The sequence below is a fragment of the Balaenoptera acutorostrata genome, chromosome 4, assembly GCF_949987535.1.
Source record: "Balaenoptera acutorostrata chromosome 4, mBalAcu1.1, whole genome shotgun sequence".
NCBI classification, from domain to species: domain Eukaryota; kingdom Metazoa; phylum Chordata; class Mammalia; order Artiodactyla; family Balaenopteridae; genus Balaenoptera; species Balaenoptera acutorostrata.
In genome coordinates, this window is record NC_080067.1 from 92,195,121 (window position 1) to 92,257,353 (window position 62,233).

The 62,233-nt window shown below is 38.1% G+C and overlaps 1 protein-coding gene across 1 annotated transcript; it reads left to right on the forward strand.

Annotated features, from left to right (window-relative positions):
• The first annotated feature begins 4,673 nt into the window (after positions 1-4,673).
• On the forward strand, positions 4,674-60,747 carry BTLA (B and T lymphocyte associated). The gene is given in 6 exon segments (XM_057544935.1): positions 4,674-4,761; positions 20,539-20,560; positions 20,562-20,715; positions 20,718-20,856; positions 39,228-39,368; positions 60,500-60,747. Coding segments are annotated over 6 exon segments (792 nt in total).
• Positions 60,748-62,233: the final 1,486 nt, after the last annotated feature.

The window sequence follows — 62,233 nt, forward strand, 5'->3', positions numbered from 1 at the left end:
GTCATTAGAAGTATCCTGTGTCCCTCAGAAATGGACCTACCTTGGTATTTCTGTTGTGCTCAGTCATTGGCTGGGAAGCAGAGCCTCATGGCACAAATAAGGTGATAAATCTCAACGTGCAGAACCTGGGGCTTTTGGTCAATTACACCCTTATATTTGGAAATCTACAACGTATGCCACCTTTCTTTTCCATGTAAACCCCCTAGTCCCTCCTGGAAGAACAAGTTCATGGCTTCAGACCCTAACATTTTGCTGAGATCTGAAGCTATAGGCACATCAAAACATGTGGACATCCACAAAAGTAAAAGAGAAAACAATTTGCAAAGCAATGATGCATCCATAAATTGATTTCATGACACAAGCAGTGAGATAAACACACATATGGCACAAAAATATGAGCATATACAAATATAGTACACACAGGTTCCTGGGATATAAGAGAAGTCAACTCTCTCCCTGCCCATGCTTCAGAGATACAAATAAACAAGACATAGGCACTCTATACTTTTTGTCTGAGTGGGAGGAAAGAAAGGAAAATACATTTATCAGGATCCTGGTTTTGTGCCAGTCACTGTGGTAAGTGGTTTCACATTTGTTAAACTTAAAATGTATGTTACTATTTTTGTCTCTTATTGAATACCCATAACAAGGTTCTATGTAAGTGTGCTTATTCCTGCTTTACAGAGGAAATAATGGGTTTCAAAGAGGTAATAGATTCAAAGTTAAGTAACTTGTCTAAGGACACACATCTAGTAAATAACAGAACCACAATACATTTCAAGTCCACCAATACAGAAGTAAGGGGAGAAGGGTGTTTTCGGGTGTTGTCTATATATACATTTTTTATTGCAAGGAATTTTTTTCCCCAAAGCAACTTCAGTCTTCCAATTTTTGCAGCTGAGGGTATTTTATACTGTTTTTTTTGGATCAACCCTATCCACCTCACAGTATGGGATTGATTCTCTCACCAAACATACACTTTAAAGAGCCAAGGGGAAGAGCTCAGTATCAAGTCAGCATCCTTGCCCATCTCAGGTTCTCAGGTGTGGTGCCAATGACTATGATCCTTTTCTGTATCCCAGTTTCAGTAAGTGGCCCCTGCCTTGTTTACCTGTCCAGCCCTCTAGTCTTGTTGTGACTACTTTGACCCCTTCCAGTCTTTTGGAGGGTTACAGCTCTTTCCCTGAGGGACAGGCCCAATGGCTGGACCCTTTTTTAGATCTCCTGTTCTCAGGCCTCTAATTCTCTCTGCCCTTTACTTCTGTGGCCTGTTTGTGAAGCTGATCCATCCTTGTGAATTTTCCGGAATTCAGACCTTTAATCTATTACATTTCTCTGCTAATCAGAGCTTTGTTATGACATTTCTGAGTCTCGTTCTCTATGCAACAGTGACTACCATTAGCGAATACACATTTTCAAGTTGTTCCACCATCATTATTTTTTGGCTTATTAATACAGGGCTTCCTGGTATCCATCTTGTCCAAATGAAAACCCATCTTTGGTTCAGAAATAATTATAGATATAATTTACTGATCACTTTATATATGTTAGCTCTGTTAACCAACATAAAAGATAGATATTATTACCATCTGTGTTCTACAGAACGGGAAAAATTGAGATATGGAGCAGATTTGGTTCTCTGGAAGCAGACATCAAAATAGATTAGGGATCAACACCTGTGAAAGAAAGGGGGTGTAAGGGAGATTGGGGAGCGAAAGAAGTCAAACTGTGATATAAGCCTGACATAACCTTGGCTGACTGAACTGGAAGCTCTGGGTCAAGTATTGCCCATCGACATCCCATGTGGAGTCAAAATGGCCAGCACTTTATACACTTTCCTTGCTCCATCACTGGATGCAGGCTGTCATGGGAAAGCATGACCTTGGACAAGGGAATCTCAGCTGAGCAGACCTTGAAGGAGCATACATCTGGATGCAGTCTGCTGACTGCATTCCCCAATAGCTAAAAGCAAATCTGTCCTTGAAAAAGGATCTGAGTGGTACGTCTGTGTCTACCACAGACTCTTAAGAATGTAGGAAATATATGAAAGAGTCTACAGCTAGTAAGTGGCAAAGATTTGACACCAAGTCTTTTGTGGCTCAAAAGTCCTTGCTCCCCACTAATTTATAATTGGTTTCCAAATATTCACCCAAACTAGTTGTATCAGAATCACTTTTAAAATAGGAATTTCTTAAAAATATGAATATTTGGCCTCAATCCTGTGAGATTCTAATTCAGTAGATGTGGGTGAGATCCAAGAATTCCATCTAGTTAATAAAAAGTGCCCAGGCTGGTTCAAAAGTACAGTCATATATAGAAACTGTTGCTATCATTGATGAGGAGAGGATGCCAAGTAGAAGAATGGAAATGGTTTTAAACACTGTACTACATTTCTGATAGAAGCTACCCAATGAGTTTTGGAGTGTTAAAAATATTCAGAATCAAGATTCATCCCCTGGGCTGATGTTATCTAAAGTCAGTGGCAAGACCACGCCAGGACCCTGCGTCTTATTTTGTGATTGCTGTTTCTCTGATCACCCTTGGGTAAAAATATTGAAGAAAGTACAGCTGCTTCATGGTTCATGAAAGCAACTGCACCTGTAAGTGAACTGAAGAATTTGCCCTGTAAGTAGCTCCAAAGATGTTTGCAAAATGAATTTGAAAATTCCAAATTCTATTTTGCTTTTTGTCTTTCACTATAAAATCAGAGATAGGTTCATGTTTTTGAAATTGTTTCTAAAATACGATGCAATTACTTTTTAAGATGTAGTAAATTCTTCAAATTTGCACGTTTAAATAAAAGTATAATTTTCTGATCAAACAGTACATAATTATAATGGGACAAGGGTCAAGATAGAAGCTTAATTACTAGATTAGGTATAAATTTAAAACAACATTGATTTGTTGCTGAGCTAACAAACTTCTGAGCCAGGCTTCTTTCAATTCTTCTTTACCAGAATGAAGATAGGAGTCAGATTCTGACTGAGAATTCTGTCTACAGTGGGGCTCTAAGGACTCCAGCTCTGGAGGGACAAAGGACCAGTCATGCTGATAAAAGTCACAAAATAGATATCTTTTAAAAAATACATTAGATGTTACATAAGTTTTTTCCCCCAAATTTATCTAATTAGCACAGTCATTTTTATAAGAAAAAATCTTTAGAATAGTGAATCATGAAGGTTTTATGCTGAGATAAACAACATTTATATGACTTCTTTCTGGTTTGGGATAATATCCTGAGAACCTGGGCCTTGTGGTTTATGGATTTGACTTCTGAGACCATTTTAAAGGGACAACGAGCCTTAACTCGGCTGGTATAGGTCATTTGCATTCCATCTTGAGCATGGGAAAGAAAGTTGTGTAAATATTACATAAATACTGTAATATTTGCAGGATGTTTACTCCAGTAATGGAAGTTCTAAGAAGCTATGTGTACTCGCTCTGTATTACAATGTGGTGGTTGAAATGCCTGAATATTTATGTCCCAACAGTGAAGGCTGATATGAGGAAATTACAGTGCTGGTTGAGCCCTTTAAAATCAGGAAGAGTGACTTTTCATCTTTGTTCCTCCAACCATTGCACAGTGTTTATCTGAATCAGTGAATACATGATAACTTTTTTAACCTTATATACTTAAAACCATTGAAATTTGGCCTTGGAAGAAAATCACCAGCCTCTGAGAGAAAGACTTACAAAATCAACTTCTGTCAATGACCACATATGTCACAAATCTAGATTTTTCATTTGGAATCTCAAATGGGTGAATTTAATTAGCTTCTGTGATTAGAAGCTAAGCTAATTATTACAAGTGGCCTTGGAGAAAATAGTCCCACATTGATCCTGTCTGATCTTGAACTTTTCCATTTCTTCCTTTATTCTATTCTATTTAATCCAGATAATAACCACGTGAAGAATGTTGAAAATGGAAGTTTCCTTTAATTGATATTCAAGGTGTTATTCAGCTCAGAACTTTATTATTTAGAGAGAACATGTAGCCAGTACTAATGATGATCTCGTCCCATTGGTACCTATCTACAGACTAAAGATAGTTGCCTTTCCTTCATCTGTTGAGGAAAGGCTTCCTATCACTCATTTTCTCCATAACCTCAGAAGACTCTCCACTGGTTTAATAAGCATTCTCATCTTATAATGACATGATTTTTTGGAAGATAAATCTAAAATCTCTTACATGAAGTTTCATAATCACAAGCTGTGGAAAGGGGGGAAATGTATACTTACCATAAGTACTTTTTACCATGAATTTCCTGACCTTGATTTGATTAAAATCTCAACCTAAAGATTTCAACAATATAAATTTCTTTAGAGTTTAATTGTTCATTCACTCAAGTTTGAATGAGAAAAACCTAAATGTGGGGCAAAAAGGGTGGTATGGAAGGAGAAGTTAAGGACTGCGCTGCTTAATGTATCAGAGCATTTGAAAGTGGACAGCCAATTTGACAAGAAGCAAAACCCACAGAACAGAGTACTGCCTAGTCTTTCTGTTCATTTTGTTTCACAGACTATTTGGGCTCTTCTTACTGTTCTCTCCCACCTCCTCTCTCTTCTCTATTTATTTTATAGATGTCATTGGAGTAGGTAACCTGATCCAACTCTGAAGAATTCATGGGAGGAAGGGAAGCTTTCTACTTGAGCATCCGTGATATAAACAGGAAATGAAGACATCACCTACCATGCTTGGAATCGGGAAATTGCTTTGGGTCCTCTTCCTAATTCCACTTGTAGGCATCTGGAGTATCAGTGGTAAGCCACTGACTTCTTATATTTCTCAGGGGGGGTTGGAGGCAATGTTTTCCCTTGCTGATCGTAGTAGGATGTAGTGTTTATGTCAAGAGGATAATGGTAGATGAAACCAAGTAGTTAGACTTGCTCACTGAAGACATTATAGGACATAAACCAAATTAGAAAACAGTATTTAAGTCATACTTTGGCTGGTTTTCTTAAAAACATGTTCTGATGGTAAGAAAAGAGAATTGGGCAAACATTATAAATAGTTCAGTAGAAATTTATCCCTCCTACTGGCAAAAATGTTCTGGATGCCATACTGATGGTGAATAAATAGCTTGTTCTTTCCAAACTGAAGCTAGAGGAGTGTTGAGGTACTCAGGTGGGTAGGTTAGGTGTTGGATAACTGGGGTTATATCTGATTCCATGGTTACTCTGGAATAATGTGGCTAAATAAAATCTCGCTACTTGCTTCAGTGGGGAACGTGCCTTGAGAATACTGAATGAGACAATGCTGAGAAATATGGGATCGGAGCATTCTGTCTCTGCTTCTAGTATGTTGAAAAAGAATGTTCCTACTTGGGTGTCATATGATATAGAAAACAGCTTGGATTCTGCATAGATGATGTTTGGCCACTTTTGCAAAGACTTTATGCAGGCAAAAAAGTGATGAGTTCACTTACTCCCTTACATGGTCACAGATGCCCGCATATTGTAAAGGGGGAAGGACTATAAAAAGCTAGCAGAAGTTTCTGATTTCCTGGTTTCAAATACCTTGCCTTATTATCCCCACAAGCACACATACTCTTTTTTTTTTATCATTTTTTTTAAACATCTTTATTGAAGTATAATTGCCTTACAATGGTGTGTTAGCTTCTGCTTTATAACAAAGTGAATCAGTTATACACATACAATATGTTCCCATATCTCTTCCCTCTTGCATCTCCCTCCCTCCCACCCTCCCCATCCCACCCCTCTAGGTGGTCACAAAGCACCGAGCTGATCTCCCTGTGCTATGTGGCTGCTTCCCACTAGCTATCTATTTTACATTTGGTAGTGTATGTATGTCCATGACACTCTCTTACCCTGTCACATCTCACCCCACCCCCTCCCCATATCCTCAAGTCCATTCTCTAGTAGGTCTGTGTCTTTATTCCCGTCTTGCCACTAGGTTCTTCATGGCTTTTTTTTTTTTCCTTAGATTCCGTATATATGTGTTAGCATACTGTATTTGTTTTTCTCTTTCTGACTTACTTCACTCTGTATGACAGACTCTAACTCCATCCACCTCATTACAAATACCTCCATTTCATTTCTTTTTATAGCTGAGTAATATTCCATTGTATATATGTGCCACATCTTCTTCATCCATTCATCCAATGATGGACATTTAGGTTGCTTCCATGTCCTGGCTATTGTAAATAGAGCTGCAATGAACATTTTGGTACATGACTCTTTTTGACCTATGGTTTTCTCAGGGTATATGCCCAGTAGTGGGATTGCTGGGTCGTATGGTAGTTCTATTTGTAGTTTTTTAAGGAACCTCCATACTGTTCTCCATAGTGGCTGTATCAATTTACATTCCCACCAACAGTGCAAGAGTGTTCCCTTTCCTCCACACCCTCTCCAGCATTTATTGTTTCTAGATTTTTTGATGATGGCCATTCTGATCGGTGTGAGATGATATCACATTGTAGTTTTGATTTGCATTTCTCTAATGATTAATGATGTTGAGCATTCTTTCATGTGTCTGTTGGCAATCTGTATATCTTCTTTGGAGAAATGTCTATTTAGGTCTTCTGCCCATTTTTGGATTGGGTTGTTCGTTTTTTTGTTATTGAGCTGCATGAGCTGCTTGTAAATCTTGGAGATTAATCCTTTGTCAGTTGCTTCATTTGCAAATATTTTCTCCCATTCTGAGGGTTGTCTTTTGGTCTTGTTTATGGTTTCCTTTGCTGTGCAAAAGCTTTTAAGTTTCATTAGGTCCCATTTGTTTATTTGTGTTCGCACACATACTCTTAAATTTTTCAAATCAGAAAATATGGTCACTGAAATCCTGTAAATGTCATCTTCAATTCTGGAACTGTGCGGTTTGGAATGTCTTTGTGATGCCAGGATGGCACACAACCAGATGCAAAATAAAAATCCCCTTCACTTAAGCGTTTTTATGTTTCTAAGTATTTGGTATTATGTTGATGAGGTGTAGGATGGCTGACTGGATTTTTCACTTTAGCTACAACTGAAGTCAAATATTATTAAACAGAAATCATACCAGTTTGAAGAATATATAAACTATTCTCTGTGAAACTAAGTAAAAGAATATGCAGTGCTGCATCACACTGGGAGTATGGTACAACTCTGGTCCTCCTCTCAATGTGCTTACAAAAACAGACTTGGGTGTTAGAATTGGGTTCATTGACTGGCTCTGCCACTTACTGTGTGACCTTGGTTTAGTTTCTTATCCTCTCTTATCCTTAGTTTCCTCTTTTGTAAAATAGAAATAATAATAATTGTACCTAAATTATGGGGCTTCTGTGAAGACTACAAATACAGTAGATAAAGTGCCTGGCATAGTAAGTGCACATAATAAAAGCTTGAAAAACATTAATGGTATTTTTGTTAATATTCTTTACACCAAGCAACCCACACAATATTCAATTAAGTGGAAGCAAGTTTTAACATTATCATTTAAAATAGTTAAGGTTTTGAAGCTAAAATAAAATGAATAAATGAAATATATTGTACAATATATTTAGCCCAAAGTATAGTGACATGAATTATTTGAAAAATGAAACGGAGAGCCTTAGATAAAGTACTGGCCAGGTATCTTATCCAGCAGTTTTTGGATTGTAGCATTACTTGAATTAAATTAGGAATAGAGGTTGGTGAGATTTCCTGTGATTTGCTTACTGAATTCTTTACACTGGCACAGTTTCAAACTGTTGAAAAATAATTTTTAAAGATTTTTTCCTTTCCACTTCAAAGCAATGTGAAGTCTGTGTGCCTCTTCCCAGGAATGAGGCTGCATCGTAATAAGGTTGTAAAAAAAAGGTAAAGTTCTCTACAAATTTCCTGCTTAAGGTCTTTCTCTATAATGAAATTACACTTGCTTGCCTTTTGTGTTTCTCAAAAAGAAATTAGGGGGAACTCTGTCCCTTTGTATCTAGCATATACTTTCTGTCTGGATGAAAGTAATAAAAGTTTCAGCACCTACACATGGAGAGATTCTTCTGGCAAGAACTAGGCTGCAGGTGGAGATGGCCCTTGTCAGTCACCTGCCTCATCCCCAGTGAGCGGCTCCAGCTGAGAGGTCCTGGGACATTGTTCAGCTGGGCATCAACCAAGGATCCCAGCTTCAAGCAGCCAGGAGCACTGCGGTTAATGTCTGGCTATAGCAGAGATTATATATGATCCTGAATAAGGCAGGAGGAAATCTCTGATCACTGCTTATTGTAATAAAAAATCATCCTAATCTGGTCTAGTACCAGAGGCCACTGACAGTTTGGTGCCTTTGAAAACACAGTGGTTGGGGCCAAGTCTCCATGTGGGTCTTGCGTGTGTTCTCTTTCTCCTTTATGGTAGTAGTTCAGTGTGATCCATGGATGCATACTCCACATTCCTCCCAGATTCTGTTTCTCCACCATGAACAGGCCGTATCCTTGGGTCAGAGAAGAAACATTGGGGCAAAAGTGCTCTGAATCTGTCTCTCATTCCTTCATATTCTGGTTTTGTAACACAGTGTCTTTATCAGGCTTTTCTCTGGCTCTACTTATTTGTTCTTATTGAAATATGCACATTGTATGCCAGAGATAGAGCTCTGCCTTCTGCCAAATGCCTGTGTATTGTTATTACAAAAATGCCTGTCATAAGATATGACTACCTTTTACGTAAATGTCTAGAAGTACATTCTGCAGCTACAGGATTTCCTGGATTGAGGTATGAAAAGACCAATTCTTGTGTTGATCACAGCCTTGAATAGACTTTCCTAACACTGAGCTCTTTAATTAATTATTGCTTCCTCTGTCCCACTATCAAAATTTCCTCTATTGTAATGTTGAAGACAGTTTATCTTGATTCACTGGGACTTTCCTACTTAATTTCCATCATTTGTGAGTTTCACCTTTACTTAGAGTTCAGAATTTGTTGCAAGAAAAATGTTCACAGGCATTTGTAATCAGGTCCAAAAATGAAATCAACATTTTTCTTTGTTCCTTGGAGGCGCAGTGATGGAGCAGATAAGACCAGAGACTCTAGATTACTAGATTACTCTCCCATCTCTGCCATTTACTGGTTCTGTGACTATAACCTCCCTGGTTCTCTTTCCTCATCTAAACAATGGGGACAATAATGATATCGAACTTACAGGGTTGTTGTGAGTACTGAGTGAATTAATTCTATAAAACTCTTACGACAGTGACTGAAGTTTATTAGCTAAACTTACATAGTAAGTGCTGTGTAAGTTTAGCTAATAATGTTTTAGGGTTTTTTTTCCCATTTAGTCCTAAACTTAATTAGCTTGATAGTCCCCTTAAAGTAGTATTGGGAGATCATCTCTCATTTGGGGTTGACAAAAGTTGTCTATAAACAACTCTTGATATCATTATCTCCCATCATCCCCATCACCAAGAAATGAGAACAGAGTTTGGGAGTCATGAGGCTTGAGTTACTTTGTGTCAGTGAATTGTTGTATCATAAGCAATTTGCTTCACTTTTCCAATTTTCTTCACTCCCTTACCTAAAATAAGCTCAATAGTTTCCACCTTTCCGGTGTCCTCTCATGGTTATGGACTCTGATCTCCATGCTTATCTCCATGGAAAAAATTACTTGTGTGCCTGTGTCTGTGTGTACACATGCAGGGAATCACGTTAGTGTGCTCAGAATCTAAACATGTACAACGTGAGGTTCACTTTGAACACAGTCCAGGCGAGTGATAGAGGGTCCATCTAGGCAGTCACAGGGAAACATTAGGTTTAGCTGGTAGAGCTCTTTAACTCCTCCTTTTCTCCTTCCTAATAGCCACATTTATCTTATAAGCATAATCTGGAACTTGCATGTATCACAAACAGCCCATTGTCCAGAAGTGGCTATAAGGAAGGCTGGGACACTTAGGTTCTACCTGGGTGGTGATGACCCCATTTCTTTTTCTTCTGGGGTATTAGGAGAATTAATATTGGGGGACAACTGGCAGTTTCTGCCCACATAGATAATGTTAGGTGTCTTCTAGGGCTTTGAAAATGCCCATGAATCTCAGTGTGATCTCTGTAGTAGAATGTATTAGGAAGGTGAGGAAGTACCTGGAGAAGAAGTAGAGATGGACTTTCCTCGTGTCCTTCCAACAACACATAACCCACGGTTACTCTGAGCATCACATGTAACCACTCAAACACTGAAGGCAACATTTAGAAATACTCATGTTGGTTTCTTATAAAATGCCAAAGGCTCTCTTGAATGCTACTGTCCACAGCTTCCAAGGTATGTTCTAGGCTTTTCTTGACCTGATTTTCTTCCTAAAGTCACTGTGAGGAAGGTGGAAAGCCTAGCATCTCTGAAGGACAAACCCACCTATACCAGAAAGTCTTCCCTACCCAGAACTATTCTCTAAATTGTCAACATGAATCATTTTTCTTTAGGTTCTATTGAACTGGCTAAAAACTTTTGCTATTCCAGAGAGATAATTACACATTGGCCAATGAACTCTCCACCAGAAACTCATCCTTATCACATAGGACAGGCAGAACTCTGAAGGATTGGAGTGAATCCTCTGGTCTGGGGAGACAAAAGCATGACCAGTAGGGTAGAACTGCAGGGGGACATTTGTCATTTGGTGGAAATGTAATGAAGAAGTACTCAGAGAAAGCCTGAGAAAGTACCAAAAAGCAAAGGATTTTTACTTCCTAGTTTTGACCAAGACTAGCCTTCTTCATTAGTATAATTCTCAAGAATTTCATGTCTCATATAAAAGGACTTTTTTCTATGGGATGTAACACCTTTTCTATCTCTATTATATTCATTTGGCTGGTGAATATACCACATCACTGACCCATGATCACATCACTGCTGACCCCCGAAAGAAGTTGGAAGTAACTGTTCAGAGCAGAGGCACTTGGGGCAGACCTTCTGGGTTTCCATCTTGTCTCTGCCTCCCATAGGCCTTGCACCCTTGGACAATTACTCAACTGCTGTGTTGCTTCCCTAAATTCACCCTATCCAAAAAATAGTAATACCTGTCATTTATTATTATTTATTGTGAATGAACCACAGTGCTAACAACTCTTCCTATGTGTTCCCATGCACTTTCACAACTATTCTACCAGAAAAGAACTTGTGGTTTGGAGTTAGCCAGACCTGGGTTCAAGTCCTGGTCCTGTCTCTGCCTCCAGCCAGCTGGTGATCTTGAGTAAGTGGCTTAGCTTCTCTAATATTTGGTTTCTCCCACTTAAGATAAAGATAATAATAGTAACTACCTCATTGAACTGCTGTGAAGATCAAAGGAAACAATATATGTATGGTACATAGAAGTACATAGCACATAATAAGAACTCAAAAAATATTAGTCATATCCCTATTTTCCTCCTGTCAGGAGCACCTAGGATGGGTTTACAGTACTTTGATAATGCGAAATATGCTGCAATTGTGGGCAAGTGACAATCAATATGAAGCAGTGATTCGGGAGGTTACCTTCCAAATGTGACTTAAACTATCTGACCTGATGATCACTAAAGCTCTCTGCTTGTACTATTCTTTAATATCTCAAGGAAAGGAAATGACACATGTACTTTAGATGCTTTGCTAACTGTTAGACAAAGCTATGGCAAATACTAGAATGACTATATCAAGACAAAAAAATTTCAGAATTATCCCAAACTATATAAAAGCAAGAGATATATGACTTAAAGTCTTAGATTGCTCAATACTACTGGATTAAAGAGATAGTCTTCAAAATATTCTCCAAAATAGTCATATCACATTATGAGAAATTCTAGCCCTAGAAGAACTTGTTTTAAAATGTGCTCTATAGGGACTTCCCTGGAGGTCCAGTGGTTAAGAATTTGCACTTCCACTGCAGGGGGCATGGGTTCGATCCCTGGTCATGGAACTAAGACCCCTCATGCCACGTGGTGCAGCCAAAAAAAAAATTTATTTAAAAAATGTGCTCTATAAATACCATATGAAGTCAAACTTAAAGAAAGCTTTCATATACCATTTTAAGAAGATTTTAAAGAGAAAATAGTGATAGAAGATGAATGTGAAAATTCTCTCTATTCATTTCATGGTTTTTTTCTTTTTTAAAAAAATTTAATTTAATTAATTTTTTTATACAGCAGGTTCTTATTAGTTATCTATTTTATACATATTAGTGTATATATGTCAATGCCAATCTCCCAATTCATCCCACCACCACCACCACCCTCCCCACGATCCCCCCTTGGTGTCCACATGTTTGTTCTCCACATCTGTGTCTCCACCTCTGCCCTGCAAACCAGTTCATCTGCACAATTTTTCCAGATTCCACATACATGCATTAATATAAGATATTTATTTTTCCCTTTCTGACCCACCTCACTCTGTGTGACAGTCTCTAGGTCTATCCACATCTCCACAAATGACCCAATTTTGTTCCTTTTTATGGCTGAGTAATATTCCATTGTATATATGTACCACATCTTCTTTATCCATTCGTCTGTCGATTGGCTTTTAGGTTTTTAGTAGTTAGTAAGTTTCACAAATTACTTACTCCCTTCAGCTCCTGATGTTATTTACACCAGCAGCTACACTTGTTAAGCTGGAAGGTACTGGACCATGCAGTTTTTTGTGGTTGGCACACCTTTCTGATTGGCTGATCTGGGTATCTGGATGACCATGGAGTGTCACTTCTTAAATATTTTGAATTTCACCCCTGAATGGACATAAATCGGCCTTTACACATTGCATACTGGTAAGGTCTAGTTTTTCTTTAGTGATTAAGTTATAACCACTAAAGGGTATGTTGAGATACATACATCCTTCACCTCACTGTCTTTAGTCTACATATCTAAGGACTCAGCTGTGTCTGCTCTGTGTCTTAGTGCACAGAGAGCATTAGAGTGTGAACAGGAGATTTTTCTCTTCATGAAGCTCTCTCTGTTCAGTCTCATGCTTTCTCACTTTCATACCTTTTCTAAGGCCATCTCCTTTTGCCATCCCATCAAGAAGGTCATAGACAAGATCAGAAGAAAGATGCATAAACACATATTTACTCAGAGTGATGCATGTCACACAAAATAGCATGGGACATTTGGTAGGAGAAACATCAAGTGGATGTGGGTTGCTGGAGTGTGTGTGGCGGGGACTGTCAAGTTTGCATAAAGAGGCAGGGGCAAAATGCCATTTGATGAAGTCTGGACATTTTCCTGCAGGCACTGAAGAATCTCTAAAGGATTTTAGGCAAAAAAGTCTTGCAGTTGGATTTTTGTCTTAAGAATGTAAACTGTGGGATAAAGATGATAGAGATATAGATAGATGATACCTAGATAAATAGATAAGATAGATGGATAGGTAGATGATAGATAGACAATAGATGATAAATGATAAGCAGATAGATAATAAGTAGATAGATGATAGATGTTAGATTAGATATATAGGTAAGTACATATAGATATACAAGTGCATTTGTGTATGAACAGTAATAGTAATAATAAACTACTAATAAAATTTAGGAGCTTTAAAAAAAAAAAAAAAAAAAAAAAAAAAAAAAAAAAAAAAAAAAAAAAAAAAAGAATGTAAACTGTGGGACTTCCCTGGTGGCGCAGTGGTTGGGAATCTGCCTGTCAATGCAAGGGACACGGATTTGAGCCCTGGTCCGGGAAGATCCCACATGCCACAGAGCAACTAAGCCCATGCACCATACTATTGAGCCTGCACTCTAGAGCCCACGAGCCACAACTACTGAGCCCATGCGCCACAACTACTGAAGCCTGCATGCCTAGAGCCTGTGCTCCGCAACAAGAGAAGCCACCGCAATGAGAAGCCTGGGCGCCACAATGAAAGAGTAGCCCCCGCTCGCTGCAACTAGAGAAAGCCCACGCACAGCAATGAAGACCCATAGCAGCCAAAAATAAATAAAAATAAAAAATAATCTTTTTTAAAACAAGAATGTAAACTGTGACAGTGATGTGGAGAATGAATTGGGGTGTGAGGAGGGGAACAAGGCCAAGTTTGGAATGTAGAAGACTAGTTGGTAAGCTGTGACAATAATCCTCATGAAGTAGAATGAGACCCAAATTAAGGCAGTGGCATGAAAACAAATTTGAATGATATTTTGGATGCTGAATTAACTTAACTTGGTGGCTGATGGAGTGGGGTAAGAGACAAAGATGGCACCCAGGTTCTGGTCCATGTGATTAGGTAGATAATGGTATTTTATACTGTGATAATGGGAGGAGGACCAGATCTGCCTTGGAGTGAGGTTTGGGACAGGAGGAGATTCAATCTCCTCCTTGAAGCATTTCCTGATTACCCAGACAGAAGGGCTCTCTCCCTCTTGGAGATTTGAAAACTCTGAGAGATTGTATCTTGTTCAATCTTTAAAAGAGAAAAAAATCTTATGGGAAAATTGAAGACCCAAGTGAGCCTCTTTCTGCATCCCCTTTGCACTAGAAACTGTCCCATAACTAAATAGTCATGAACAGTGGGATGTCCACCCCCCTGGGTGTGGGCAATAAGGGGGAATATTGTCTGTACAGAGTTTTAAAGCAAATAAAAGTTGGTCTACTTTTAATGATCACCATGTACCAGCAATTCTGAAAAATATCAGTGATAAAATGTTCCCCCAGCCCCAAATATTTTGGTCTAAGTTCTAAATAATTACCATGGTTACTCCTAAGTTTTAATAATATGTATGTAAGTTTCAAATTAGCACATTTTCAGTACTTCCCCTTTAAGAAACATTGCATCTACATGAAAGTTAACTCAGAGAACTTCAAATTCAGCTATATGTGTTCACTTCAAGAGCAAATTCATAATGTTCAGAATCACATGAGCTTGCTCTAGGCATAGTTTGTGTCTCCAACCCCTGTGGTACTACATATTTCTACATTTAAACAGTAGATTTTAAATAAACAGTAATACCACAGTGACTAGAGAGACAAAGAAACAGAATGTGTGTTGTTTCATTTCTTTCATTCCATGCAACCATTTTGAATATTTGTTTAAAATTTAAAACAGTGAAACAGAATACAAACTGTGAGATACAATTGTTTTTCTCATGCATGAACTAAAGTTTATATCTGAAATGTTTTATTGATTAATATCTTTATAATTGTATCTTTATAATTTACAATCTTTAAAGTGTTGTTTTAAAATTAAAGAAGGGATCAAGAAAATAAAACTTTACATTAGTGGTACACTTTAGTAATGGTCTAAATTATGTCTTTTATAGAATTTCAGTTTTAATAAAATTTGCTTATTAATTAGTGGAAAATTACTTACATAAACTACAATATCAGGCTGTAACTAAAGGATCCAAGTTCACACTGTTTAGATAGATATAAAATTATTAAGTAAATAGCTGTGCATTTTTCCTTTTTTCTATTCTGTTATTATTTTTCAAACATTTTTTAACTTGCATCATTTTATTTTTTTCTTTTCTTTTATTTTTTTATAAATTTATTTATTTTTGGCTGTGTTAGGTCTTCATTGCTGTGCGCAGGCTTTCTCTAGTTGCGGCGAGCAGGGGCTACTCTGTTGTGGTGCGCAGGCTTCTCATTGTGGTGGCTTCTCTTGTTGCAGAGCACAGGCTCTAGGCGTGTGAGCTTCAGTAGTTGTGGCACGAGGGCTCACTAGTTGTGGCTCATGGGCTCTAGAGCACAGGCTCAGTAGTTGTGGCACACGGACTTCGTTGCTCCACGACATGTGGGATCTTCCCGGACCAGGGCTCGAACCCATGTCCCCTGAATTGGCAGGCGAATTCTTAACCACTGCGCCACCAGGGAAGTCCAACTTGCACCATTTTATATATGAAGTTTAATGAAAAAGATAGTCACTATGTTTCTTTCCTGGCCATTTTATTATTTGTTTAATTTCATGATTATTTCTGAATATTTTTCCATATAGAAAAAAGGGTTGTTAAAAATCATGCACTCTGGGCATCAACTATGCTAGGTACACCCTAGTCATGGAATATACGTTCTGTAATAATGCAGCAGTGGTTTTCATGAGAATTTTTATTTTATTTATTTATTTAATTTTTAAAAAAAATTTTGGTTGCATTGGGTCTTCATTGTTGTGCATAGGCTTTCTCTAGTTGCAGCGAGCGGGGGCTGCTCTTTGCTGTGGTGCGCAAGCTTCTCACTGTGGTGGCTTCTCTTGTTGCAGAGCACGGGTTCTAGGCGTGCAGGCTTCACTAGTTGTGGCTCACAGGCTTAGTTGCTCTGCAGCATGTGGGATCTTCCTGGACCAGGGATCGAACCCATGTCGCCTTGCATTGGCAGGCAGATTCTTAACCACTGTGCCACCAGGGGAACCTGAGAATTTTTAAAAGGAAAGGCTTCCTAAACGTATAGTACCTAAAAAGGGATACTTGATCATGTGAGAGCCTGAAGATGGTAGAGGTTTCATCATTCACTGCATGCATTTATTTTAATTATTTTTAGCATTGAAAATTCCCCACCATTAGATATAAATGTCTGAGAAAACAGCAGGAACAACAAAACTAATGTTGACAGATAAATCCCAGCCAAAAGCAACTGTGATCTTCATTCCTTTTCAGATGTTTCTTTGACAAGACAAACCCCTTGGGGACAGCTTTGGATAACCTGAGTGTCGTAAGATGATTATACATAATTTGAGACAAGCAACAAAAGTGTCAACATGCTTGTCAGATGGAAAATTAGAATTCTATCATTTACCTCAGTGCATCATTCCTGTACTACAAGCATCAGTTTTAGTTTCGCGGAGGTAGGCAGTGTTAATGTCTTCTTTGTACAAAGAGGGAGCACTCTTGATGACTTTTAATGCCTGTTCACAAGCCTCTATCCATTCTTTCCTCCACTTGAGAAAAATTCCTATGCTAGTCAATGTGACAGCCAATGATCTTCATCCTGGTGATAAGAACATACAAGAACCTCAGTGATGATTCTATTATCCCATTGCAAGTCAGTGATGTGGTCAGGACTAACAGCTAGCTCTTCTCCCCTCCTAACCCACTTTGTACACTCCTCCCAAGCATGTAGTCATGGAATCCTTGAACTAGCCGGGATGTTCAACAGTGCTATTAGCATTGGGTGACAGCCCAGTGGCTAAATGGAAAGGTAACATATTGTAATAGAGAGACTTAGAAGTGGTTTTATAGCATCAGTTGTACACTGAGGGAGGTGAAGTTGTATATGTGTTTGTGTGTAGGAAAGGATGGTGGGTAAGACTTTTCCTGTTTTTGTAGTCCAGTCCTTTCATCTTATTTTTTAAAAATTGAAGGCTGGTGAGGCTGGGTGACTATCTCAACATCACACAATCTGTTAGCATTTGAACAACCATGTTCAATTGAAAATTCTCATTTTTAGCTATTTACATGAACTTTATAAATATTCCAAAAGAATCAGGCTCTGTATTTCCTCATGGTGGATAAGCAAAGTTTAAACTTCTCCCCGCTAATGCTTATTCCATTTATTCTGAAATGACTAGTGGTCTGCATATCAGTATTTTCAGAAAGCCACAATCCAAGTGTATAGCAATTCCCTGAATCTGCCATGAGATTCCTGGACAGTCTGCGTTTGTCCTTCAATTTCCCCAGACTTAAGATACCCCCACCCTGTTCCATTCACTGCTCTGATTATCAAAGAGCTACTCACTCACTAAGGTTCAGCTCAAATACAAACTTTCCATTCAGCCTTGCCCCCATAGTCCCAGTCGAAGTTAATCCTCGGCACACCCAAGCAAGGTCTGCACCTTCTTATAGTGTTATTTCATTCTTCCATCTGTCAAGCTCTCTATTTCCCATTAGAAGGCAACCCCCTTCAAGGGAGGTACCTTGTCTTATTTATTCCTATACTGCCTAATAACTAACATACAAGGTCCCGCTGAGCCTTCCTTTCAGCTCAGTTAAATTTGGAGAAAAAAGAGTGGTAGATAGTAAATTTATTACAGAAAAGTGGTCTTGTTAGTTAAGCTTGCCTCACCAATTAAATGGTAAGCTCTTCGAGGTCAAAAAGGTCTTTGCCTATAACTCTCTTTTTTTTCACAATGCTGGCGCAGAGTTGTAGGCTCCATAAACTGTGATTGACTTATCCAGAAAATGAAAACAGAAGTTAGAAGGCTGAGGTAGCTTATTAACTTTAGGGAGAGGAATGGACTTCTGGAAACAAGGGTTTCACTTGACCTTTCTTCCTCTGGCCTCCTTGTTTTTTTGTTGTAATTCTAACCACATCCAGGTGTTATATTTTTAAACACTTCCTTTTGGTATATTATCTTACTCTTTCTCTTCAATTTTTGATAACCTCATAACTTGACTTTGAGTTTGTTTAATTTTTTTCTGGATTTTTGGAAACGGTTAGGAAGTATTAAAGTGAACTTATCTGAGGTCTCAGAGCAGTTGTAAATATCTAAATATTCAGGGTTTTCTAAAAGTTCTCTGCAGATCTCGTCTCAATCTGATTCTTGAAAACTCAATCAGTTTACAATTATTCTGAGTAGTGGCTGATGAAATATGAGCATAAATTATAGTGAGAGGTTTACTGAGTGATAGGAAATAGCTAAAAATGAGAATATTTACTCTGGCCAGGGTGTAGAAATAAAGTGAAACATTCTGCTAGGTAAAGCGGTATGTGGAATGCAAGACCAAAAGTTGTACCCCAGTTCAACATCTGAATAGCCCTTAACCCTCTGTCTTTAAAAAAGAGTTTTGGCTATAATCTCAGTTATGCTATGTTATTATAATCTATGATAGTATGAATCTATTAAAATCTAATAATTTACAATTATTGAAGGAAATTAATGAAGAGGATGGATTGGATATATGGCTGAGGGAGTGTTCAAAACAGGGAAAGACAGAGCCAAGAAAGAACTATAAGGATGTAGGAAAAGGAACTCAGAGAGAAAACACTCTTAAGACTTAACTCTACTAGAAATAATAAAAAGATATAAATAACTACACAGTGCTTAACTAAAAGGAATCTTGGCCTCTTTTAGTTATTTTGTTTCACCACCTTACAGGGTCAGGCCCATAGTAGAATATTCCATGATTTATATACACTCCTGATGTAACTGATACAAAAAGGTTAAGTGGTTGTCATGAACTGGTGTGATTTCTCATGCTCCTTTTATACATGAGTCTCAAAAGCCACAGTACACTCCAGCAATTGTCAGAGAATGAATATTTTCACATAAATGTACATTCTAAATAATTGAAGTTTGCCCCTTTGGAGGTCAAAACATTTTTTGAAGTAACCATTTCTGATGAAATTCTTTGTAAAACAGATTGAACACTTCTTTGTTTCTAAAAATGGATACTATTAAACATAATTTAAAGTTTTATTGTTGATTCAACCTTATCATCATGAAAAGAGTAATTAGTCTGTATTATATAACATAATTATGCCCTGGGTTAAATAGGAAATGATAATGGAATTGTAAGAATTGTGTATAAAAATGAGATAAATTTTGGATCTTGCAATATTTATTTTGTTTGCTTGGAGAAAATTTCTTTTTTATTTATCTTGATTATCAGTTATACTTCAGATGCTGAGGTTACCAGGTATAAACTTTCATGGTAAGTTAAGGGTAATAGAACTTATTCAATAATATAGAGAATTAAATTTTTTTTCTTAGCTTCAGATTTTATATGCAATCGACAGTTGCAAACAGAAGACTCAGAGAAGACAGTAGAAAAATCTGTTTCCAGGAAAATTCACTCTCCCCACCAAAACAAAGGAAAGCATATTTCCTGTAGGCCAGAAGGCAGAACTTCCAAAAAGGTGGATAACTTCTCTTCTTCCCACTTGGGAAAGCATAAAAATTTCAGGTTATCTCAGAACATCCTCTTTTCAGAAAGTTTTCTTGAGTTGCATGTCTCCTACATAGAAAAAGTCATGGAAAAATTGCAAGGCATAATTAAAGCCTTTGAAAAACAAGTAAAAAAAAAAATCCTAATGCCAACTATCATAGGGAAATAGTTGTCTACAAAAATTCCTCTCTCCTATTTATTGAAATATACCAGAGCTAGTAATGGAAAATGTGATTTTGCTCAAGAAACTACAGCAAAGTAATGGATAATGAATTATAGACTAATGGACTCTAGTATGAGTTTAAATCTTGATTCTCTTAATTATTAGCATATAACTTTAGGCAAGTTCTTTATTACCTCAGTTTCCATATCCATAAAACAGGGTTCATAATAATATATTATTTTTGTTGTGAGGATTAAATGATTAATATATGTAATGTGTTTTGAACAGCCCCTGGAATATAATAAGTAAGTGACAAGAAGTTACTATTATTTGCTACTATTGGAGTAGCTATATGATAATAAAATAAAATAAAGTAAAGTAAAATCTAATTTTATAATAAAAATGGTAAAATTTTGGAAATTGAGGAAATTATTGAACAATTGAAGAAATTATTTAATTTTTTTCAACAAATATTTATTATGTATCTACTATATGTCACTAGCAGACACTCTGCTAGTAAGGATTAATATACTGTAAAATGTTATCTGGGAAAATTATAGAATCATGCTTGAGAAATCTTTGACAGAAATTGTTGAAGTGGCAAATATCTGATCCTTCCAGAACAGAATTGTTTTTAATTTTGTTTTTATCTTCCAGGGGATGAATCATGTGACATACAATTTTAAGAGATATTCCATATATGTTGTGTCATCAGGAGACCCATTTGAACTGGAATGCCCTGTGAAATATTGTTCTAATAGACCTACTGTGACCTGGTGCAAGGCCAAAGGAAACACTGTTTACAACTTGGGGACAGACTTCAGGGCTTCATGGGTTAGGAAGAAAGGAAGAGTATTTCAGATTTTATTCTGCATTTTAATCAAGTGCTTGCTAGTGACAATGGGTCATACCGCTGTTCTGTGAACTCTTCGCCTGGACTCATTGAAAGCCACTCAGTTACCATTAATGTGACAGGTGAGTTCTAGACATCAAGACTATCTAATGTTTTTCTCATCTGTTTCAAGAAAAGGAGGACTCAGATTCTCAAGTGATTATGTTAGACATTGAACTCATGTAAGACATCAAAAGGCTGCCACATCTCACAGTTTGTGGTGTGTGGTCACATACATGTGTTTGTGTTTTGGAGTGAGGCAGAAAAGAGTAGAGAAAAATATAATAAAAGTTATTGTTCTTGCCTTTAGGGGGTATAAAATTTATTTGATAAGCCCAAAATTTGACCACTGAAATATGGAAAAAATTACAAAGTAAATACCAATAGTAGTAGACAGCTTTTTATTTTTTGTCCTTTGAATTTTTTCTTTCATTTATCAGTCCTTGACTTTTATTGATAATAAATCCTTGAATTTATGTTTGTGTTGCTCAATTATACTCTTGTTAATAGTTCACAGTTTGCATAGAGGGCAAACAGCACACAAGTAACCTGACTCCTTGATGAGTTTTGAGAATATTCATAGCTTTAGCTGCCTCCCCAGTCCCTCTCAGAGGCCCTTAATAGGCTCAAACAACAGAGCAAGGACAGGTTGAGTTATGTTGGGCAAAACTATGCTGAACAAAACATGGAAAACAGAGAAAAGTAGAGGAGAGTAAAAAATAGTTGGTTTATGAAAATCCCACAGCTAATATCATACTCAGTGGTGAAAAATTGAAAGCTTTCCCCCTAAGGACAGGAATAAGACAAGGATGTCTGCTTTTGCCACTTCTATTCAACATTGAACTGGAGATTCTAGCCTGAGCAATTAGGCAAGAAAAAGAAATAAAAGGCATCTAGCTTGGAAAGGAAGAAGTGAAACTATCTCTGTTCACAGATGAAATGATTTTAAATATAAAAAATCCTCAAAAACCCACACAAACTACTAGATCCAATAAATGAATTCAACAAAGTTGTATGATCAACACAAAAATCAGTGGTATGCTGTATACTAGCAATGAACAATCTGAAAAGGAAATTAAGAAAACAATTTCACTTGTAATAGTATCAAGAATAAAATACTTAGCAATAAATTTAACATAGGAGGCACAAGACTTGTACTCTGAACAAAATATGGCTGAAAGAAATTAAAGAAGACATAAATAAATGGGAAAATATCCCATTATTATGGATTCTAAGATTTAATATTGTTAAGATTGTAATATTCCCCAGATGATCTACAGATTCAATACAATACCCATAAAAATCAAAACTATATATAATATGTATATAATATATATATTGCATAAATGAAAAAGCTGATCCTAAAATTCATTTAGAATTACAATAAACCCTAAATAGCCAAAAAAACCCCCCAAAAACCTTGAAAAAGAAGAACAAAATCGGAGCACTCCTGTTTCTCTATTTCAAAGCTTACTACAAAACTACAGTAACTAAGAGTGTGGGACTCATGTAAAAATGGATATATACATCAATGGAAGAGAACTAAGAGTCCAGAATAAATCCATACATATTTGGTAAATTGATTTTTAACAAGAGTGCCAAGACCATTCAATGGGAAAAGTATACTTTTTTCAATAAATGATGCTGGGACAATTGGATATCCACATGCAAAAGAATGAATTTGGAACTCTTCCTCACACAATATACAAAAAACAAGTTGAAATAGATCAGATATTTAAATATAAAAACTAAAATAATAAAATCTCTGTTTATATAAAACTATAATGCTATGTTTCCTTAGAAGAATACATAGAAGTACATCTTCATGATCTTGGATTTGTTAATAGTTTTTTGGTACAATTTCAAAAACATAAGCAACAAAAGAATAAATAGATGAATTGTACTTCATAAAAATTAAAAACTTTTGTGCATCAAAAGACACTATCAAGTCAATTGCATTATTATGAACTTTCATCAAATCTTTAACTGTGGTCATTTTTAAGTCTTTTGTCATTTACAGACAGTTCTGGGTGTACTCTGATGCTTTTGCAAAAATGTTCCTATAAAAGGGTTTCATCGTCAAGGAATTCTTGGAAAAGACTCTGACAAGTACAGGTTTCTGGTAACTGACTATACTGCTGAACTGAATGAAGAAGCATTTTCAGAACTCTAATGGAAAACTGATGAATTCATAAAAGTGCTAACAAAAGATCAAGATGAAAAAAAATTAATTATATGGGACTGAGTGAACTGATGAGGATGATTATAATTTTTGTGACTTTCTGTTTGAATAAAAAAAAAAATCCCACAAGGACTCAGAGGCAAAAAATATACAAATCAATTTTCACTGCAAAGTAAAGGAGCTGTTACAGTGGAGGATTACTGGACTGAATGTCAATATTATGACATAGTATGAGTGTGTTTCGTGTTTGGTAATTGCAATCATTGTTGCTTTTGTTGTGGTCATACATTTACAATGCTTGGTGTCAGTTTATTTATCGCTTTTAAAAATAAAATACAGTGTGTGTGTGTGTGGGAAAAAAAGAAAAAAGATGCCCCCCCCCAAAAAAAGACACTGTCAAGAGAGTGAAGAGACAACTCACAGAATGTGAAAAAATATTTGTAAATCATATATCTGAGGAGAGAGCTTCAAGATGGCGGAAGAGTAAGATGCGGAGATCAACTTCCTCCCCACAAATACATCAGAAATATATCTACATGTGGAACAACTCCTACAGAACACCTACTGCACGCTGGCAGAAGACCTCAGACCTCCCAAAAGGCAAGAAACTCCCCACATACCTGAGTAGGGCAAAAGAAAAAAGAAAAAACAGAGACAAAAGAATAGGAATGGGACCGCGCCAGTGGGAGGGAGCTGTGAAGGAGGAAAGGTTTCCACACACTAGGAAGCCCCTTCGCAGGCGGAGACTGCGGGTGGCGGAGGGGGTAAGCTTCGGAGCCACGGAGGAGAGCGCAGCCACAAGGGTGCGGAGGGCAAAGCGGAGAGGTTCCCGCACGGAGGATCAGTGCTGACCAGCACTCACCAGCCCGAGAGGCTTGTCTGCTCCCCCGCTGGGGTGGGCGGGGGCTGGGAGCTGAGGCTTGGGCTTCGGTCGGATCGCAGGGAGAGGACTGGGGTTGGCGGCGTGAACACAGCCTGAAGGGGTTAGTGCACCACAGCTAGCCGGGAGGGAGTCCGGGAAAAAGTCTGGAGCTGCCGAAGAGGTAAGAGGCTTTTTCTTGCCTCTTTGTTTCCTGGTGCGCGAGGAGAGGGGATTCAGAGCGCCGCTTAAAGGATCTCCAGAGACGGGCATGAGCCACGGCTATCAGCGCGCACCCCAGAGACGGGCATGAGACGCTCAGGCTGCTGCTGCAGCCACCAAGAAGCCTGTGTGCGAGCACAGGTCACTCTCCACACCGCCCCTCCCGGGAGCCTGTGCAGCTCGCCACTGCCAGGGTCCCGTGATGCGGGGACAACTTCCCCGGGAGAACGCACGGCGCGCCTCAGGCTGCTGCAACATCATGCCGGCCTCTGCCGCCGCAGGCTTGCCCCGCAGCCATACCCCTCCCTCCCTCCCGGCCTGAGTGAGCCAGAGTCCCCGAAGCAGCTGCTCCTTTAACCCCATCCTATCTGAGCGAAGAACAGACGCCCTCAGGCGACCTACATGCAGAGGTGGGTCCAAATCCAAAGCTGAACCCCGGGAGCTGTGCGAACAAAGAGAAAGGGAAATTTCTCCCAGCAGCCTCAGGAGCAGCGGATTAAATCTCCACAATCGGGCTTCCCTGGTGGCGCAGTGGTTGAGAATCTGCCTGCTAATGCAGGGGACACGGGTTCGAGCCCTGGTCTGGGAAGATCCCACATGCCACGGAGCAGCTGGGCCCGTGAGCCACAGTTACTGAGCCTGCGCGTCTGGAGCCTGTGCCCCGCAACGGGAGGGGCCGCGATAGTGAAAGGCCCGCGCACCGCGATGAAGAGCGGTTCCCGCACCGCGATGAAGAGTGGCCCCCGCTTGCCGCAACTAGAGAAAGCCCTCGCACGAACCGAAGACCCAACACAGCCAAAAATAAAAATAAATAAATAAATAAATAAATAAAGTAGCTATAAAAAAAAAAAAATTAAAAAAAAAAAAAAAAAAAAAAAAATCTCCACAATCAACTTGATGTACCTGCATCTGTGGAATACCTGAATAGACAACGAATCATCCCAAATTGAGGAGGTGGACTTTGGGAGCAAAGATATATATATATTTTTCCCTTTTTCTCCTTTTGTGAGTGTGTATGTGTATGCTTCTGTGTGTGATTTTGTCTGTATAGCTTTGCTTTGTCCTAGGGTTCTGTCTGTCCGTTTTTTTTTTTGTTTGTTTGTTTTGTTTTCTTATTACTTAAAAATTTTTTTTCTTAATAATTATTTTTATTTTAATAACTTTATTTTACTTTACTTTATTTTATTTTATCTTCATCTTTCTTTCTTTCTTTTCCTCCCTTTTATTCTGAGCCATGTGGAGGACAGGCTCTTGGTGCTCCAGCCAGGCGTCAGGGCTGTGCCTCTGAGGTGGGAGAGCCAACTTCAGGACACTGGTCCACAAGAGACCTCCCAGCTCCACATAATATCAAACGGTGAAAATCTCCCAGAGATCTCCATCTCAATGCCAAGACCAAGCTCCACTAAACGACCAGCAAGCTACAGTGCTGGACACCCTATGCCAAACAACTAGCAAGACAGGAACACAACCACACCCATTAGCACAGAGGCTGCCTAAAATCATAACAAGGCCACAGACACCCCAAAACACAACACCAGACATGGACCTGCCCACCAAAAAGAGAAGATCCAGCCTCATCCACTAGAACACAGGTACTAGACCCCTCCACCAGGAAGCCTACACAAACCACTGAACCAACCTCAGCCACTGGGGACAGACACTAAAAACAATGGGAACTACGAACCTGCAGCCTGCGAAAAGGAAACCCCAAACACAGTAAGTTAAGCAACATAGGAGAAAAACACACAGCAGATGAAGGAGCAAGGTAAAAACCCACCAGACCTAACAAATGGAGAGGAAATAGGAAACCTACCTGAAAAAGAATTCAGAATAATGATAGTAAAGATGATCCAAAGTCTTGGAAATAGAATAGAGAAAATACAAGAAACGTTTAACAAGGACCTAGAAGAACTAAAGAGCAAACAAACAATGATGAACAACATAATAAATGAAATTAAAAATTCTCTAGAAGGAATCAATAGGAGAATAACTGAGGCAGAAGAACAGATAAGTGACCTGGAAGATAAAATAGTGGAAATAACTACTGCAGAGCAGAGTAAAGAAAAAAGAATGAAAAGAACTGAGGACAGTCTCAGAGACCTCAGAGACAAAATTACATCACCAACATTAGAATTATAGGGGTCCCAGAAGAAGAAGAGAAAAAGAAAGGGACTGAGAAAATATTTGAAGAGATTATAATTGAAAACTTCCCTAATATGGGAAAGGAAATAGTTAATCAAGTCCAGGAAGCACAGAGAGTCCCATACGGGATAAATCCAAGGAGAAACATGCCAAGACACATATTAATCAAATTATCAAAAATTAATTACAAAGAACAAATATTAAAAGCAGCAAGGGAAAAACAACAAATAACACATAAGGGAATCCCCATAAGGTTAGCAGTTGAACTTTCAGCAGAAACTCTGCAAGCCAGAAGGGAGTGGCGGACATATTTAAAGTGATGAAGGAGAAAAACCTACAACCAAGATTACGCTACCCAGCAAGGGTCTCGTTCAGATTTGACGGAGAAATTAAAACCTTTACAGACAAGCAAAAGCTAAGAGAATTCAGCACTACCAAACCAGCTTTACAACAAATGCTAAAGGAACTTCTCTAGGCAGGAAACACAAGAGAAGGAAAAGACCTACAATAATAAACCCAAAACAATTAAGAAAATGGTAATAGGAACATACATATCAATAATTACGTTAAATGTAAATGGATTAAATGCTCCAACCAAAAGACAAGGATTGGCTGAATGGATACAAAAACAAGACCCGTATATATGCTGTCTACAACAGACCCACTTCAGACCTAGGGACACATACAGACTGAAAGTGAGGGGCTGGAGAAAGATATTCCATGCAGATGGAAATCAAAAGAAAGCTGGAGTAGCAATTCTCATATCAGGCAAAATAGACTTTAAAACAAAGACTATTACAAGAGACAGAAGGACACAACATAATGATCAAGGGATCAATCCAAGAAGAAGATATAACAATTGTAAATATTTAGGCACCCAACATAGGAGCACCTCAATACATAAGGCAAATACTAACAGCTATAAAAGGGGAAATTGACAGTAACACAATCATAGTAGGGGACTTTAACACCCCACTTTCACCAATGGACAGATCATCCAAAATGAAAATAAATAAGGAAACACAAGCTTTAAATGATACATTAAACAAGATGGACTTAACTGATATTTACAGGACATTCCATCCAAAAACAACAGAATACACATTCTTCTCAAGTGCTCATGGAACATTCTCCAGGATAAATCATATCTTGGGTCACAAATCAAGCCTTGGTAAATTTAAGAAAATTGAAACCGTATCAAGTATCTTTTCCAACCACAACGCTATGAGACTAGATATCAATTACAGGAAAAAATCTGTAAGAAATGCAAACACATGGAAGCTAAAGAACACACTACTTAATAACCAAGAGATCACTGAAGAAATCAAAGAGGAAATCAAAAAATACCTAGAAACAAATGACAATGAAAACATGATGACCCAAAACCTGTGGGATGCAGCAAAAGCAGTTCTAAGAGGGAAGTTTATAGCAATACAATCCTACCTTAAGAAACAAGAAACATCTCAAATAAACAACCTAACCTTACACCAAAAGCAATTAGAGAAAGAACAAAAAACCCCCAAAGTTAGCAGAAGGAAAGAAATCATAAAGATCAGATCAAGAATAAATGAAAAAGAAATGAAGGAAATGATAGCAAAGATCAATAAAACTAAAAGCTTGTTCTTTGAGAAGATAAACAAAATTGATAAACCATTAGCCAGGCTCATCAAGAAAAATAGGGAGCAGACTCAAGTCAACAGAGTTAGAAATGAAAAGGGAGAAGTACCAACTGCCACTTCAGAAATACAAAGGATCATGAGAGATGTCATGTTACTTCAAGCAACTATATGCCAAAAAAATGGACAACCTGGAAGAAATGGACAAATTCTTAGAAATGCACAACCTTCCGAGACTGAACCAGGAAGAAATAGAAAATATGAACAGACCAATCACAAGCACTGAAATTGAGACTGTGATTAAAAATCTTCCAACAAACGAAAGCCCAGGGCCAGATGGCTTCACAGGCTAATTCTATCAAACATTTAGAGAAGAGCTAACACCTATCCTTCTCAAACTCTTCCAAAATATAGCAGAGGGAGGAACACTCCCAAACTCATTCTATGAGGCCACCATCACTCTGATACCAAAACCAGACAAAGATATCACAAAGAAAGAAAACTACAGGCCAATATCACTGATGAACATAGATGCAAAAATCCTCAAAAAATACTAGCCAACAGAATCTAACAGCACATTAAAAGGATCATACACTATGATCAAGTGGGGTTTATCCCAGGAATGCAAGGATTCTTCAATATATGCAAATCAATCAACGTGATACACCATATTAACAAATTGAAGGAGAAAAACCATATGATCATCTCAATAGATGCAGAGAAAGCTTTCAACAAAATTCAACACCCATTTATGATAAAAACCCTAGAGAAAGTAGGCATAGAGGGAAGTTTCATCAACATAATAAAGGCCATATATGACAAACCCACTGCCAACATTGTCCTCAATGGTGAAAAACTGAAACCATTTCCACTAAGATCAGGAACAAGACAAGGTTGCCCACTCTCACCACTATTATTCAACATAGTTTTGGAAGTGTTAGCCACAGCAATCAGAGAAGAAAAAGAAATAAAAGGAATCCAAATTGACAAAGAAGAAATAAAGCTGTCACTATTTGCAGATGACATCATATTATACATAGAGAATCCTAAACATGCTAACAGAAAACTACTAGAGCTAATCAATGAATTTGGTAAAATAGCAGGATACAAAATTAGTGCACAGAAATCTCTTGCATTTCTATACACTAATGATGAAAAATCTGAAAGTGAAATTAAGAAAACACTCGCATTTACCATTGCAACCAAAAGAATAAAATATCTAGGAATAAACCTACCTAAGGAGACAAAAGACCTGTATGCAGAAAATTATAAGACACTGATGAAAGAAATGAAAGATGATACAAATAGATGGAGAGATATACCATGTTCTTGGATTGGAAGAATCAACATTGTGAAAATAACTATACTACCCAAAGCAATCTACAGATTCAATGCAATCCCTATCAAACTACCACTGGCATTTTTCACAGAACTAGAACAAAAAATTTCACAATTTGTATGGAAACACAAAAGACCCCGAATAGCCAAAGCAATCTTGAGAAAGAAAACCGGAGCTGGAGGAATCAGACTCCCTGACTTCAGACTATACTACAAAGCTACAGTAATCAAGACAGTATGGTACTGGCACTGAAACAGAAATATAGATCAGTGGAACAGGATAGAATGCCCAGAGATAAACCCACGTACATATGGTCACTTTATCTTTGATAAAGGATGCAAGAATATACAGTGCAGAAAAGACAGCGTCTTCAATAAGTGGTGTTGGGAAAAATGGACAGCTACATGTAAAAGAATGAAATGAGAACACTCCCTAACTCCATGCACAAAAATAAACTCTAAATGGATTAAAGACCTAAATGTAAGGCCAGACACCATCAAACTCTTAGAGGAAAATATAGTCAGAAGACTCTATGACATAAATCACAGCAAGATCCTTTTCACCCACCTCCTAGAGAAATGGAAATAAAAACAAAAATAAACAAATGGTACCTAATGAAACTTAAAATCTTTTGCACAGCCAAGGAAATCATATACAAGACTAAAAGACAACCCTCAGAATGGGAGAAAATATTTGCAAATGAAGCAACTGACAAAGGATTAATCTCCAAAATTTTCAAGTAGCTCATGCAGCTCAACATTAAAAAACAAACAACCCAATCCAAAAATGGGCAGAAGACCTAAATAGACATTTCTGCAAAGAAGATATACAGATTGCCAACAGACACATGAAAGAATGCTCAACATCATTAATCATTAGAGAAATGCAAATCAAAACTACAATGTGATATCATCTCACACCGGTCAGAATGGCCATCATCAAAAAATCTAGAAACAATAAATGCTGGAGAGGGTGTGGAGAAAAGGGAACTCTCTTGCACTGTTGGTGGGAATGTAAATTGATACAGCCACTATGGAGAACAGTATGGACGTTCCTTAAAAAACTAAAAATAGAACTACCATACGACCCAGCAATCCCACTACTGGGCATATACCCTGAGAAAACCATAATTCAAAAAGAGTCATGTACCAAAATGTTCATTGCAGCTCTATTTATAATAGCCAAGACATGGAAGCAACCGAAGTGTCCATCAACAGATGAATGGATAAAGTAGATGTCGCACATATATACAATGGAATATTACTCAGCCATAAAAAGGAATGAAACTGAGTTATTTGTAGTGAGGTGGATGGGCCTAGAGGCTGTCATACAGAGTGAAGTAAGTCAGAAAGAGAAAAACAAATGCAGTATGCTAACACATATATATGGAATCTAAAAAAAAAAAAAAAAAGGTCATGAAGAACCTAGGGGCAAGATGGGAATAAAGATGCAGACCTACTAGAGAATAGACTTGAGGATACGGGGAGGGGGAAGGGTAGGCTGGGACAAAGTGAGAGAGTGGCATGGACATATATACACTACCAAACGTAAAATAGATAGCTAGTGGGAAGCAGCTGCCTAGCACAGGGAGATCAGCTTGGTGCTTTGTGACCACCTAGAGGGGTGGGATAGGGAGGTGGGAGGGAGGGAGATGCAAGAGGGAAGAGATGTGGGGACATATGTATATGTATAACTGATTCACTTTGTTATAAAGCAGAAACTAACACACCATTGTAAAGGAATTATACTCCAATAAAGTTGTTAAAAAAAAATCATATATCTGATGAGGGACTAGTACCCAGAATATAAAGAATTCTTGCAGCTCAAAAACAAACAGACAAGCAACCCAATTAAAAAATGGGCAGGGGCTTCCCTGGTGGCGCAGTGGTTGAGAGTCTGCCTGCTAATGCAGGGGACGCGGGTTCGAGCCCTGGTCTGGGAGGATCCCATGTGCTGCGGAGCGACTAGGCCCGTGAGCCACAACTGCTGGGCCTGCGCGTCTGGAGCCTGTGCTTCACAACAAGAGAGGCCGCGATAGTGAGGGGTCTGCGCACCGCGATGAGGAGTGGCCCCCGCTTGCCGCAACTGGGGGAAGCCCTCGCACAGAAACGAAGACCCAACACAGCCAAATAAATAAATAAATAAATTTAAAAAAAAAAAAAGGGCAAATAGTTGAATAGACATTTCTTCAAAAAAGATATATAAATGGTTAATAAACATAGGAAATAATGCTCAATGTAATTAGTTAGTATGGGGATGCAAATTAAAACCACAATAAAATACCACTTCACACCCACAGGGGAAACCAGAATTTCTTTTTTAATGGAAAATAGCAAGTATTGGCAAGAATATGGACAACTGAAATCCTTATACATTGCTGATGGGAATGCAAACTAATGCAGCAGCTTTGGAAAACAGTCTGGCAGTTCTTCAAAAGGTTAAGCATAGTTGCCATAAGCCCCAGCAATTCCATTGCTAGGAAAATACCCAAGTGAAATGAAAATACATATCCACAAAAGAAGTGTACATAAATGTTTATAGCAGCACTATCCACAACAGCCTAAAAGTAGAAACAACCCAAATGTCCTTTAACTGATAAATAGATAAAGGAAATGTGGTATATCCATACAATGGAATATTATTCATCCATAAAAAGGAATAAAATGCTAGTATAGGGTATAACATAGATGAACGTCAAAAACAATATCCTAAGTAAAAGATGCCAGACAGAAAAGATCACATATTGTATGATTCTCTTTATATGAAATACCTAGAATAGAAACATCCATAGAGACAGAAAGTGTTTGATGGTTGCCAGGGGCTGAGAGAAAGGGAGAATGGGGAGTGACTACTTAACGGGTATTGGGTTTTCCTTTTGGGGTGATGAAAATATTCTGAAACTAGATAGTGGTGATGGTTGCACTTTTTAAATTGAGATATAGTTGATTTGCAACATTATGTTCTTATCAAATGTTCAACAGAGTGATTCAAAATTGTAATAGATTATACAGCATTTATAATTATTTTAAATATTGGTTATATTCTCTGTGCTGTACAATATATCCTTGTAGCTTATTTATTTTATACATAGCAGTTTGTACCTCTTAATTCCCTCCCCGATTTTGCCCCTCCTTCCTTCACTCTTCCCATTGTTAACCACCAGTTTGTTCTCTATTATCTATGAGTCTGTTTCTGTTTTGTTATATTCATTTGTTTATTTTTAGATTACACATATAGGTGATAACATACAGTATTTGTCTTTCTCTGTATGACTTATTTCACTAAGCATAATATCCTCCAAGTCTAGCTATATTGTTGCAAATGGCAGAATTTCATTCTCTTTATAACTGAATAGTGTTCCATTGTATACCACATCTTCTTTATCCATTCATCTGGTGATGAACACTTAGGTTGTGTCTATATCTAGGCTACTGTAAATAATGTGGCTATGAACTTTGGGATGCATGTATCTTTTCAAATTAGTGTTTTTATTTTCTTCAGATATATACGTGGAGGCAGAATTGCTGGGTCATATGGTAATTCTATTTTTAGATTTTTCAGGAACCTCCATACTGGTTTCCACAGTAGCTGCACAAATTTACATTCCCACCAACAGTGTACAAGGGTTCTCTTTTCTTCACATCCTCACCAACGTTTGTTATTTGTGGTCTCTTTGATGATAGCCATTCTGACAGGTGTGAGGTGATAACTCACTGTGGTTTTGATTTGCATTTCACTGATAATTAGTAATGTTGAGCCTCTTTTCATGTGCCTGTTGGCCATCTCTATGACTTCTTTGGAAAAATGTCCATTCAGATCTTCTGCTCATTTTTAAATTGGGTTGTTTGTTTTTTTGATGTTGAACTGTATGAGCTGTTTATATATTTTGGATATTAACCCCTTTTCTGTCATATAATTGCAAATATTTCTCCCATTCATTAGGTTGTCTTTTTGTTTTGTCAATGGTTTTCTTTGCTGTGCAAAACTTTGAAGTTTAATTAGCTCCCATTTATTTTTGCTTCTGTTTCCTTTGACTTAGGAGACAGATCAAGAATAAAATTGCTATAATTTACATCAAAGAGTGTTCTGCCCATGTTTTCTTCTAGAGTTTTATGGGTTTGGGCCTCACATTTAGGTCTTTAATCTATTTTGAGTTTATTTTTGTATATGGTGTTACAGAATATTCTAATTTCATTCTTTTACATGTAACTGTCCAGTTTTCCCAGCATCACTTATTGAAGAGGCTATCTTTTCCCCACTGTATAGTTTTTTGCCTCCTTTGTCATAGGTTAATTGACCATAAGTGAATGCATTTATTTCTATTCCATTGATCTATGTGTCTGTTTTTGTGCCACCACCATACTGTTTTGATTACTATAGCTTTGTGGTGTAGTCTGAAGTCAGGGAGCATGATTCCTCCAGCTCTGGTCTTCTCTCTCAAGATTGTTTTGGCTATTCAGGGTCTTTTGTGTTTCCATACGAATTTTAAAATTATTTGTTCTAGTTCTGTGAAAAATGCCATTGGTATTTTGATAGGGATTGCATTGAATAGTATGGTATGTATGGTCATTTTAGCAATATTAATCCTTCCAATCCAAGAATATGATATATCTTTCCATCTGTTTATGTCATCTTCAATTTCTTTAATCAGTGTCATAATTTTCTGAGCACAGGTCTTTTTTTTTTTGAGCACAGGTCTTTTACCACCTTAGGTAGGTTTATTCCTAGGCATTTTACTCTTTTTGATGAGATTGTAAATGGGATTTTTCCTTAATTTCTCTTTCTGATAGTTTGTTGTTAGTGTATAGAAATGCAACAGATTTCTGTATATTAATTTTGTGTCCTGCAACTTTCCCAAATTCATTGGTAAGCTCTAGCAGTTTTTTGGGGGTGTCTTTAGTATTTTCTATGTATAGTATCATATCATCTGCAAACAGCGACAGTTTTACTTCTTTCCAATTTGATTCCTTTTATTTCTTTTTCTTGTCTGATTTCTGTGGCTAGGACTTCCAATACTATGTTGAATAAAAATGAAGAGAGTGGGTATCCTTGTCTTTTTCCTGACCTTAGAAGAAATGCTTTCAGCTTTTCACCATTAAATATGTTGTTAGCTGTGGACTTCTTATATGTGGCCTTTATGATGCTGAGGTATGTTCCCTCCATACCTACTTTGTAGAGCATTTCTATTAGAAATGGATGTTGAATTTTGTCAAAAGCTTTTTCTGAATCTGTTGAGATGATCACATGGTTTTTATTCTTCAATTTGTTAATGTGGTGTATCATGCTGACTGATTTGCTGATATTGAACCATCCTTGCATCCATGGGAAAAATACCACTGGATCATGGTGTATGATCCTTTTAATGTATTGTTGGATTTGGTTTGCTAATATATTCGTGAAGATTTTTCCATCTATGTTTATCATTGATATTGGCCATAATTTTCCCTTTTTTTCTGATATCTTTGTCTGTTTTTATAACAGGATCATACACCATGATTTTTGCATCTATGTTCATTAGGAAAATTGCCCTAAAATATTCTTTTCTTGTAGTATTCTTGTCTGGTTTTGATATCAGGATATTACTGGCCTTGTAAAACGAGTCCAGAAGCTTTCCTTCTTCTGCAATTTTTTGGAATAATTTGGGAAGGTTAAGTGTTAACTCAAGTCAGAGATGAAATTGGGATCTGCAATCTGTCTCCCTTGGGGAGGAGGGGGCCTAACTTCAGAGGGAAGGGAGGCAGTATTCCCTCCTAAACCCAGTGCCTCTAGGGAATGACTGGAACAAAGAGTGTGAAGGATGAATTAGTGAGGGGGAAGTCTAAGAGCAGTGTAGGAGACATGAAGTGCCTTTTAACTTCTCTCTGAAGCTTTCTACTCTTCTAATTTTCTACTCTCCCACCTTCTTATCACCCCCTTTCTTATCACATTGATGATTAATGCTTCTGAGCCTATTAGGAATTCATCAGGACTTTGCTTTGATCTTCTACTCTTGTCTGTCAACAGCCTTCCACTCTGTGATTGGTTCCCTCCTGGAGCTTCATGATCATCTCAGACGTTCACTATCTTCCTTCTAAAATTCCAATTAGTTTTATGAACTCCTTGTCTTTAAAGTTTTCCCACTTTTGGTTCATTTCAGCCAAAAATCTTCCTAATATACTTAATTTGCCTAATAAACTTATTTCATAAAGCCACTCTTTTATTGAGTCCCGTGAAGAACATTCCCAGTGCTTACACTATTGGACTCACACCAATCTGCCTCCACCTATCAAAATTCTACCTCTTCTGTCAAGCCCAGCTCATTTCCTAATTCTTTATGAAGCCTTCTATGTTTACACTAGAGGAAGTCATTTCTATTTTCTAGTAATTTTATGCCATTTAAGGTTTTTGCCTCTCATTTATCACAGATTTCTTTGTACTGTAGAAATGTGGGGAAATGTATTTTATTTCATGAAGAGTTATGATATACTGGCAAGGAGGAACTGTGTCATATTTCTTTGGATCATCCTTGCTTCCTTCACAATAGTCAAATGAATTACTTAGAAATCATCTTTTAATTGGGTGTGGATTTTCCTTTCGTGGAGTGATGAAAACAAACATAACGGGAAGAGTGTCAAAGAAAAATTATTTTCTTTATGTACCAGGGAGTACTCAATGAACTGAGTATGAGGTGAGGAGAAAAATATACTCTGAGGACTTCCCTGGTGGCACAGTGGTTAAGAATCCACCTGCCAATGCAGGGGACATGGGTTCGAGCCCTGGACCGGGAAGATCCCACATGCCACAGAGCAACTAAGCCCGTGTGCCACAACTACTGAGCCTGTGCTCTAGAGCCTACAAGCCACAACTACTGAGCCCATGAGCCACAACTACTGAAGCCTGCATGCCTAGAGCCTGTGTTCCGCAACAAGAGAAGCCACCGCAATGAGAAGCCCGTGCACTGCAATGAAGAGTAGCCCCTGCTTGCCACAAATAGAGAAAGCCCACGCACAGCCATGAAGACCCAATGCAACCAAAAATAAATAAATAAATAAATTTATTTATTTAAAAAAATATATACTCTGAAATTATATTTCAGGACCATGCTTTTAGTAAATAAATTTTGGAGGTATGATAGAAAATCTTTCATTTTTTCCCCTTGAAATATCTTTCTTAGGAGGTACTGGGAATTTTCCTGTTTTTATATCTGACTCTGTTTTGCTTTTTATATTCAAGTTAAGAATTGGTCCATGTGTAAACATGGTTGTGACAGAGTGGGGGTTTGGATGCTGTTGGGGAAGCAATTATCTCTGAGAAGGAAGAAAAGCACTTTGCAGAGCAAAGTCCCGGAGGGAAAGTCAATAGAACAGCCACTGAAACACACACTGGCCTGCAACTCTGTCCTCCCCAATCTTCCTTTGGTCAATTCCTGATTAGGAGCTTCACAAAGCCATCTTAGCAGGAAAGTGGGGGTGTATGAGTGAGCAGGGTGAGAAGCACAATCTTTATTTATTTATTTATTTTTTTACTTTTAAGAAAAATTTATTTTATTCATGTATAGTTGTGTTAGTTTCAGGTATACAGCAAGGTGATTCAGTTATACCTATATATACATTATTTTTTTCATATTCTTTTCCATTATGGTATATCACAAGATATTGAATATAGTTCCCTGTGCTATACAGTAAGACCTTGTTGTTTATCCATTCTTTTTTTTTTGAATTTTTGAATTTTATTTTATTTATTTTTTTATACAGCAGGTTCTTATTAGTCATCAACTTTATACACATCAGTGTATACATGTCAATCCCAATCGCCCAATTCGTCACACCACCACCCCCACCCCCCACCGCTTTCCCCCCTTGGTGTCCATACGTTTGTTCTCTACACCTGTGTCTCAATTTCTGCCCTGCAAACAGGTTCATCTGTACCATTTTTCTAGGTTCCACATATATGCATTAATATACGATATTTGTTTTTCTCTCTGACTTACTTCACTCTGTATGACAGTCTCTAGATCCATCCATGTCTCATCAAGTGACCCAATTTCGTTCTTTTTTATGGCTGATTAATATTCCATTGCATATATGTACCACATCTTCTTTATCCATTTGTCTGTCAATGGGCATTTAGGTTGCTTCCATGACCTGGCTACTGTAAATAGTGCTGCAATGAACATTGGGGTGTATGTGTCTTTTTGAATTATGGTTTTCTCTGGGTATATGCCCAGTAGTGGGATTGCTGTGTCATATGATAATTCTATTTTTAGTTTTATAAGGAACCTCCGAACTGTTCTCCATAGTGGCTGTATCAATTTACATTCCCACCAACAATGCAAGAGAGTTCCCTTTTCTCCACACCCTCTCCAGCATTTGTTGTTTGTAGATTTTCTGATGATGTCCATTCTAACTGGTGTGAGGTGATACCTCATTGTAGTTTTGATTTGCATCTCTCTAATAATTAGTGATGTTGAGCAGCTTTTCATGGAGAAGCACAATCTTTATTTCACAAACAGTTCCCACCATGTCATCAAAAGTCTTCTTTCCTCGTGGCCTTCTATACTCACTTGGGACACCTGATGAATGTTCATCTTGTTATTCAAGTGCCAAAGGGTGTCATATAGGCTGAATTGTGTCCTTATACTTAAGGAGTGGGAAAGAGGGAGTCAAAGCAGAGAGAGGAAGATTGTGTTGTATTTATACAGTCTTTGTTTGAGATTCAAAATAAACCCAGGGATTTACTTTGTGTCCATGATCTTGATGTGATGATCTACAAATTTTGCAAACTGCTTTTGAGCTGGATTATTGGATTATCTGTTAGTATGTAAATGCAGGAGTCTTCTCAGAGACTAGCTCTGATTTTGGACACACCTGAGTATAACCCTCATTGTTTTCACAATCAATTTCAATTCTTTATCTTGTCTTTCTATTTCAAAATTGACTCAAAATAATTCAGAACATCCTCTTATAAGTAAGTATCAAACTTGCCAAATAAAATTAAGGAAACTAGATTGTTAAGTGGTTGGAAAGTATTACAAGTTGCATCGTCTTAATTGAGTGGATTTGTCTGTATTAGGTTATCTGTTGTCGGAATCTTAGTCCCTATTCCTATCCATTCCCCTCCCCCAGACAGCCGAGTTTGTCACTCTTGGTAATGATTTGGCTGCTTGCCCAACCTAAACAATAGCTGCCGCATGAACAATACAGCAATTGTTACCGCTCAATTACCAAACCATTTCATGCCCAGATCCAGTAGCCCGTGACCACATTTACCCCAAAACCAAGTATATGGGGAAGGAATATGTAACTATGTTAATATATCTAGAAATAAAGCTTTCCTACATAAAAAATGTTAACACAAGTACAAAATCGAAAGATATGCGATGAATTCTGATATTTTCTATTTTGTTATGTTTCATTTTTTGAAGTTATTTTTTATCTGTTAAATTGTTCCACGACCCACTAGTAAGTTGCAACCTATCGTGAACAAAAAGGGCCTTAATACACATTAACACTGATCAATAGTAATGGGAACCAGCTGTATGCCCAGAGAAGCATATCTGGAGATACCAAAGGTATCTGAAGATAATAAAAGTATTTGGAGATATTAGGGTTATGAGACAACAAAAAGGCACTGTGTTAAATGAACTTCAATTTAGTTTCAGAAGCATGTTGGCTTGAGTCTCAACTGTCATTTACTAGCTATGAGACCTTGGGCAAGTCTTGGGACAATTGCTCTTCTCAAGGCAAGTGACTGAATAAAAAATATTCCTTACTTTTCTTAAGTGGTGAATATGAAAATTAAATAAGACAATGTAATGAAAGGGTGTGGTAAAATGCTTTCCAAAAGTTGTTATGGATATTGTTTTCCAGGGGATTAACCCTAGCAGAATAAAAAACTTTTCAAAAGATAAATTATAACCTGGAGTCATTCACACATGCTCAGCAATAAAGCAAGAGGTGGGTGAGAGTACTGAGTCCTGGGGTTCTTGGGAGAAGCCTCTTGAAAGGGAAATAGAGACATCAGCTGGAACTCCATTCAAGTTCTGACAATTCAGAGGGTGTTACCTAATGTTTCTCATATTTCCTAACCATCTTTAGTACTGGCTAACATTCCAGATACAAGGAATGCCTCAGGACCACCCTCCAAGGAAGAAATGGTGCACCAACAATGGACCCTTTATGGTTTGCTTCCTTTGGGGGCTTTACCTCTATTCATTACCTGTTTCCACCTATTGTGCTGCCTTAGACAGCATCGAGGTGAGTTCCATCTTCTCTCTGCTGCTCTGTGTCACATATTTGGGGTTCAGTTATGAGGGCTGATAGGTTTTTAGTTGGTTTCTGTTGGCTTTTTACACACTATTCTGCTATAAACTGTGGACAATGATTTCTTAGGGAACAACACATCTTTCCACCAGAAAGCCAAGTGGATTAATTCAGGTCTCCTCTAGTCATGATGAGGCATGCTCAGCACAGCACAGTGCTGCAGTCAGGATTGTGGTGAGGAAGGCATATTGTTGGGACTTATTCATTTTACTTGTGTCAATCTTAGGAGGGACTCTTCTAACTTTTAAGGGTGTTGAAAGGGAGGTTGAAATAATTTCTCGGATCAGCATGTCTGATTTGAGTTAGTTTGTCTCATCCTGTGTTTTACAGCCACATCACATCATGCCAGTCATCCACACCCCTGTCTAAATGAAGACCCAGTGTCCCCAGAGGAAATTCATATGTCTGTGCTTACTGTTGCCATCATAAGCACATGCTTGAACTGTATCCCCACCCAACAATAATGCATTTCAAAAATGTGGGTTTGGCTATGATGGGAGAGGTGTGATATTTTGAAAACAATTCTGTTTTTGTAAGAATTCACTCAATGTCACTAGCAAACACTGAAAGACAGTAAGAGAGAGATGTATGGCGACTTCTGGTCTAGCTCGGGTCAAAACCAACTCAGTCCTCTCTCTCTTTCCTTTTTCCCCTCTGCCGTCTCGTCTAATCCCTTTCCCCACAACAGCAGCAGCCACAGTGTAGCTATAGAGACTAAGCTGGACAGAGCAATCCTTATTTCTGCCATGAGAGAAAGCTTTGTCTGAGCAAAAGTGCTTCTGCTGTTCTGTGGTAAGGACTTCCAGAACCCAGAACCTTCTCAGGATAATGAGGGACTCCTCTGTAACTCCAAGTCCACATCTGCAACTCCAAGGCTCTTTCCATGGTCCCCCTCCAGTTTTTGCCACCTTTCTTCTGGCAGCTGGAGCTTCAGAAAAAACGTCAGGGGTAAATCTTTTGATTTACCCCATCCGAAGTGAACTAGGCAGTAGGAGATCCTGACTATGTAGGTGGCAGGACAGTAGTGTGTGTGGCATTAGGTATAGAATGTCCCCAGAACAATGACTCCCAGGCTTTTTAAAGTGATGTGCTAGGTCCTGCCCCTTCCTCTTGGATATGCCTTTCTGGAGTGAGAAGTGAAGAACCAATGAACAAAATGGGCAGCATGAATTCTCACAAACAGATGTGTGTGTGCCATGCTAGACACAGCAAATAAACAAGCCCAAATTAATAATGATGCTGTCGATGGCATGCAAGTGGGTGAGCATGGGTGGGGGGCTTTCCCACCTCTGCTCTAAGGACTGAATTTCAATCCTTAGATTTCAATCCTCAGACTGCAGATAGCAATCTGATTCCAGAACCTCTATTCTTAAATGACCCTAACTTATAGGGAATTGAGGAAGAATTTTGTTTTGTACTGTTTTTTACCCCTTTTGATTTCTTATTTCTCGTTTTGAATTCCAGGGGAACAAACGAAGCTTTCTGATACAACAGGAAGCGAAAGTAACCTGGTATGTTTGATGTATCTGTTAAAACAAATGCAGATTGTCCACTCTCACCACTATTATTCAACATAGTTCTGGAATTTTTAGCCACAGTAATCAGAGAAGAGAAAGAAATAAAAGGAATCCCAATCAGAAAAGAAAAAGTAAAGCTGTCATTGTTTGCAGATGACATGATACTCTACATAGAGAATCCTAAAGATGCCACCAGAAAACTACTAGAGCTAATCAATGAATTTGGTAAAGTAGCAGGATCCAAAATTAATGCACAGAAATCTCTTGCATTCCTATACATTAATGATGAAAAATCTGAAAAAGAAATTAAGGAAACACTCCCATTTACCATTGCAACACAAAGAATAAAATACCTAGGAATAAACCTACCTAAGGAGACAAAAGACCTGTATGCAGAAAACTATAGGACACTGCTGAAAGAAATTAAAGATGATACAAACAGATGAGTGATATACCATGTTCTTGGATTGGAAGACTCAACATTGTGAAAATGACTATACTACCCAAAGCAATCTACAGATTCAATGCAATCACTATCAAACTCCTAATGGCATTTTTCACAGAACTAGAACAAAAAATTTCACAACTTGTATGGAAACACAAAAGACCCCAAACAGCCAAAGCAATCTTGAGAAAGAAAAACGGAGCTGGAGGAATCAGGCTCCCTGACTTCAGACTGTACTACAAAGCTACAGTAATCAAGACAGTATGGTACTGGCACAAAAACAGAAATATAGATCAATGGAACAGGATAGAAAGCCAAGAGATAAACTCACACACATATGGTCACCTTATTTTTGATACAGGAGGCAAGAATATACAATGGAGAAAAGACAGCCTTTTCAATAAGTGGTGCTGGGAAAACTGGACAGCTTCATGTAAAAGAATGAAATTAGAACACTCCCTAACACCATACACAAAAATAAACTCAAAATTGATTAAAGACCTAAATGTAAGACAAGACACTATAAACTCTTAGAGGAAAACATAGGCAGAACACTCTATGACATAAATCACAGCAAGATCCTTTTTGACCCACATTCAGAGAAATGGAATTAAAAAAAAAATAAACAAATGGGACCTAATGAAACTTAAAAGCTTTTGCACAGCAAAGGAAACCATAAACAAGACAAAAAGACAACCCTAAGAACGGGAGAAAGTATTTACAAATGAAGCAACTGACAAAGGATTAATCTCCAAAATTTACAAGCAGCTCATGCAACTCAATATCAAAAAAACAAACAACCCAATCCAAAATGGGCAGAAGACCTAAATAGACACTTTTCCTAAGAAGATATGCAGATTGCCAACAAACACATGAAAGAATGCTCAACATCACTAATCATTAGAGAAATTCATATCAAAACTACAATGAGGTATCACCTCACACCAGTCAGAATGGCCATCATTAAATAATCTACAAACAATAAATGCTGCAGAGGGTGTGGAGAAAAGGGAACCCTCTTGCACTGTTTGTGGGAATGTAAATTGGTACAGCCACTATGGAGAACAGTATGGAGGTTCCTCAAAAAACTAAAAATAGAACTACCTTACGACCCAGCAATCCCACTACTGAGCATATACCCTGAAAAGACCATGATTCAAAAAGAGTCATGTACCACAATGTTCATTGCAGCTCTATTTACAATAACCAGGACGTGGAAGCAACCTAAGTGTCCATCGACAGATGAATGGATAAAGAAGACATGGCACACATATACAATGGAATATTACTCAGCCATAAAAAGAAACAAAATTGAGTTATTTGTAGTGAGGTGGATGGACCTAGAGCCTGTCATACAGAGTGAAGTATGTCAGATAGATAAAAACAAATACCATATGCTAACCCATATATATGGAATCTAAAAAGGAAAAAAAATAGTTCTGAAGAACCTAGGAGCAGGACAGGAATAAAGACACAGTGGTAGAGAATGGACTCGAGGACACGGGGAGGGGGAAGGGTAAGCTGGGGCGAAGTGAGAGAGTGGCATGGACTTATATACACTACCAAATGTAAAATAGATAGCTAGTGGGAAGCAGCCGCATAGCACAGGGAGATCAGCTCGGTGCTTGTGACCACCTAGAGGGGCGGAATAGGGAGGGTGGGAAGGAGGGAGACGCAAGATGGAGGAGATATTAGGATATATGTATATGTGTAGCTGATTCAATTTGTTATAAAGCAGAAACTAACACACCACTGTAAAGCAATTATGCTCCAATAAAGGTGTTAAAAAACAACAACAACAACCAGAAAAAGACTCAACAGACATATAAAATAAACTTATGGTTACCAAAGGGGATAGCAGGGCGGGGGTGGGTGGGTGGGGAGGATATAAATTAGGAGTTTGGGATTAACAAGTACACACTACTATACATAAAATAGATCAACAACAAGGACCTACAATATAACACAGGGAACTATGTTAATATCTTGTAATAACTTATAATTGAAAAGAATCTGAAAATTTATATATATATATATATAAAACTGAATCACTTTGCTGTACACCTGAAACCAACAGCACATTGTAAAGTAACTACAATAAGAAAAGAGACCCCAGAGAACTCCCTTACCCCTTCCACCACATAAAAACATATGAAGATGCAACAAGAAGACAGCTGTGTTTGAAACAGGAAGCCAGACACCGAATCTGAAGGTGCCTTGAACTTGGACTCCAGCCTTCAGAACTGTGAGAAATAAATGTTGTTTAAGCCACCCAGACTATAGTATTTTTGTTACAGCATCATGAAAGAACTTAGACACATGTATTATTCAGTATTATGGTCTATTAATTAGTCTTAAAACACAAAAGTAGATTTTAAGAGGGGTTTACGTCAAATAAAGTTATCCATAATTACACTATTGTGTTGTAATATCAACTATCAATCTATTATATGCACCTGTTTGCCGACTTTATGGACAGCCTATATTTTGACACCTCTACCATCTCTTGAATTTTGCAAAACGTATTTTAAGTACTAAACAAATGACTGATAAAAGCATATCTTATCTCAGTGCTTGATCACTATTTATTTTTTCCAATCTATGTGACCAAAACTTATTTTCTGCCTCTCATCTATTCAAGCTCATCAATTTACATTGGAAAACAAGTGGATGGATTTTCGCCAAGATTAAAAGGTGTGTTTAACACCGTGAATTGATTCATCAGTAAGTGAATTTATAAGCCCACATAATTGAAAAGTCTAGAATAGTTCATCTTCGGAGAATCTTGATGAGAAGATTATATTAAAACTATCAGAATCTGGATATTTTAGTCCATCTTTTGGTTCTGCTCACCTCTATTTTGGATCAACCCTCAGTCAGGCTCTGTCTGCAGCAGCTCTAGAACTCCAAGTGCAGCAGGAAAGAAAGTCCTGGTCTCAGGAAGCTCAGAGAGAAACCTCAGAATGGCATCTCAGTGATTGGCTGTGCAGACTTAGACCCTATGCACATTCGTGAATCAAACTGTAACCAGACCAAACTGTGGTGCACAAATGTATTGTCTGAATTAGGATTTGGCCACAAGGGCATCCCCAGAGCCAGGTGCAAGGTCAACTTCACTCTACACATGGACAGAAGCTTGGAGAAGGGTGACTCCCCAAAACCAAATCAGGATCCTGTGCCCACAGGATGGGAGTCTTGACTTTGGTAGCAAGACCAACAAATGCCCATTATAGATGTTCTGATATACAATATAGACTCTGTAGTACATACAAAAGTTACTTTGGGGGCTTCACAGAAAAAAGCAGTCATTCTTCAGGAAACATCAAATTGATGTTTGGAAAGATGCCAATAAACTGCTGATCTGGAAAGACCATTCATATTAAAAGGCCATTAATAAATAAAGAGAACACTGGCTTCCAGTACGAGCCAAAAATAAAAATCATAAAAGCAGATGCTTCAGCTTTCCGGTATTAATCCATCACTGTGCTGCATCTTAAGAGAACTATCTCCTGACTAAGCAACAACAGAATTTATTTAATTTGACAATTGTTAACATTCTGAATAGCAATGCCTGGGGGGTCAGCTAGTGATCAGATAAAATTATGCATCTTGAACTTGTTCACTCTGAACTCTAAGGGTCCACATATGCTGGCTATGTTCCACTCTACCAAGATTCTGACAGGAAAGAAGGGGCCCTCTTTAGTCATTAGTCTGAGGAGGTTGATAGAATATAAATGACTTTCTGAAGCTTTTTCCTTTCATGGTACAAGGGAGTGCTGTCCAAATGTCGGAGGAAACATACTTTCTTTGCCAACAGTTAATAAACTATTTATTGAACACTCCAAATGTTGTTAGCCCTACCAGAGTGAACTTGGTTAAGAGAGTGACACCTGCCTAAGTTCATACTCCCTGTTTATCCCATTCATAGCTACTTTGGGCTTTTCATAAAATTCACATATATACATAATATACAGTAAAAAAAAAAATCAGTACTCTGAAAGCCTGCTATGTTGTATTAGGCATTGTGTTAGATGTTAGGAATCCAAGAAAGACATTTCCCCTTTCTTCATATCCTTTCCAGGATAGTAATTAAGATATTAAGCAAATAACCACACAAACATTAATTACGTTTGTAAGCATTATAAACCAAAAAAAAAAAAAATCTCTGGTATGCAATGAGAGCTAATTAATATGAGGATGTAACTTAAGTCTGGAGGTTAAGGGAAGTTTGCTAGAGAAAATGAGATCAGGAATATGAGCGGCCATAGGAAAAGGGGGTGCATCGTCTTGAGTCCCATCAGGTGACAGTAATTTAAACAGGGGAAGTTTAATATAAAAATTATCAAGCTAAGATAGGAGATTCACTATGTACATGGAAAGAGAACTCAAAAGGTACGTTAGGGCTGGGTAGCACACCTAAGGAAGGACAAATTTGCAAGGAAGGTTCAGCTTTCATTGAAAGAGTTTGCTGAAAGAGATGTGGTTGTAGAACACTGGAGGGTGGAGAAGATTGCCAGATGGCCTGGGCCAGAGCTGGTTCACAATCTCTGGGCAGGGAACAGGCAGGCATACTGGTAGGCAGCCATGAAGATAGGGTGGGGCACACAGTGGGAGTTGAGGGTACCATTGGAATGGAGAGGATTCCTTTATATGAACCCAGTGCACTCCCATGTGCAGCTCAGGCTAGGGCAGCTCAGGGCCAGCATGTGCACACATGGGGCTGAGGGTACAGAAAACAATGACCTGAGCTAGGGAACAGGCCCACACTATCTGAGCCACTGCTCTAGTCAAGAATTAAAGAAAACGTATGGCCAAATGCTGGAGAAAGCTGTGCCACGCAGGCATCTCGCGCTGAAGAAAACTATATGGTCCAAGCGCTGAAGAAGAAATCATGCTCTCCAGGAGCCTGGCAAATGAGACACTGGAAAGGGAAGGAAACTCCTTCTTCCTACAGTATCTCTCCAGTGCCCTCAACTGATAAGGCTTAACATCATGTCAGCTGCCAAAAGGAAAATATTTAAAGGGCCCAGGTCTATTTTTACAGATCAGGCAACAAGGTGAATTTGGAGCTGAGAGGCAATACATTGGTAATGGACAGGGGTAAAGAATGTTTCAGGCAGAAGGAACAATACATAGGAAACTCTTTGATAAACCCTCAGTGTGGTCAAGCTGCTGAAAGAAGGCCATGTGGCCCAGAGACTTTCATTTAGTGGGGTAGGATGAGACTAAAGAGGCTGGGAGAGGCCAGAAAGAAATTCACATGGGCTTAGGTCATAAAAAAAGAAAAAAATTACTGGCTCTCATAATAGAAAATTCTAGTGGTAAACTGAGCTTCAGACAAGGGTATATCCAGCAACTCAAATATGGACAAAAGGAACTAATTTATTACCTGTCCCCCTCTCTGCTTTCTGTAGATGTCTTACAGTGTTAATGTAACTATGGTTCCATTTTGTGCATATGATAGCTGCCAGTTTTCCTAGAGGTTCTGTGTTTCTTTATTCACATCAGGTAAAGATTAAAAAACAAAAAAGAAATCTCACCCAATTCTCTCTTGGAAGAGTAGAACACTGCTTTTCCCTAAGAATCCAATAAACACCTCCTGCAGTCTCTTTTTCTCAAGTTGGTATGTGTTTCCTGAACCAGACAAATGCTAAGTGCTGATTGGATGAAACCAACAAAGGCCCACCCTTTAAGACAACTTAGATAATGGGTGGGATCACCTTCCTCAAAAACACATAAAAATTGGAGTTATGTTTCAGGGACGGATAGGGAATGGAGTCTGACTGACCAGTTAACTGACTAGCAAAAATGTACACCTCATGTGAGGATTCTATTCTAACAATAACGTAAAGCCTGAGATGTGTTTCAGAAAATCACTAGCTCGTGTATGGGTAATTAACTGGGGAGAAAAGAAGGGGTGGAGGGAGACAAATCTTAAGCCTCTGGAAGTCATCTAGGTGAGCAAGAACATCGCCAGCAGAAAATGCAGAGGTGGAGGTGGATTCCAGAAATATATAACAGGTAGAAATTTTGAGACTTGGTAGCAAGTTGGATTTGGAGACTGAGTGAGAAGGAGGCATCAGTGATAATACCCAGGGTTTGAATGCCTAGGAAGGAATGGAGATTCCTTTTACTGTGGATTCTGATGGAGAAGAAGTGCTTGGAGGTCAAGTATCACTTCAGTTTTAGACGTGTTGAATAAGTGAGCACAGTACTAGAGAAAAATTACAATGCTGGTATTTAAGGATTAGTTTCACTATTTCCACATCCAAGAGTTTTATTTTAAAATGAGATCAGAACTCATAAAATTTTAAAAACCCACAAAGCTAAATATATAATACATTTCAAATACAAAAATTTATGTATGTATTACAAAATATCAAATAAAATGTAAACTTATAAGTGAAGGTAAGTTACCATTCTTGCTAGCTCTGCTGCTTCCTTCAACACCAATTCCTTTAGCCCCAGGGCATCTTCTGAGCTTTGTCTCTGATGTAGCTGGTCCCTCTGTGCATCAGTATTAGCATCCTATGCTTAGCTCCCAGAGCTCTCCTCTGCCCTGGCCCTGTTCTGCAGGAATTTTTACTTGTCTTTCTTATAGGCTTGTACTGCCCACGTTCTAAAACCTCCCCTTCCTTAGAGAAGAGATCCTCCCACTTCAGATGGCATCTACTCAGGCCTTTCTCAGTCACTTTTTTTTTTTTTTTTTTTAGTGGAGATGGGGTAGGGAGAGCAAAAGGAAGATGGAGAAGGAAACTAGGGAACTGCAGGGTCTGGCATGGCTTGTGGTAAGGGTGTTAGGAATGAGAGCCAGAGGAAGGGAGTACAGGATTTGTTTGAAGAAAATCTAACCTCTTCTCTTCTTCAGCCCTCTCTCAGTCTTCATTATTTGAGACTTCTGGAATTCATTTTGTGTCTTTGAATCACATTTTCTAAAGAAAGTTGTTTTTCCTGTTTCAATGTAAATTTGAATTCAATGTTAATGGACTTCTTTCAGTAAATGAACAAAAATATGTTTTGAGAAATTCCCCTTAATAAGAATTCTGGGTCAATATGAAAGTTAAACTTTAACAGGAAGAAACTGCCTTTTATTGATATAAATAGCATCATTATTCATTGGATTTTCCATTAAGTCTCTTGTAATATTTTTCCCCAGAAAAGTGACTCAATGAATTAAATGAAGGAAATACACAATCATAATGAAGTTACAAAGATTACATGATACTTCTTGGATGCAAAAATAAATTTTTAATGGAGAATCCAAAGGAAAATTTAAAAAATACTGTTCAAACACGGGGAAAGTGCAGTTCAGTGAGAGAGAGACAAAGTGAGAAATAGAAGAGAGAGAAGGAGAGATGATGTGATTTTGCATGAATCACATGTGTTTTCTAGACAAGCTACTTGGTATCAGGAGATAGCCCCTGCCATAAGAATGGACTGTGTTCCAATGTTCATTTCTAGTCTTTTGTTTCAGTCTTGGAACAATGTTAGTTAGGACAGTAATGTCCTAAAACATCAGTAACAACCTATTTAACCTTCGATATGTCTGAAATTCTGCAACAGCGGTGACTTACCAGCCAATAAGGTTGTGACACAATAAAAATGCATTCAAATTCACAGCGTTGGATTCTGGGAACATATCTCTTCATTCAGGAAAGGGATCAAGTTCCCCATATTCTATACACCAGTAATAGGGACAATCTCCTGGAGAAAGGTGAGGATACCAAATGAACAGAGGGCTCCAGGAGACTGAAGTTGGAGCAGGTGTGGGGCTTTTGGCCTCTTGCTAGATAACACCACAAAGACAATTTTAGTCTTTGATTGCTTTTTAAAAAAAAAATTATATTGGAGTATATATGGTTAACAATGTTGTGTTAGTTTCAGGTGTATAGCAAAGTGATTCAGTTATACATATACATGTATCTATTCTTTTTCAAGTTCTTCTCCCATTTAGGTTATTACAGAATATTGAGCAGAGTTCCCTGTGCTATACAGTAGGTCCTTTTTCTTGGTTTCTTTGGTTCCTTTGGTTCATTTGTTATCCTTTGGATAACAAAGAATTATTCATACCAAAATTTCAATAGTGCTGAGGTTGAGAAACTGTGGTATAGAACATCATCTTGGAATTTGTTAGAAATACAAATTATCGACCCCCACCCAGACTTACTGAAGCAGAAACAGAGGGCAGGGCCCAGCATTTGCGGTTTAAGAAGTCTTCCAAGTGACTTTGATTTTCAAGTCTGAGAACTACTGGCAGAAATATTACCTTGATTGGACTATAGATTTTTTATTTTTTTATTTTTTATTTTTATTTTTATTTTATTTTATTTATTTATGGCTGTGTTGGGTCTTCATTTCTGTGCGAGGGTTTTCTCTAATTGCGGCAAGTGGAGGCCACTCTTCATCGCGGTGCGCGGGCCTCTCACTATCGCGGCCTCTCTTGTTGCGGAGCACAGGCTCCAGAGGCGCAGGCTCAGTAGTTGTGGTTCACGGGCCCAGTTGCTCCGCGGCATGTGGGATCTTCCCAGACCAGGGCTCGAACCCGTGTCCCCTGCATTGGCAGGCAGATTCTCAACCACTGCGCCACCAGGGAAGCCCTGGACTATAGTTTTTAAATAATGTAAATCTTTTGCCAATTTCACTACTTTATGATGTTCAATTTCACCATAAAATTGTTTTCAAAACATTTCACAACCTACAGAGACCATAATTGAAAATGGTTGCTTAACCTTAATTTTCAGAGAGATGTGACCCAGCTCATAGCCTCAGGTAATAGCAATAAACAGAAAAAAAAAAAAAAAGGAATTTCTTTAAAGAGAATTTTTTTGATGGCTGAACAACCTGTTAAAGAAACTATGATCAGTCATTTTCAGGTGGGATGTCAGTGATTTCCTAACGTGGTTAATTTCACATTCTCAATGATGAAAATTGTCATAATAATAAGATTGATGAATCAGAATATCTCACATCAATAGTCTGACTTGGTGACCTAAGTATACTGGTGATACAGGAAGGATGAAGGATCAATTCAAAATTTCACCTAAGGCACATTGCAGACCTTTATATTTGACATCGAGTATATATTTATAGTGAAATGGTAAGGTTTTAGTGAAGATGAAGGAAAATATGGGAATCCCCCCCAAAACTAAACAAAACACACACTATTTATAGTGTAATCTACAGATCAGCAGTGTTGGCAGCACGTGGGAGCTGTTAGCCATGCAGAATCTCAGGCCCCACTGTAGACTCATTCAATCAAATCTACAAGGGCTATATTTTCATAAGTTCTCCAGGTGGCTCATGTGCACATAAGAGTTTGAGAAGCACTAGAATAACTCAAGAACAATGTTGTCTAAGAAGGTGATAATTTCCTTGCTGTTGATATACGATAAAAATGTCTTTATGAGTTCCATTACTAATAACACTTGAATGCACAAGGAAACTAAATTCAGTGAATTTTGTTCTCTGATTTCCTTGGATATGAAGCATCCTATTTCAGAAAATTTCCTAATCAGCTTTCTACTGTTGCCAAAGTTGTGTAATCTTTCGTTGTCACCATCCAGGCAGATAGATGATGGAAGGTCATGTCTGTAATATACAGTTCTTTCCTCTTTTCTTTCATTATTCCTTCTCAGCCTTCCGTGACCACTGCACAGTTTGTACTTTCATTCATTCGACAAATAGTTTTTAAGCATCAAGTGTGTGCCAGGCTCTGTTCTAAGTATTGGCGGTTTTGGGAATGAAAAACATAGCTCATGACTATGTTAAAGGGCATAATTTCTAATAAACTATATACAAATGAGATAAATGACAGACTCTCAATTATTTGTTTTCAAGTGTCGAGTGAATTTGACACAAGTTCAAAACATTAAATGGATGAAGTAAGTGACAGGTTTATAATCTAATGTTATTTGATCATATTTGGCACATGTTTTACAAATAGTTCCCTTTATGAACTTTCTATTGTAATAGTTTCTTTCCGTTTCTTAATCTTTGGAATGGATGACAAATAAATGAGCAAGGACAAAGCAGTAGAAAGAGGTCTGGAATGAAGGACATCTCTGTTTGGGCCCCCAGGTCAGTCTGTTTGCCTTGGATTAGTCACTTTCTATTCTATCAATTCAGCCAATGAGTCAGGATGTCCCCTCCCATACTAAAGGGAAAGAAAATGTAATTTAATTTTTTCATGTATCTGATACTCTTTCAGGCAAGGTACACTGGAAAGGGCACTGTCTTTGGTGTTGGGAGAAGGGGATTTGAGTCCTGGCTTTGCCACGAGCTAGCTATGAGACTGAGTCCATTCCGTCACATTTCTGAACCTCAGTTTCCTAATATGTAAAATGACAACAAATGTAGTAAAATTTATGAAAGCGCTTTGATATAAGGATATCATTAATCATGTAAGAAAGAATTATTATGTTTTGGGTCTTGCATTATTTCAGAAATACTGCTCGCTCAGGGTTGTTATCATGAAATGAGGAAGTAAGCTGCAGTAGATGGAATTCTAAATAACAGAGTGGTTACTGTAAAGCACACTTGCTGAATTTGCTTACAATAGCCTCCTGAAGACCCAGACTTACTTTTGTCTAATCCTGTCTAGAATTCCTTTTTTTTTTTTTAATTAATTAATTAATTATTTATTTATTTTTGGCTGTGTTGGGTCTTCGTTTCTGTGCGAGGGCTTTCTCTAGTTGCGGCGAGTGGGGGCCACTCTTCATCGCGGTGCGCGGGCCTCTCACTGTCGTGGCCTCTCTTGTTGTGGAGCACAGGCTCCAGAGGCGCAGGCTCAGTAGTTGTGGTTCACGGGCCCAGTTGCTCCGCGGCATGTGGGATCTTCCCAGACCAGGGCTCGAACCCGTGTGCCCTGCATTGGCAGGCAGATTCTCAACCACTGCGCCACCAGGGAAGCCCCCTGTCTGGAATTTCTAACAACCAATCTCCTTAATATACTTATTCACCTAAATTTACCATCAAATGGCTCTAACAAGTGTCTGTCACTTGTAAGTCCAGGTTGAGGTATAGCTAAAGAGAAGAGGTTAGCTATATTCAGTCCCTGCTGCGTTCTTTTGCAATCATTTTCTATTAACATACCAGGTAGGTGTGAGTGACTAGTCAAAGGAGCAACATTTAAGGCAGATATTCTCTCCCGGGTAAGCAAAATAAGTCTTTTTTTTTTTTTTAACTGATAATTGATAATTATTGATTAGAACTGTTTCACTGTGCCTATATAATTAAGTAAAACCAGTTATTATAATCTATAATTTTATCATCTCATAAAAGGGGAAAAGTACACATAAAATGAGATATTCTTTCACTTTTATCACTAAACTCACATTTTTGGGTTTTTTTTTTCTCCTTGTGTGTGTCCTCTCAAATTTATGCTAAGATTTGATTGATTGACCCTTTAGGGGAGATTTTTCTGAGAATTTATTTGCAGTCTTTGTCCAATTTTATTTTATTTTTTGATCACAAAAGTATTATACATGACATTGCAGTTTGTGTGTCCTCAGCTCCCTCTTTTTTCATGTCCAACCAGTCAGAACTTCCCTGTTATTGCTCCTCATCAATGCAAAAAGAAAGAAAACTAACATTATACTCTGCTATGCTTTCTCACTTAATCCCATTGAAAACAATGCCAAGAATTAGTCACTGATGAGGACATGTGGGCATGAAATTGTCAAATTTATCATTATGTAGTTAGTACATTGCAGACCTTGGATTTGCACTGAGGTTTGACTCCAAACCCCATTATACTATTATACTACTTATTTCTATCCTGCTGGGGATCTCTTTTAGTACTCACACTGTTTTGGACTGAAAATCCAAATTTCCTTTCAAATCTGTATCATTTAAATCACAAATACGTAGTATGAATAACATAAGTGCTAAAATATTAAGTCACAATGCAACTTCAAATTAATGAGGTACTTTAGTATTTGGTAGTTCTTTTATACACATTACCTCTTGTGCAATAGTACAAGATGAATCTTTTTTTTTAAATGAGGAAGTCAAGGTTTAGAGGGGTAACTGACTTGTGGGAGATGGAACAATGACGTTTGTGACAGAATGTGAACCTTGGTTTTCTGGCTCCAAGTCTAGAATAGCTGCACTATTCTACTATGTTCAAAGTGTTCTGTTGAGGAAACATCTGTAGCTTTTCTTCCTGGGGAGCAGACCTTCAGAGGAAGGACAACAAAAATCTCAGTGATCTTTGACAGTGGTTTCCTTCCACTAAGGATTTCAAGAGTTGTCCTCCCCCATTTCCTTTCTGTTTTCCAGTGAAGGTCTAGAGTGGTTTATAGTCCCTGTGACAGGTATTTGAGCTTTTTTTGTCCTGGAGATATGCTTCTCCTCTCCCCTTACTTCCTTATGGCCTCATTCAATAAGTTCAAGCACAATTTGCAGAGTGGCTGCAGAAACCTTGTTGCTAACTGGAGAGCAGCTGAGCCTAACTGTTGCAAAAACCAATCCCACTGGCTGCTATCACTGCCAAAGTGGGGAAGGCTCTTTGTCCACTCACTCACCTTTATCGGAGCTCTTGCTGTTCTTGGGTAACTTTTTCTCTCAATTTCCTTAGTTTTCTTGTGACATTATCCATGTCTAAGTTCCTTTCCTTAGTGTGTAGGGACCTGAGGGCTTTGCTCTTGGCTGGGTTTCTGAAGGCTGGCACTGAGTCTGATAAGAACATGAGACTTCACAAAGGAAAAGATTGTCGAGCAAAGGGGAAACAAAACAGAATCTTGGAGAAAGTGAAATTGTGAGTCGAGTAGTCCAAACAAAGAATTCTTTAAATAGGGTGAGAGTGTGTTTCATGGGAGAAAATCAGATGCAAGGCCAAGAGGCCAGGATAATGGTGAGGAGAGAGGCAAGGGCTAGCTTAAAAGTGCCTACAAAGACAGAGGGTGAGGAATTTTATTGAGGCATCCAGGATAGATAAGAACCTTTTAAAATATTCCAGGGGGCACAACCTTCATTATAATCCCCTTACTCTTCACTTGAGAATAGCAATTCCAAGTGAGATGGAGAGGATGGAGCTTCAAGTCAGGTTGGACACTCCATTGAGAAATTTCGGAAAAATTACCCTGAGCTCAGTCAAAGGACATTTTGGGACATTTGAACAATACGACCAGGACTTACACTTAAAAATATTAATTTTCAATCCACCACAAACAATTATCCCAGTGACACAGGGGCAGTTTTCTACCTTCCTAGCCATTTTACTTCCCACTACCTAGTAGTTGAGTTCAAGTCTGACACATATCCTGCAACTCCCTGTTCTTCTTAAACTATTTTCATTTATCTCCGCTGACTCCTGTAGGCATCTGAGGTTATGTTCCCACTCGAGGCATTAACAAACTTTGCTCCCACACCTTTCCTTTTCACTTAGGAATCTCAATTCCAGTGCCCCAACACTTCAATTAACCCCCAAATAATTCCTCTCCTTCTTCCAAGATTCCTGGGGTATCTTCCTGGAACACTTATCATGTTTCTAAACCAATAAACTATTAAACAACTCTACAGACATTAAGTAACATGATATATATCATCACATGAGTCAGTACATGATTAATTTCCAAATGCGTGCCAAAAACTGTAAGTTAGGAGAGTGAAGTTAGAAATGACTGACTTTTTAAAAAGGGAAAATGTATATTTTCTTTTTTCTTTTCCTTTTATAACTGGCAAATCTAAAATCATGTTGTTTGGAGGCATGAAAGTCTATTATGCAACACTTGAGTTGTTTATTTAAACAATTCAGTTTGTTATACTTAAAATATATACTTGTCTTGGGCTTCCCTGGTGGCGCAGTGGTTAAGAATCTGCCTGCCAATGCAGGGCACACGGGTTCGAGCCCTGGTCTGGGAAGATGCCACATGCCGCGGAGCAGCTGGGCCCGTGAGCCACAACTACTGAGCCTGCGCGTCTGGAGCCTGTGCTCCGCAACGGGAGAGGCCGCGACAGTGAGAGGCCCGCGCACCGCAATGAAGAGGGGCCCCCACTCGCCGCAACTGGAGAAAGCCCTCGCACAGAAACGAAGACCCAACACAGCCATAAATAAATAAATTAATTAAATAAATATATATATATATATATATATATATATATATATATATATATATATATATATACTTGTCTTATTGAAAAACTCTGGAGGAAAGGAGTCCCCTTTCCCTCATACTCTTGTTTTTCTTTTGAAGAAGTTGGGAAGAAAAAGGACAAAAGCCTAGAGAAAACAACTTGAATTTTTCTCTTTTTATCCAAAGACTTTACATGTCTAGTCAAGGAACATAGAGACTGGTCCTGGGGCAATTTCCTGGGGGAATTGCCTTTGAGGGATGGGGAAAATTTACAAAGGGGAGTAGAATTGGAGGGACAGTTTGCCTTGTCAGAGAAAAGTGTGCATATGAACACAAACACAGCAATGTGAAATGTTGTAACAGAGGTTTTTGAGTCAGAGATGGCCAAACATAGAAGCTTTAGGTGATAAGGATCTTATTTTCCCTTTAAAAATACTCCAAAAAAAAAAATACTCCAATCTAGATGAAAAGTAAGTGCAATATATAATTTTTCCCTTTTGATAAATTCTGTCTCCAAACATATTTAAAACATATTTATCAATCTACTCAACAAATATTTACAGAAAACTTTCCCTATGTGACGAATATACAGGGTATGTTCTCAACAAAGACAAGTGCAAAGGAACCATTTACATATACATTTATAAGCCAAAAATTAAGATAAAAATTTGAACACAGAACTGCTCTTGAAAATCCAGAGCAGACAGCTATAAGTATAATGTAAGTATAGTATGTAGGTTTAGGCAAAAATGAGAAGGATCCATTTACCTCAGAGAACAGAGTTGCATCGAGCTTCCCTCAGAGATGGTATTGAAAGAACCATAAGACTAACAATATGGCCCAAGGAATAAGCTATAGGAATCATCTCACTTAAAATTAAAAAAAGTACCGACACTGGATGCTAAGTAAAACACAAGCACTTCTCATATAATAGAAGCTCAATAAACATTTATTGAATGGAGGAATAAATGAATCAGAGTCATTATGACACGTATAACAGTTGTCCTTGTTTGGCAGTAAATATAACATTTGATGGCACAAAAAATGGACATCTGGTTCCCACATCAAATTTCATTATTTCCAAAAGGTATGAAGAAAAAACAAAACTCTAACAATCTAGAAAATGAACTAAGATTGCCCTCCTAAGAGTTTAAACAACATTGGTAGTTGACAATGATCTATTCCTTAAATTTCATGGCGGTGGATTTCATGTTTATTATATTACTCTTTATTCCTTATAAAGCCTTTCTTAGTAAATTAGTTTTAAATAAATAAAAACAAATTTTATGAACTAACAAAACAAACCTCATTATTTTGTCCCCTGCCAAAGTGTAAGGTCTGTAGTGTCAAGGAGGAATTGAAGCTGAAGCTGGCAAGGAGTGAGCAGACAAACCTCTCAAAACCCTCCTATGAGGAAGGTCTAGGAGTGTCATGGAGTCCATTCTGCTGGCATTTGGGAGGATTTTACTAACCAGCTCATTTCTCTGTTTTTCTATCCATAATGAAGTTTTGTAAAACAGTCTGAACATATGATAAAATACTTTTTTTTGAATGCCCCTTAGGACCCAAGACACCGATATGACTCTACGGAAGTTATTATGGAGCCGCTTTAACGCAACTTATATCTGCCATTGAATTCAGTACTGGGAAGCACAGAGTCTACAGTAAGGAAATGATCCTTTCTCAACCTTTAAACCAGCTATTAGTGAACTAGATCTGAATTCCATGTCAAAATATCCTATAGCTTGTTCAGAGTTTGACTGAGTCAGCTATAGTCCATTAACCTGCTGGCACCTTCTCTAGAAGGAATGATGAGGAAGCTCAGCATTGTCTTCCAAGGAATAAAAAACTACTCCAGATCTAAAATGTTCCTAATCAATGACAAATTTAAAAGAATTTCAGGGATGCAGAAGTGGCCTTCATCCCAAGACTGCCCAGAAGTCACCCTGGAAGAAAAATATAGTGCCTTAATTGTTCACACTTATTTAAAATTAGGCATGCAAACATACTTGAATGTTATTTTTTATTTAAATTTATAATAGCTTAAATATATTCTTAAAAACAGAATTCAGCTAACATGATACTTAATGGTGAGAAACTAGAAGCTTTCCTGCTAAGATCGGGAACAAAGCAAGAATGTCCCCTCACCACTCTTTTTCAAGATTTTACTGGAAGTCCTAGCTAATGCAGAAAGACTATATATATATATATATATATATATATATATATAGAGAGAGAGAGAGAGAGAGAGAGAGAGAGAAGAAACAAAACTGTTTTCATTAGCAGATGCCATATGTGGACAATTCGACAGAATTGGCAAAAATATTCCTGGGTCTAAGAAGTGATTATAACAAGGTTGCAGGTAAAGATTAATATACAAAAGTCAATCACTTTCCTATATACCAGCAATGAACAAGTGGAATTTGAAATGAATAACACAATGCCATTTCCATTATTACCTCCCAAAATGAAATACTTACATATAAATCTAACAAAATATGTACAAGATCTATATGGGGAAAACTACAAAACTCTGATGAAAGAAATCTAAGAACTAAATAAATGGAGAGATACTCCATGTGCATGCATAGACTTATTATTGTCAAGATGTTTGTGCTTCTCAACTTAATCTATAGATTCAACATAATCCTAATTAAAATCCCAGCAAGTTATTTTGTGGGCAGCAACAAGTGGTTTCTAAAGTTTATTGGCAAAAGACCCAAAATAGTCCAGACAATATTGAAGGAGAAGAACAAAGCCAGAGGACCAACATTACCCAACTTCAAGACTTAACTATAAAGCTACAGGAATCAATACAGTGTGGTATTGGTGAAAGAATAGACAAATAGAACAATGGAACAGAATAGAGATCCCCAAAGTAGGCCCCATAAATATAGTCAACTCATTTTTGACAAAGGAGCAAAGACAACACAATGGGGCAAAGAATAGAGACACAGATCTTTTACCCTTCACAGAAATGAACTCAAAATGGATCTTGAATTTAAATATAAAACGCAAAACTATAAAAAGCCCAAGAAAATAACATAAGAGAAAAATTTAGGTGATCTTGAGCATGGTGATGACTTTTTAGATACAACATCAAAGGCATGATACACTAAAGAAAGAATTGATAAGCTGGTCTTCATTAAAATAAAAAGTCTCTGCTCTTCATAGGACACAGTCAAGAGAATGAGAAGACAAGCCACAGACTGGGAGAAAATATTTGCAAAATGCATGTCTGATAAAGGACTGTTATCCAAAATATAAAATGAACTCTTAAAACTCAACAATCAGGCTACAACCCAGTTTTTTAAAAGGCCAAAGACCTGAACAGACAACTCACCAAAGAAGATACGCAGGTGGCAAATAAGCACATGTGTAAACAATGAGCTACCACTGTACACTTATTAGAATGGCCAGAATCCAAACACTAACAATACCAGTCCTGGCACGGACACAGAGCAACAGGAACTCTCATTCATTTCTGGTGCGAATGTAAAATGCTACAGCCACTTTGGAAGACAGTTTTGCAGTTCCTTACAAAACTGAACACTCTGTTAATCATATGATCCGCAGTTGCACTCCTTCGTTATTTACCCAAAAGAATTGAAAACTTATGTCTGCACAAAAAACTTGCACAGGGATGTTTATAGCAGCTTTATTTATAATTGACAAAACTTGGAAGTAACCATGATGTCCTTGGTGAATGCAAAAACAAACCGTGGTCCATCCAGACGATGGAATATCATGCAATGCTAGAAAGAAGTGAGCTATCAAGCCACAAAAAGACATAGATGAAATTAAATGTATGTTACCAAGTAAAAGAAGTCAATATGAAAAGGTAACACATTGTATGATTTAAACTAAATGACATTCTGTAAAGGCAAATCTATGAAGAGAATAAAGGACTAGTGATTGCCAGGGGTTGGGGGAAAAGAAGGGATGAGCTGGCAGAGTACATAGGAGTTTTAGGGCGTGAAACTATTCTATATGATACTATAACAGTGGATACACATCACTGTACATTTGTTGAAACCCATAGAAGGTACAACACCAAGAGTGAACCCTAATGTGTAGTATGGACTTTGGGTAATAATGTAGGTTCTTTGATTGTAACAAATGTACCACTCTGGTGCAGGATGTTGATACTGGGCGAGGCTGTATCTGGGGAGTGTGCAAGGAGTATTGGGAAACTTCATTTTTACTCTACTCAATTTTACTGTGAACCTAAAACTAAAGTCTATTTTTAAAAAAACAGTAAAAAGTAAAGTCTATTAAAAAATAGAGTTAAACATTTGCCGAACCTGAAGCACCTCTAAGAAACCTCCAGTCATCTGAAACACACCAAGTGAGACTTTCCTTGATTTGATAAATAATAATATCATCAATAACCATAATACAGTTAACATAGATTGAGCACACACCTCTTGAGAAAATTAACTAAATTTTTGCAAACATTATCTTCTTTGTTCCTCATTGCAAACTTATGGGCCAAGTATTATCTTTAACTCCTTTTACTTGTAAGGAAAAAGATGTATAAAGATCAGTGAGTTGCTTGAGGTCACAGAGCTAGTAAATAGAAAAGACAGAGCCAATCCAAGGCTCTTGCATACCAACCTGGCGTTCTCTTCTTCTGGGGGATCGAGCAGGACCTAGGACACCAGTATGAAAAGAAAGGACTGAGTACAGAGTCCATCTGTGCCTTTATTTTATTTATTTATTTATTTTAAAATTTATTTTGGCTGTGCCAGGTCTTAGTTGCAGCACGCGGGATCTTTAGTTGTGGCATGCGGTATCTTTTTTTTTTTTTTTTAGTTGCAGCATGCGGACTTCCTAGTTGTGACATGTGGACTCTTAGTTGCGGCATGCATGCAGGATCTAGTTCCCTGACCAGGAATCGAACCCGGGCCCCCTGCGTTGGGAGCACGGAGTCTTACCCACTGGACCACCAGGGAAGTCCTCATCTGTGCCTTTAAAAAGCTTTGCTTTATGAGTTTTCCAGAAAGCTGCCTGTTCCTCTCTTTTGAGCCCCTAAGGACAATGGCAAAAGGCCTCTTTCTTGTGCAGAAGGTGGAAAGCAAAACCTGAAGGGTCTTCTCTGCCCCTTGGGTGAACTAAAGCAGAAAATGCTGAAGAAGCCATTGAAAGAGCATTCTCGCATTTCCTGTTCTCCACTCAAGCGTCCACGCATGTTCTCCGAGTGGCTCTTATGTGAAGATACGGTTCTGGACACTGGAAGTATAGGAGTGGACAAGAGAGAGAAGGTTCATATTTGAGGTAGAGGAAACAGCAAATACGGACAAAACCCCTGAGCTGAAACCCAGCAGACGCCTGCCAGCAGCCAAGCTCTGTGTGGTTCAACCCTGGTGAAGCTGTGTGAAGTCACTGCAGGAGAAGGCGCTGGCAGGAGGAGGAGTTTGGGGCAGCCTGGGAGGGTGAGCAGCAGGGCAGAAGTCTACTGGGTTTACATTTTATTGCATCCAAACATGCTTCTCCTGATCTGCTTTCCTGTCTGTTTCTGCCCATTCACGCCCACGTGTTGACCTCAGTGCAGATGGAGATCCTGTACTTACAAGCGGAGGAGGTCTGGCTTGGTAGTACTGCCTGCCAGGAAAGCTTATTATGTTCAAAAGTGAGGCAAGGGGAGGGAGGGGCAATTGAGCTCTGTTTCCTGAGTCACAGAACAGGCACCAGGCTCTGCTGAAAAGGCACAAATCACAGCCTTTTTTTCCAACCAGGCACCGCCCACCAAAACTTCTTCAGGGCGAAGAGTTCTGGAAGGAACCAGTCAGATTCATTTTTACCATATCAAGTATGTGTGTGTGTTTTGGAAGTGGGAGCCATTTGGAGAGGGTTTTTTAAGCTGGCCCTTGCATAGTTTTCCAGTGAAGGGGTTTTGGCATCTACCTTCCTAGGGATCCCTAATACATTCTCTCTGCTCCACTGAGAATGAAATTCTATGGTCCTCTGAACACTGTTGCTTCTCTCTCCTGCTCAGGCTTTTTCTGTTCTGGCTCTCTTTCAAATTCCTTATTTTCAGCCTCAGAGTCACTTTTATCAAAAAGATTTTTTGGATCCATCCCAGAGTGACATTAGTTGGCATTTTTTTTAATCTCATAGAAGCTTTTGTGTGTAGGAAACAATACTTACAGTAGCCTGTGTTCTCAGCGATGTTGCATCTTCTACAGTTATAAATTGAAAACCCTGCTCTTCTTAAACTGTTAAACACAATTGCAAAAAACATTTCATATAATGGATTTCCTCAAGAATTGCAAGCCCTAAGAAAGCAGACATGCAAACCCCATAAACAAAACCTTCCTAAACACATAAACAACTATAATAAAGCTAATAATAACAAAAACTTATACAGATGATCCTTGAACAACACGGGTTTGAACTGCATGAGTCTACTTATATGTGGATTCTTTTTCCAGTAAATACACGCTACAGTACTACATGGCTGGTTGAACCCATGGATGCAGAACTGTGGATAAAGAGAGGTAGGGGAGGCGGGCAGCTCCCCTAATCCCCTTGTTGTTCAGTGGTCAACTGTACATTTACATGATTCTCATAAGCATTCCAACATCTTAAAGCCTAAACTCATAAATTTGGTAAATCAGATTATCTTGAGTATTGAAAATAGACTACAAACGTAAATGGGTAAAATCCCCTAAGTGTTTCAGTAAAAATCATTTGTCTACTATGTTAGTTTCTCCTAAGTATCTTTAATATAAAGCATATACAAAGCAGTAAAATGATTTT